This window comes from Corvus moneduloides, chromosome Z (assembly GCF_009650955.1).
Source record: "Corvus moneduloides isolate bCorMon1 chromosome Z, bCorMon1.pri, whole genome shotgun sequence".
NCBI lineage: Eukaryota > Metazoa > Chordata > Aves > Passeriformes > Corvidae > Corvus > Corvus moneduloides.
Genome location: NC_045511.1, coordinates 48023970 through 48096058, shown reverse-complemented (window position 1 = coordinate 48096058; position 72089 = coordinate 48023970). Strand labels below are relative to the sequence as shown.

Genomic DNA, 72089 nt, shown 5'->3' with positions numbered 1-72089 from the left:
GTATGGTTAAGCAGCTCAATCCCATTTCCGAGAGTCTAAATTTCTCAATTTTTTTTTTGCTGCAGGATGTTCTTGTTTTCAAGATAGCCTTGAAGAAAGATTAGGCAGGATGTGTCCAGTATTACTCAATGGGTGATCTGCAGATCACTTGGACTTCTTCCTTCTCTTTAGTTATAGCAATGGCTCTACTCCAGAGCTAGTTATTCTGAGCAGACAAGTACTGACTTAGACTCTTAAAAAACTTTAGTGATTTAGGACAGAATTTTTTCTCAAGTGAGTCTGGTAGGGACTGTGTGAACAGAGAAGAGGACTATGCAATTATTTACACAGCAATTATTGCCTTGCTGTGTGTCACAGAACACATGGATATACTGAGTGTTTTTAATGTATGGTGAAACTTTTTGTGGCTTAAATGTTGGAAAAGATATCCAGTGGACTTTTCTGAAGTAAATTGTCTATAGCATGGTGATGCCTATTCTAGTACTATGGAGCTGTTCTGAAGGTGAAATTTGGCCAGGTCTGAACTATAACGTAAGTTTTATTTATCACTTCTCTGTTCACATTTACAGCTGTAATCTGCAGGTTTTTAATGATCTGGAGATTACCAGTGATATCTCTAACAACTGTAATATTTTTTAAGACTTTGTCATCTTTTTATTCAGTAAAGGATCTGGTTACCTATCATTGTGATATCAATTACGTAATAATCATGACACTTTGATGAATAATTCTGTTGTGATTCATCTATACTGGCAGCATAGTATCACTGAAATGTTTCTGATTATCCCCTACATTACTGTTTTTGATGGCTATGGAAAATGTAATTTGTGTGTTTTACAAGTGAATGTATTTTATCCCTTTTCTTTTTTACACTCTATGCATTGTTCAGCCAATATGCTTGAGATGGGAATTTGTGTTCACAGACTGTAAGCATGAAACATCACTACAATCCATAATAAGGGCATTAGTATTCTGCTCATGCAAGCCAGTGTAAGTACAATTTTCAGTGGCCTAATGTAACAGGTAATCATAAATTAGTATTTGCTTTAAAACAACACCAGATTATGCAGGCTGCATGCTTAAGAAGAATGACCCAGTAAGTAGTGCAGCTCTGTAATGAAGTGGGAGCTCATTAAACAGATGCTATCTACTTCACTGATCTACACAAGTGGCAAACAAACCAAATGGAAACGTTTCAACAGAACACCGCAGTCAACCAGAACAAGTTCAGGTTCATCTACTGTGGCACCATCTACAGGAATTAGTCACAGTAATAATTGAATAGTTGCTTGCTAATTTATCATTTTACATTTGTTATTTCATTTGCATAATGTGTTGGTTTTTTATGTCTTTGGTTACATTAAATGCCCTCATCTGTGTTTACAAAACCAGAACACAGTGGGTGATTTAAAGATTCATCATATTGGCAGTGTTCGATGTTCATTGCTTGGACTGTATTTTTTAAAATTGTCTTTTTTTTTCTGGTTTGTGTCTTACATCTTGGCACATACAGGCTTGCAATTACTTTTTAGGAAAATTGAAAGATTTACTTTTTTTATGAATCATAGGTAGAGGCAAGAAGATAGAAGCAATGACTAGGCATTCAGTATTTCTAGGTGTAATGCACCAGAAATGACTTAAGATGTTTTCCCAGTAGGTGGAATAGCCAGAAATAACAGTCCTTTAGAACTGAACTTTGTAAGTAATTTCAAAGATCAGTACTAGTTTTGTAGTGTATTACCTGAAGGACATTTTGCTGACTTTAGAGGCTTTGCAGCTGCTTAGGAAGAACAGTACTGTATAACACTGTTATACAATTCTATTTGAAAGTAATGAGATGTAAAAATGTTAAGTGACTAGAATCTAAAAAATAAAAAAAAAAAGTTTCTCATAGTCTCTGATATGCATTAATTGCAGGTGTTACACAATATGTGTGAAATATAGCTGATAAAGTAGAGATAGGGTTCTAACTTTTTATATGGTGATATTTTTTATTAGACTGCATTTTCTGGTAAGTGCTGATGCAGTGCCCTACTATTCAATGATACAACATCTAGCAGAATCAATTTTTAGTGTTGTCAAACTATTTCAGGACATTTTTTATTATTTTAATGCTTTATCTTTTGCTCATAGCTCTTAATTTCTAGGAGAACTATGATTCTGCAGATACATCAGTTGTCCTGTGATTTTTGACATGTTTCAAGTTTTGTGTCCTCTGCAAAAGCCCTTAACATTGTGAACACTTGCCAAAAATTACTATTTTACAAGTAGCTTGTGATCTGTATGCAGACTGTGCTTAGAGCAACTGTAGTTTTCTTTGTGCAAATGTATTGCATGTGGAGTACTAGTAACCAAGAATATGCGGATGATATGTGGAGCTCAATGATGCTGGGAAAAAAAGAAAAAGTTACAAAACTCTACTGTTTAACTTAAATAAACATCAACAAAGAACGTATGCTTATAAGTCACCTTTCAGCAGGACTGGTTAGACCTTTAGAAAACAAAACCCAAAGACTTGCTAGTAACATGCAAAGTGTGTTTTCAAAGGAAAAAGACTTTTCTGTTAAATATTTTCAAAAAACTTTCACTCCACCTTTTTCTGTATGTTCATTCATGTGTTCCATGGAAACTGTAGACTTGGCAGACCTCTGAATTTGTAGCTAACCTTCTTCAATTACCTTCACTGTTAAACAATAATTCTGCTGAGAAAAGCTGTTAGAAGTTGCAGATTCTTGAATACGTAGCAAAGAAAGGCTAGCAGCAACCAGTAGTAGAAATATTGTAGTCACTCTGTGCTAATCTACTGAAAATTTGTGTGGATGTGTTTTTTAAGCACTGAGTTGTAAATTATTCAGTTCTCTTGAGATTTTGTCTGGGTTCACAGAATCACAGAATCGGTCAGGTTGGAAGGGGCCACATTGAGTCATGTGACCTAACCATCTGGTCCAGCAGGACCCTCACAGAGCACATGGCACACCATTGTATCCAGGTTCATGAGTATCTCTGGTGAGGGAGACTCCACAGACTTTCTGGGAAATCTGTTCCAGTGCTTGGTCACTCTCACAGTGAAGTTTTTCCTCATGTTCAGGTGGAAATTCAGTGCATCAATTTCTGCCTCTTGTCCTACTGCTTGGCACCACCGAGCAGAGCCTGGTCCATCCTCTTGGCACCCTCTCTTCAGATACTCATAGACACTGATGAGGTCCCATCTCGGTTGTCTCTTTTCAAGGCTGAACAGGCCCAGCTCCCTCAGCCTTTCCTCATAAGAGAGGTGGTCCAGACTCTTGATCAGTAACTCCCTGCTGGACACATTCCAGAAGCTCCATGTCTCTCTTGTGCTGAGGAGCCCAGAACTGGACACAGCATTCCAGGTGAGGCCTCACGAGGACCAAGGAGACAGACAGGATCACCTCTCCTGACCTGCTGGCAGTGTTCTTCCTAATGCAGCCAAGGATACCATGGGCCTGATTTGCCCTAAGGACACTGTTGGCTCATGGACCCCTAGGTCCTTCCGCACAGAGCTGGTCTCCAGCAGGTCACCCCCAGCCTGTTCTAGTACCTGGGGTTTTTCCTCCCCAGGTGCAGAATCCTGCATTTGCCCTTGCTGGATTTCAGAAGGTTCACCTCTCCAACCTAAGGTCCCTCTGAAGGGCCACACAACCCTCTGAGGTATTGGCCATTGTCAGTTTATTTAATAATTGAAGGAAATTTCAGCTTTCTTTTTCCTGTCATCAATTAAAGTAACTAGAATTTTGGTTTATAAATATATGATTACATGAAAACCTTCATATTCCATGTATGTGAAGTGTCAAAGTAGCTGAAATACACCAGGAATATTGAACTTCTCTAAAGGAGAACCTTGCAGTCAATGTACCTGTCATCAAACTGTGGGTGACAAAGTGAAGAAGATTCAATGCCAAAGCTGTGTAAGCCGTTTCCAGCTTATGAAGTATACCAGTACATCAGAAGAAAGCAGGAGAGCTGGTAACTCTAACTCAGTTCATACCTATTGATTAATCTAGTTTATTTAGAGTATTTTAAAAATAGGTCATCAAGTTTTCATGCATTTTTGATGTTTTTCCAGCATTTCCTCTATGAAGTGGATGAAAGTTCTATCAAGCTATTCATATTCTTGCATCTATTAATATGTATAAACAGTTCTGCACTTCATGAAGATCTAGGACACAACTGTATTGCACTTCAATTCTTGTTTTATACTAACATTCAGCTGCACGTTGCAGTTCTGCACAAGAGTGGTGAGCATTTACTGACACTAGTTGAATTTGTCCTTTTTCTGACATAAAACAAGCTTCTGTTTATATCATTATCCTATATAGTTAAGTTAAATTTGCATAACTAGCACCTCATCAACAAGGGGATCAAATTTAGCTGTACTAAGGTACTGGTTATAGAGAAGAACAAAGAAATACACATTGAAGAGACTTTCCTTTAAAAACAGTAGTTCAGTATTAGATTCGCAGGATCTTCCACCCTTATTTTGTAAGATCTTACTGTTCCTGCCTCCAGGAGTATATCAAATAAACTCTGACTCAGCTAAATGTATTTACTAATTTTTGACAAGTAGGGCTTAACAAGTCTACTTCTGAATTTTGCCCTAGATTGTTGTAGTGACCGCTGCTGTCCACTGCCCAGGCTAGCTCCAGTGGTGCGTGGCAGGAGTGGGCAGCAGTTGGAGGCACAGAGCTTTAAAGCTGCTCCTCTGCTTTACCCAGGGGACACTGTGGCAGTCAGCAACCCTCGACGAAGGGAGAGGTAAAAAGTAGTGGGGAGGCTTGCTACAGGAGGTAATCCAAGTTTATTGAAGGGTATCCACAGAGGACAAGCCACAGCTGCAACCCGCCCTGCCTTATAAAGGGGGGTTGAACAAGGGGAGTAACCTAACTAGGCACCAATAAGCGGATTAGGAGGGAGGGACGCTGGAGGGATGGAGTGGGGAAGGTGGGGATGAACCATTGGGGTACAGAGAACATATGAAAATACAATAAAAGTATCGCATCACCACACTAGATTAAATCTGGTTTTTGTTTAGTTGTCCACCCATCCCTGAAGATGGTTTGTACCTCTGCCCCCTTTCACCTCTGCCCACATGACTAGAACAGTATTAGCACAAGCTCAAGGGACAGAGATACCTTCTTTTGCTGAAGCTCTATGCTCATTGTCAAGAACAAGTAGTGATGTGCAGACACAAGAGGGTGTTTCTACTAAGTCCGCTTGTGAATAATCAGTCTCCCTGTTGGAGAAGAGCATGATGTCTATTGTTTCCTTGGTTTTCTTCTTCTGTTACCTGCCCCTTATTTTCTAATCTAACTCTACAGTTACTGAGAATTTTCATCAGGGGCATATCTTTTGATAAGTTTGCTTTTGGTGTTGAAGTGTTCATTTACAGCTTTCAAATGCACCAACAAAACTGCATCCATAGCATAACCTACAATGCAGACCATATGTGCAGGTCCATTTTAATAGATTTATAGCACTGGTGGAATGGTGATCCCAGAATTTTGATCCTGGTTTGTCTACCACCTGTTCAGTAGAATTTGAGTTAAATAAGGTGTTTATTGATGTTTTCAGAGAAGTGTTTGAGCAATCACAATAAAATAATACAGTAAAAATCTGACGTATGTGACCTTATGGGTTCTTTCTCTGCTTTTGTAGTTTTGTTCATCTCAGCCTCTCTGTTGTCTTAAGACCATCATGTATTCATGTTTACCAAATTTAACTCTACTCCTGGACATAGTTAGTTTCTCTTCTCTCTTGCACATTTTCTTTCAAGTCTGTGGTTCTCATTCTGCATGTGCCAGTATCTACTGCCTGAATTTTGCCTATGTTGTGTTTTTGTTCTTCCCATAGACATCTGCAAAAGAATGGACAAACATAGTATCTCTCTGGGAAAATATTGGCTAAAAGTATTTACCAGGCTAAATGTAGCAACTCCTAAGATAAGGGAACTAAGAGATTCGAAGTTGAAATACTCTACAAGATTTTTTCTCTCATCCCAAGTGATGAGCTTACAGACCCAGATCATCTTTTTGATAGGTGCCTTATCTGCAGATGCTTCTGGGTCAAGCTCTGTGGAACATGGGCTGTTTGATGTATGGTGTGTGTTCTGTAGCAATTCAACCTTGAAATATGCGGTTCAGGTTTACCACTGAGGATGTAATATGCTCAAGCACTTAAGTTGTCATTCGCAGCGTGTGCCTAACTTTGAGCAAGAGAGTGGTTTCAGCAGTGTTTGAAAAATATCACAACAGACAGAAAATGTGCACCATTAACTAAGTAATATCAGCTTAACTTCCTTGTTAGCATAACTGAGCAGGAGTCTAAGTCTTATGACAATGACCATGGCTAAGGCTACAATTTTATAAAAGGCAGAAAATGAGGAGTATCTGTTCTTTGGAAGTAACTATCCATTTCCTTCTGTGACAGCCAATCAGTGCAGAAGTTGGGTATATACCACAGGCTAATGAGCTGTGTGTCAGGAGGTGAGCAAAGAAATCACAAAAAGTGGGTGGGGAGAGGAAGAACCCTCTACTACTCATGCTTTTCAGAAAACATGAAAAAAATCAAATTTCAGGCAGAAGAGAGATGTCAGAAAAGATAAAGGGATTTTGAGGAGTTGGTCTGTGAGCCGTTAGAGAAAAAAGAAACAGATTATTAGATTACAAGGGTGTGACAAGCACAGGTACAGATTAGGTGACCTGGTAAATGTGCAAATTATGCTCGTGACAGTCAAAATCAAAGGCCAGAACAAGAGAGCAGATTTGTTTTTCTTAAAGAGCTGTCTGTAATGAATGCAAACTGAAAAAATTGGGCAAGTGGAAGGTAAAGCTAATGGGGACCAGGTTCTGGCAATTTATTTTGATCTAGGTATGAACCACATTTGTAAAGCAGCAATGATTTATGAGTACATCTCTTGGTACCAAAAGTGAAGTCTCTACATGTCCTCCTTTTCCATTCTTTAAATTATTCATGTTACTGCTACTTACTCTCTGTGAAGAGATTTGAGCCTAGGTCACACAGAACAATGATCCAGAGGACTTCTCAGAGTGTTTTACCTGCGTTTTAACTGGCTGGACATAACTCTTAAATGATTAAAGAGTTTGTCTGTCAAACTGGATTTTTAGAGAAAGAATGTGTTTTTACAGAGTTTCCCTCTTTTTCATCCTCTTCTGACTTTAGGTTTTCAGTAGCCAATTAATTTTTTTTATTTTCCATCCACAGACTCACTAGTTTTTTGAATGTATTCTCTCTCCCCTTTCCTCACCCTAAAAATGCTAGTCTGGGTATATCCAGCTGAGCTCTTGCAAAACAGTTTCCTTTGATAACAAAATAAAAACACAAAACGGTGTATGATGCTCACTTATACTTTTCTCTCACTGTATTTGTTTTGTGTATATGGGAAAGTCTAGATTTTTTAAGTTTGGGAGTGGTCATGGGACATTAGGAGAGATATTTCAGAGAGTAGCTGTAATGGTTCCTCCTGTCCAAATACCACAGACTGAGAAACACTCTTCTGGCCAATTTGCTTCTTTTGACATTGTTTCAAGTAGGTGTGCTCAAACCTCAATAGAGAGGACTTTTTTGGATTTTTTTTTTTTATTTTTAAAGCTGAAAACACAGGTAAACACTGTTTTTCTCAGGAAAAAACAAGGAAGAATAACAGAAAGTGACCAAGACTAAGACTGGAAAAAAGAGATAGCCTTTAAAAATGAAAAAGGAGTTTACTGCTATTTTACCATCAATCTCTGGTGTGTGTACACAACAAATGAGAGGAGAAGAAATGTGTGATGAAACTTAATTGACTGTCCCTCCGCTGTTTTTTTTCTAAAATAAAAACCAACCAAACAAACCTGGATTTTGTTAAAAGAGTCAAAGAATCATTGGATGTTGTAGATACTCTGAGACATTACACATTTACAGTCGACTACAATTTTGAGCTAAGCGTAATTGATGTAAATACAGAAGTAAGGAGAATAAACACAGGCTCCAGACCTTGCACATAGTGTAAAACTGCAGTCATTCTTAGTTCTTGCTACATTCAATAGTGTGCCTTCTTGATTTAGGGTATATGCAGCACTGCAACACTCAGAGAAGCTGCTGGTTCTCTTTATTACCTTCCCTAGTCAGTGCTGTAGCTGATCAGTTTTATGTGTTTGAAGAAAAAGTTTCAGAAGTTATCTCAAGTACATATGATGTTTTCATGTGAGAAACAGAAAAGCTTACTTTTGGCAGACAGGAGGGAAGCAAGAATAAATTGCCTCAGGTTTGTCGTAAGTATATTAAATTGCTAGAGAGATGAAGAAAATGACAAGAACAAAAACTACAAGAGCTGTATTTAAGTGTTGCAAGCTTTGTGGCTGTCAGCCAGAAAAGCAGAGTGTCCATGGCTGTCACAGGAGCGTGAGTGAGCAAAGGAGGCACTTTGGTCCAAGTGAGAGATTAAAGGCCTGGGAACAAAGAATTTAGGAAGGAGCTGAAAATGAACACTTAACCCACACAAGACGGGACAAAGGAGACTTGAGTGTTTGAAGTAGGTCCATTTGGAGACAAATGGAGTAAAACGATCAGTGAAAACTTTAAAGATGTGATGTGTTCAGGATTTCTTATTCAATGCCCTGATCTCATGTTTCGGAACAGATTCAGAGGTGATGTGGATGTCAGACACCAGTAAGTGGGTGGAAGGTATTCAACGCTCAGTTTTGAAGCCTAGAATGCGCAAGTAAAAGAATGGTGTCTTCTTCCGTCCATCCCATCTATTTATTACATTTCATTTCTAGGTCGTCTGTGTACATGTAAAACTTGAGCTTCTTATACCTAGAACTCAAAATTGCCTGTTATCTAGAAGGAGTAAGAGTTATACCAACTTCCTGTTCATGGCTTGGATGGGTGGACTCTTTGATGGGTAAAAAACTGCCTGGATGGCTGGGTGACCAGATGACCACACCCAGAGGGTTGTGGTGAATGGAACTAAATCCAGTTGGCAGCCGGTCCCTGAATTTCTCTTTAGAGGCTCTTGGTAAACGTGAGCCAGAGTGTGCCCAGATGGCCAGGAAGGCCAATGGCATCCTAGCCTTTATCGCCAATAGTGTGACCAGTGGGACTAGAGAAAAGCTTGTCCCCCTGTACTCGGCACTGGTGAGGCCACACCTCAAGTGCTGCGTCCAGTTCTGGGCCCCTCAGTAGAAGGAAGACATTGAGGTGCTGGAGCAAGTCCAGAGAAGGGCAGCGGAGCTGGGGAAGGGTTGAGAGTGCAAGTCCTATAAGGAGTGGTCGAGGGGGCCAAGATGTTTATCCTGGAGAAAAGGAGACTCAGGGGGGACCTCATCACTCTCTACGACTGCCTGAAATGAGGTTGTAGCCAGGTGGGGGTTGGCTTCTCCCAGGCAATGAGCAAAAAGACAAGAGGACATGGCCTCAAGTTGCCCCAGGGGAGGTTCAGGTTGGACATCAGGATAAATTTCTTCATGGAAAGGGTTGTTAAACCTTGGAATGGGCTGCCCAGGGAGGTGGTGGAGTCACCGTCCCTGGAGGTGTTCCAGAAGTGACTGGATGTGGCACTCAGTGCTATGGTTTAGCTGTCACGGTGCGGTTGGTCAAAGGTTGGACTCGATGATCTGGGAGGTCTTTTCCAACCTAGATGTTTCTGTGATTTTGTGATTCTGTGGCTTAGTAGTGAAATTTGCAGCGTAGTGTTTAATGTTTGGTTTTTGTTGTTTGTTTGGGATCTTTTTCTAAGTACATGAAAGCTTAGGAACTAACTTTCTAAAGCTTAGATCTACCTTTGAAAAATATTTGAAGTCTTATTTTTATGGATTGCTAAAAGTGCTTTGAATTATTTCCCCATGAAGGTGTCTTTTTGTTTGTTTGGTTGGTTTTTTAGAGATATTTTAGGACATTGCTATCTGACCTGGTGTCACTAACTAAAAAACAAGCTAGTGATATGAATGACTGTAAAAAGAACAAAACTGCAGAATTGCTAGGCTAGGGCAAGTTCAATGCACAATTACAGTACTGTGCTAGGATTTTTGTTAGCTGTGACTGATCTCTGTTTTCACAGCTTTTCCAAAAGAGAAAAATCACAATCACGTGTGATGCCAATACCAGTATTCAAAGTTTAAATTCAAAGCAATATTGAAATTAATATAAATAAATATCACCATACGTGAAAAATTAGGTCACCGAAGTTTACCATTTTGACTTCTAATCACAAGTTTCCTAGGAAATGTTTTTTATAGTTGAATAGGTGCACTTTTGGTCAATGATAGATACCAAGCCTCAAGCCAGTCATCTAACTGAACAAAATTTTGTAACCTTATTTTGTGACCTTGCTTTCAGGTGTTCTTCCAGCTTCAGTAGTGTTGTATGCAATAACCCCTATAAATTAGGAGTTGAAGGGTCTGATGTAATTCAGTGTCAGAGATGTATTTTTCAAGCAGACAGGCATGTTTCACAACCAGTTAAAAGTCATTTTGTTACTGATATAAAACTAAGGGGTTCTTGTACTTCAAGTGTAAGTATTTATTAGTGTTCTCCTATGCTGCCAACTCTTTTTCAATTTTAAAATTGAACAGTCTTCCCCAGTCTGCCTACAGGTTTGGAGTCCACTTCTACAAGATTTGAACATTTCCATCTGCTTTGCTTTGCTTCATTTATTCATGAGCACCTGACAAGCTGTCATTTTTAAAGCCCTTTCACTATATAGGAAAACAATTTGATGTGTCAAGCATGTCATCATTAGAAATATTTGTCATTTTAGTGCCACATATATATGTTTTGTTTTGAAAAAAGGGGAAGTCTGAAAGGCAAAGCAGACAAGAAAGTAGTGATATTCTGAATGACTGAATGGTTGTTAAGGAAAACCCTCTCTAAAAGGAAATAGGAGAGAAAGGCAATTCAACACTGCAAAGGTTTGTTCGGTTTTTTTTAGACTTTATACTTATCTTAAGTTTAAAAGAGTGAGCCAATAGTCTGTATTGGGACTGATACTGATTTTAGGGCCATTGCTGATAGGACAAAGCGCTGGAACATAGCTCAGAAATGCACCTTCTTTCCTTCTGCAGTGGCTACATTAATACCTCCCATTATATCCATTTAATTTTTCAGGAATCACTTCTTAATAGACTTTCTTCTTGTAAGGGAGAGATGACATATGTATAGGGCCCCCTTATAATCTCAAATCCCACACACTCAATTTATTTTGGACTTATATTGACTTATGTCAGAAGACTGAAGTAAGAAGCAGTCCTTTTTCTGCTTTATCATTGTCCAAATAAATTGTGGAGAGATAATAAGCTGTCTCAAGCGTTGCTTTTGATATTCTTATTGCAAAAACAAATTTAGAAAACATCATTATTTGATTCTGAGTTGTCTTCTCATTTATAAGTAAGGAGAAATATGTTTTGGATCTGTGACAGTGAATTCTAAACTTTTCAAAGTAAAGAAATATTGTCCGGTAACTTTCTTCAACAGTAGTGAAAGTGTTTCTGCCATTCAGGCAGTAAAGATATAAGAATTAAGTAGTGAGGGTCAGATTTCTGTACTGGTGATGTGGATTTCTTTAACTGCAATGAATTTTCTGTGTTTTCTATATGCAAAATGTTGTTGTCATACAAATCATTGTATGGTCCTTTTGTACATCTATAAATCAGCTTTTTATTTCACTCTCATGCTACAGGAAATCATGATCTAAAGTTAATTTCAAAACATATAATTCTTACATACTTCTGGCACTCAAACTCAAATAAATGTAAAAGTATGTCGTGTAGGTAAAATGCAGTAAATAGACAGAATTCATTTTTGCAGGTCTCTGAGGGTTGTACTTAAGATGATGGAGAGCCTCTGTGGACTGTAGAGGTAATAAAACTTGAATAAAACTTCATAGAAGAAAACTGAGCTATTCTATTCCAGCTATTTCAAGCTCTAACAAAAATCAAACTGGTAGGGAACAGATAGAAAAGTATTCCCCAGTGGAAGAGAGGACAATGTTTCATTCCCTTTTGGTTGCTCTGTACCAAACTAGAATTTAATAAGTGTATCACTTGCTATTTGCCATTGTATAATGATATCATGGGAAAAAAAAGACCAGATAAAATACTTTCTTCTCAGGAAAATGTACTCATTTTCCTGTATGCCAGATGAAAACAAAGTGCTTTTAGATCCCAGTGGGACTGAAAGGGTGACATCTCATAAAATTTCAACTTACATGTCTGTGAGGATCTTCTGCTGTGTCTCATGGCTTGAGTCTCTATCTTCACAACAACCAGCCGCACTGATTTAAGCTGAAAAGAATGGGTGACAAAATTTTAGGAGGAAAAAAGTCAGTTAGGATTGAAATGAAATGGAGAAAGATAATGTCTAAAAATACTTCTCCAAAGATCAATCCCCTTGCTCAAGCTAAAGCTGTGTTTCCATGCTGCAAAGTGGTGTGACAGCAAATACCTTATTTTACCTCCAAACCAGCAATAGTCTTCTCTTTATTCCTATCTGCAAACCACCGAGATTTTGTCAAGGCAGGAATAAATATTATTTGCCAATTGCAACACAACTGGTAAAAATAAAGTTAAATGTTCTAATGCATTTAATGTTGTCTATGGTTTTTTTTTTTTTTTTATTTTAATTAACAGTTTGTTTCATTAATTTCCTTGTTATACTACAATGTAGTAATTTCCTGGGGTGCTTTCTGAAACACAAGACTATCCAACAACTGTTAGCAATTGATAGACCACAGGTTCAGGCATTTTTTTCTTTTTTCCTGAGATTATCCATATCAGAGTGTAGTTTCAATTTCTCTGTTCTCTTCAACTTTGCAAACATTTGTTTTCTATTACTATTCTGTGCAGCAAGAGGAGGAGGGAGAGAGAGGAAACCCAAACTAACAAATACTTATTTGCATTAGGTTAAACATAATCAAAAATGAATTTAATTTAAAGGAACAGAAGAATGTAATAATATTGTAATAATGTAATAATCTTGGGAGAAAATAGTAGAACTAGTTTTCAGCCATACTCTTGCATCATATTTAATCACATACATTTACAGTGCTTCATGCTTACATAAGTTCATCCCTGATGACTAATGCAATGAATATGTCGATAAATACACTTAAAAGATACGCAGTCCTTCTTACATAGAATGTTTTCCTTCTGAAAGGATACTCCATTGTATGTGGCCTTACTGTTCAACTTTTTTTTGTTTTAAAAGCATGTGCCAGGCATCCAATAATTTGTTTTTCCCCTATTTGCAACTGAGCTGCCTAGCCTCACTTCAGAATAGTGTGACTTCCAGGCACTGGCTTTGGGTTGCCATGAAGTGTGTGTGAATAGTTGTGTTGTATGTCATAGCTCTTATTAACTCTAGTGCCATTGCTAATGTTTTAATATATGCGTATATGTGCCTTGAGGGAGTAGTTTGTGTGTTTTACTAGCGTGATACACAAAAATACTCCCTTCCTTTTGCGTCGATTATAAATTAATACATGCCATCAGGGGACCTCTTATGATGTAAAATTATCATCTTGTGAACAGTACGGATGAGATCCCGTGATCAGTGCAGCTGAGCAGCTACCCATCCTATGAGCAAAACAAAACCCTCTCCATGCTTGCCCCGGTGGCTTGCATTAATTTCTTATGAATAATTCACATTCCTTCATCACAGTTATTATTCCCTCCTTCATCTTTTGTTTCCCAGTTCTGAAAGGCATACAAGCCTCTGCTGTGGTGGAGTGCTCTCAGGCAAAACCTTGTCCACTGGCCCTATGGCAGGGCTTGCTGGCACAGGGCAATGCCTGTCTGGGACGTCACACCGGCGCAGGGAAGCACCCTGTGGGGTTCGTAAACCTGCCAGTGCCCGAATTAGTGTTTTAATTGAGAAGCTAATGGGTTAATCAGGATCCCTAAGCTTGTGCTGCTTAATGGATCTGTTGCCTGGCAACAACACCTGCCAAAATGAAGAGGTTTCGTGCTTCTGCTGCTGTGTGAATCAGGCTCTTATCTTGTGAGAGTTCAGGAAAGGGAGCTGCTCATATGCTGAGTCTCTGGGTCCTTCTCCAACCAGCTGGAAATTCTGCAGGGCAAATATCAAAGGATTTCCAAGTCTGACTCCTTAATTGTAAGACTTCCAAAGTTCAGATGCATATTTGAAATTTTTGAAGTCTCACTTTTGCCTTGTAACCCAAACAGGTCGCTCCCCATTGTCCATCTGTTTTCCTGACCTGCATTTATGTCCTTTCCTAAATCCAAATTACGTTCATTGATTTTTATTTTTTTTTTTCTCAGCAGGCTTCCCCTTCCAATTTCTTCTAAACAGCTGACCTAGCCCCCTCTAATTTGTTTTCCCTCCACCAGGAGATGTTTGTCTCTCTACCCATTAGTCTGTGTTATTCTGCTGGTATCTCTGCTCAGGGTTTGCTTTGCCTTATTGCATCCCAGGAAATATTTACCTTGCCAGAGAAACAGCAGAGCACAAAGTTGAGATCACCTGACTTAACAGAGGCTACCTGTTGGCTTTGGTGGGGTTCTTTGAGAACTGGAAGAGAAGGTCTGCTGTGCTTGTTTTCAGAACTTAACTGTTTCTCCAAAGGCTTTGTAAATCTGTGGGGTTTTGAAAGTGTCTGTGCTCATGCCCGAAGCCAAGGCTGGCTCTCTTTGAACACTAGCGGAAATCTCATTAGGAAATCAACAAAACTCTGTTTCACTGGTTTGAGGCAACTCAGAGTTGCATAAATATGTTGTTTGGCATGTTAATAGGTTTTCTCACAAATACAGCATGTAGAGTAATTTCTGCTTGTGCAAGCTGTGCATTTCAGTTAAAAAGCCCATCCTGTGGCACAATATATTACTCTGCCAGTCTGCTTTAAAAAGATCAGTGTTGCATTGATCCTATTTCTGTGGTACTTCCTGTATTCTTTGATACCTGAGCAAGATTTTAAACTAATCTAACGTTTCTAAATGTATTACTGTATGTGTATACTCCCTGAAGTATTTTTAAATCCTCCTCCCATGATTCTTTCCTGTGCTCTGTACCTGGGTCATAGAGATCTTAGTCTTGTGTTAGCAGGTTGTTCTGAATAGGACTTTGCTAGCCAGACAGCACTTTTTTTTTTTTTTTTTTTTTTTCTTTATTCCACTCCATAGGAAAGAGAATGGTAGGGCACAGTGACATTTATTTACTTTCCTCTTTATGTACTGTGTCATCTGGAACTGCTGTAATGTGGCTCACTTACTTTTAACAGCAAAACTACTGTGACACACAATGCTCTTCAGTAAGCTTTATGGGAGAAAGTTTTGCTAGACAAGAGAATGGACACATAGGGTAGATGAGACAAATGTCAGAACTTGAATTTTGCAGGTGTTGAAATAATTGTTATATCTTAATGAAATACAATATCCAATACCTGGTGGGATAGCCAAATTGTGCTATTGTACCATATTTTGTTTCTAAAGCCAGTGTAGGCTACACTGTAATACCTTGCCTCTGATTCTGGTGAAATGAGACCCTCAAATCTATTCTCTGCTTTTCTGCATCTTGAGTCAATTTGCTGCAGAGCGATTAAATTGTCCTTTTGCGTGGGAACAGACCTCTTTGAAAAGCTCTGTGCCTCTCATCCTGAGAGCATGGTACTAGTCTGGTTTTGATCTTTCAGGAACACTGTGCTGAGATGGGGAAGGCACTAATCAGATTAGTTAATGTGATTTGTAGAAGGGGGGGAAAGATAAGGATCAGGGACTCCATAAGGAAAGAGTTTATAGCAGAGGATATCAGAACGCAGATCACACAAAGAAATATTTACGTCTCATTTTATTTGGAACAGCACAATATTGGAGTACAAAAACGAATTCCCTGCATAATGTTGAAAAGGCTGCCTTCCTTTTAAAGCAGAGCCTGCTCATCTTTTGAGTGATCAAGACATGAGTATTTATGTTCGCTGTCAGGCTAAAACAATTACTTTGTATCAGAAAGCATTTGCATGCAGCATTTTATTCGTTAATTAAATTGCTGATGCAATTTTTAAATGCACTTTGAAGATAGTACTACAGGGTGTAATGAGTTTCTAACCAGACAATTAGGCTGAAGAAAGCTGAAGTTCATTCTTTGAATTTAATAGGCATCACCCTTACTGCAGCAGTATTTTCTTATAACTTCTCACCAAACTGTTGTTTACAAGTCTCTGTACCACCTGACTTTAACCCTACATGCACTACATGAGGTGATGGGAGAGCTCTCTATGGGGCAAGATTTACTAGAGATTTCTTAAATCTTCTTAAAGATTCAGAAATCTGGAGCAGTAGGACTCTAGTGGTTAAAAGGAAAGAATGGTGATGAAAATATCACTTTCCTCCACGGAGACACCGGAATTGGATACTTAAAAATTGTCTTCAACTATTTATGCTGCAGACAAGTCTTTCTGTATGTGTGTGCGCATATAAGAAAATATGTATATCTATATGCATACCTCTTATTTGTCACTTAACATATTCTAGCAGCATGCCAGACAATCCAAAGGCTCAGGTCCTAAAGAGTGATACTGTTTGGAGAATGTATCAAAGCATAGAACAGGCAACAAAGAACTAGAGAACAGCTGGGTTTGGAAGGCACCATCTGGTCAAATCCCCAAGGTCATGGGGGTCACCTAGAGCTGTTCTCCCAAGACTTTGTCCATATAGCTTTTGAATTTCTCCAAGGATGGAGACTTCATCACCTCTCTTAGCAGCCTCCACCAGTGTGTGGTCACCCTCACTGTGACCAAATGTTTCTTGATGTTCACAGGGAAACATCACTTCCCTTGCCTTGCTGGCAATACTTTGTCTAATGCAGCACAAGATACCATTTTCCTTTTTTAAGGTGAGAGCACCTTGCTGGCACCTGGTGGCTTCACAAGGACTGGAGGCACATGAGGTTCACTTCTGCAAAGTTGCCTTCCAACATCATTTCATGTCACCTTCTCATTAGAAACATCTCCTAGAATTGTCTAGGTATGGTGCTTTGCTTAGACTGGGATATTTCACTTTCATCATAGTCACTTCTTTCCCGTTTGCCTTCTGAACATGAAGGAGGTTGTTTTTAGTTTGATTGCTTTGTGCCCTGTATTCCATGTATTTTAACTACATGTCTAATTAGATTGCTTAAAAATAAAGTTTCTCTGGGCTGTCATGTGAAAATAGAGCCCTTTAAGTGTTTTTATACTTCTGGATTTTAAGAGGAAAGAGTTCTATGTACCCGCTGCTACTCCATTGTTCAGTATGGATGACAAAGTTCAGTATGGATGACAAAGTTGTGGGTAAAAAAGTTTTGTGTATTCTAATAGTGGGAATCCTCCTTCTCCTTCTCTCTGGGGATGGAATAATGCACTATCTTGTTGGGGTAGCAATATAATGATAACTTGAATTCTACCTCTCTTTTCTGAGGAAGTCCTGAAAAAAAATTTATTTTTTGGTCCTCTAAACCATAGCATGTGTTCTTCCATAAGGGTCATATCAGATGGCAACCACACTGCTCTGATAGCTGCAGAATATATGTAATGATAGAGTTTGATAAAGTTATTGGGAATTATGAATTTAGCTTTACATATAGCACTGTAGAACAACAGCTTCTTCATGGACTAAAATTGTTGTGCTTCAGGGTAAAAAAAATGTGAGCATTTGTAATAGCTTTAGCATGTTATTTGCAATGTAATAGTTTTATGTCATTCTTAACTCAAAATGGTTTGGACCTGAATTCTTGCCATTCATATTTAACTTTTATATAAAGTATACTAATGCTTTCTAATTCTCTTCTTATAATCTGACATTAAGGAAACAAATTCCATGAAAGCACTGGAGGATATTTAGCAACCAGTCAGAAACCTGACCTGAATGTTATTTGCATTTAAATATTGTAAAACATACACAATTGGAGTGCAAGAGAATTCTTGAATTAGAGAATTTAAACTCTGTAGGCTTTTAGGCTCATTTCTGCTAACCATGAAACAGGGTGCCAGGAACCTTATCAATGAGCATAGCTGCATGCCTTCATTTGTCTTCACTTTTAACACTTGGAAACACATGTTGGAACAATGTGTCATTTAGAGCTGGGTGAAATAGCTGATGCTCACTCTCCCGGGAGCCAGAAGTGGAAACAGAAACCTTCTTTGTGCCCGGTTTTGGACGGGGATTTCAACAGAGACCTCCCACTTCCAATGAACTGAGATGAACTCCCCAGCAGCCTCTAGGCTCAGAAGGTTTGGGCTTGCTGGGGTCTGTGCCACTTCTGTATAGAAACTAAAGAGCCAGGTGACTCCCTCGGATATGTCTAAACTGTTGATTAGGGCCCTCACCTCCAGCTGCTGGAGTAGTTCTTTATACAAAGAGGAAAGTTTTGACCCAGGCATCTTCCTGCTGGAGAAGATGGGGACCTGGGGCTCCCATAGCCTGGTTTGCCACTCAGAGTTTTACATAAAGGATTGAGGAGCAAAAAATGTGTGTTTGGTCCCCAAGGGACCTGTGTGCTTCAGCACAATGAGATGTGGCTGGAGGTAGCAGCATCCTCTGACCCGTTGTTGGGATTGCAGTGCAGGCACATCCCAGGACATCACCTCATACATCAGGTGGGAGAGGAAGGGGCCACTACCAGTCCCATGGGTCACTCCTCCTTTTGCTCCCCGAGGCGTTTCAGTCAGAGTCCCACAGGGCTTTCCAAGCTGGATGAAATGCTTTGTGGCTCTGCTTTCTTTCATTAACACAAGCTAAAAGTAAAAACCAGAAAGAACATTTAAATTAAGGTTGGATCGAATCTTCACCCTCCTCCCTCCCCCTTTTTTACTTCATCTGTTAGGCTAAGGAATCAATTATTTGCACAGCCTCAGTATCAGGAGAGAGATCTTCTATTACTATTTCCTATACTGAAGAGCTTATTATGACTACATAGGGGTTATTGTATTCAGAAGCAAAGGGATTACAAATATCTCAATGTCTTCTATAGCTGCTAGTAATTATTTTTCCTTCCAGCTATGTTACAACCATTAAAGTTCATGTTTAGGTTACAACATTCCCTGTGTGAATGTTTGCTTTTAATTAATAGAGGGATGTGCTGGGCTTGTCCTTCCACAGTGTAGACCCTAAACCTGTCAGAAACAGCTTACAGTAATGGAAGAACTCTGAAAAGCTCTTTCCTGTGAGAAATGTGGCTGGAATTCCTTGATTTCCACATCACTAGCCAAAGATATGAATGCTTGGGGGGAGTTTGTCCTACAGGCTGTATTAGATAACTTTGTTACACTCTGCACGAAATGCAGCCCCTGACTTTTGACAGCTGCCTGTATATTTTTCAAGCTGGCAAAGAAATAGCTGCTAACAAGCAAGCAGTGGCATAGTTAAAATTCAGTGTAGATCATAGCTGCAAACATGCTGAGGGTAAAAGGGCTGCAGCCACTTCAGCTCACTGTTCCATAACAAACTACAGAGCTTCTACGAGAACCAAATGTCCTGGCTCTTCTCCCCCACTATGGAAATGCTCTCCCCCTCCCTCCCTTTCCCTTATGTAGGGATGAGAAATCCTCACTGCAATCTAAACATTTGCTGATATCATCTGTCATAAATAATCCCCAGAAAAATATTAAGAGAGAGGAGAGAACAGCAAACCTCAAACCAGTATTTAGGCCATAAAGGCCAAAAGCATTTGTGTTTGTTTCAAGATAGTGGAGACCAGAGTGGAGGTCTGGTATTTTGCTGGTGACCGCTGAAGAAGAGGGATTTGGCTGCTGGCAGAACATAAAGCAAAGCTGACAACAAAGCTTTCCTTTCATGCTATCCAAATGAACACATTTCTAATCTGAAATTCAAATACTTGACAACAGAGAGACTGTGAGTTGGGCTTTGAATAGGAAATTGCTTCATGGTTTTAGCATAATGAATTAGGCAGTTAGAGTAAATCCATTTAGAAGGCATAGAAAGCTTTCACATGCCTTGTAAAAGCTAAAAAACCCCTACTAATTTCCTAAATTTCTCATGACTTGCAAAATGTCTAAGAGTTCTGAGCAAATGTGGTTGTGCATGTTATGTTTGGCTTATTGCAGCTATGTAGTTTGACTCTTCTATTTTACAACACACTGATTATTTAGATAATATTGTACCTTAATTAAAAGCCATAAATAACAGCTAGGACATTCTTTGAAAACCAGTGCTCTCACCAATAACGAGAGTATGTTAATTAGTCCTGACACTCTGTTCTGGTCAATTACTATTACACATTCTGGAGATGCAGCATTAGGCTGAGAAAACAGCTGGGGTGGAGACACACCAAGAAAATTGATAGAGGGATTCTCTGAACTGTTAGCTGTGTATTGACAAGTGGCAGCTTCAGTCTCATGTTTTGGACAACACTGGACCCATTCTATGTGGCAGCCTTCATAACCTTTCAAGGGGACCAGACTGAGGCAGTGTCACAGGTAGCATAAGGAGAGATGCTGTAACAGAACACAGAGTGAGAAGCTGTTGTTTCTTTTGTGCATATTTCTGACCTTGGAAATCATTTGTCAGGCCTCCTGGGAACTCAGAGTTCCTTCTTCTGTGGTTTGCTTAAGCAAACAATTGCAAACAGTACCACTAGGAAAGCCAAGGTTAAAGGCATTCCAGTCATGTTTTTGAAAAGGACCTGCCTTTTTTTTCTTATTTTCTGTTGGGTTTTTTTTTGTTGTTTGTTTGTTTTTTCCCTTTTCTTTTTTTCTTTCTTTTTTGTGATAGCCCTCAGAATGTTCTTAATACTTTGGGGAAGGTGTTCAAGTCCTTGTTTTTAACCTTTTGTTTTGCTGCAATGGTTAAGCTTAAGAAGGCAACTGAATTTATGAGCAACTGCATAGGGGCTTTCAAACAAATGCATACCAACAGATAATAAGGCATGACATTCTTGTATTCAGAAGCATACTAGCTATCACAGCAAACCCACTTTTTTTTCTCAGGGAAAAAGACTGAGTAAATAAATGGATTTTATTTTATCACATAGTTTGTAACTTTGCCATCAGAGATACCATGCTACAATGAAATAGTTCTTTGGCTTGGCGTAGTGATAAAAGAATTATGATGGATTATTTTACAAAGAATTTTTTTAATCATTAATGTGTGTCAAGCACCTAATTAATGTTTACAGTTAGGAATGTAAAGGAAATATGCCCTCACTTTCTCACAGCTGCTATAATATGAATAGGTCTTTTTAGGCCCTTGGAGATGCATACTGAATATATGTATACAAGCATCTGAATGTATGTATGATGAATTAAACTGAGAAACAGTGACATTTAAATGCATTAAAGCTATACTGAGTTGGAATAATAATTATCACCACCAGCACAACATAAATATTTAAAACTACTGTACCTATGCAGTAGTCACAGAGGCACCCGGCTGAATTTATCAAAAACCAATTCTGAATGGCACATCTAACAAAATAATGGGATGTGGAAAGGAGGCATCTTCAAATCATTAATACAAAGGGAAACTGAAGCCCGCATTATAGACTTGTTCTTAGGTGCCAACACAAACAATAGGTTTCCAAATCAGGACTTTCCGTATACAAGATGTCATAAACATCAAGCAATGCAGCTGAGATCTGCCCTGCTGCAAGACAGGCTACTGCCTGAATCAGTCCACTACATCAGAGAGGGGTATTCAGATGTTTCCATTTAAGAATTAGCTGAGAGAAAAAAATATATTTTTATATTTTTTAACTTATATTGTCATGCATGGTATTTTATACTATGTTGGAAACAAAAACATAATCTGTAAAATAATTAAAGACATATATATATGTATATATATATACATACTCTCCCATTATAGCAAGATGTTAAAATTTGTTATTTCTGAACTATAAAAAAATTTATATTTTACCAGGGCAAAAAAGAGTTTTTCATTGACTTCTACCAAGTACTATTCTTTGTGAATGTGTGTTCATGCCAAAATGTCTCTGAAATCTTTGGAATTATTTGGTCGGCATGGAGAATTTTGCCTACATGTGAACTTTGGGACTGAATCTAGAATCTGATGCTCTGATGCAATATGAAGTTTCTTTAGGCAAGAGGACATTGTTTAATTGAGCTAAAAGGTGATAAAAAGTACTAAAAGCTTGGGTTTGAAAGAAGAAACATCATCTTATTAAATGAGATAAAGGTATTCTGCTTGGAAAGAACTCTTTGGATGAGAACTGACGACTAAGTACTATTGCAGCAAGAAATAACGAGATGAACCAGCCACAGTTGCTGATTGCTGTCAAAAACTAGTGACTAATTTCTGCCATCTTAACTCTAGGTTCTTGTTCAGCTTTTGCTCAGCTTGCCATATGGAATCACTGTGTGCTTTCCTTTGTTTCTTGCTTGCACAGTGTGAAAAAGTGAAGAAAAGAAACAGATTACAGTCTTTCTCTTCCACCTGAAAGAAATAATTCCCTCTTCTGCTCTTTATAAATCATTTGCAGTAAAGTTGCTGTGTAAAAACACCTCCAGTGACACCAGACAAAATGCACTACTGTTATACCACCTAAATCATGGTATCATATTTTGGAGATGCCTGTGAAGCACAAGGTGTGTACATTGTGTAACCCTGTAGCTCTTCTCACTGGAAGATCTGAGTTGCATTGTTTAGAGGTACAGTGTAAGATCTGAAGCCCAGCAAAAGCTCTGAGCCGAATATCTGTCATCTTGATCCTGCCCCTCTCCGAAGCATGAATTACACCCCTTCTTCGTAATGACATTTGATAATCTTGAGAAGGAGAGAAGCTATTTAAATTATGACAGGTATCGAGGTTAATTGAAAGTTATCAGTGATGACCACTAATTCACAGAGTTTGCTCTGCACTCTTAAAGCAAAATGTGACTCCTGCCTCCATATTTTGGTGGTTGCTATGAGGGATTATAATTGTAGAGCACTTTCATGCAGCACCTACAGTGGGACAACATTCTCTCAGATGCCTTAGGCCCCTTTCACAATGTGGTGAGCTGTTTATGCAGGAAAAGATAAAGAGCTGCCTTTCACAAATGTGAGCTCCAGAATCTGATCTCAGGTCACCCATCTCATTTCATGGATAAGACAGAATTGCAACATATTCTTTCATAAATGAGAAATATACAAAAATTTTAATTACTGAATTTGCACTGTTACATTTTTCTCTACAATAAATATCTCCAAAACCAAAGAAACAGGCATGTTTTTCATAAATTTACTACAGTGATTTTTAATGTTGCAATGTGAAGATTTTTGGCAGACATAAGTGCTAGAATAGTCATGGATAGAAGTTTAAAAATATCATAAACTGATTTAACACATACAATGTATTAAAAGCAAATCCTCAGAAACTGTCTCAAACAGGAAATAAAAAATTTATCTTCTTATTAAAGATTCAGAATAGAAGGCAAATTTATATTGCAGTAACTGTCTTTCTTCTTTTCCTTGACTCTAGCTATATTAGAAAATATTTGATCTCATTTCTTCTGCTGATGCTTACAAATGTAGCCAGCTGTTAACCTTAAGTTTAAATTCTCTTATACTGCATTTAGGTTTCCAAATTGTCACATGAGAAAAGAAGCTCCTTAAATGCAGCCTATCCTCCGAGTGAAATATGAGCAGAATTGAAATGCACTTTGATTACACTAAGGTGCTAAAGCAGGCTGAAATGAGATTCAATAAAGCAACCTTCTCAGCAACTTCAGTGCAGTGGTAAACCACTGCTTTCCCAAATGGATTAATTTGTTGAAGGGAACACTTTTACTGTCTGCTAATTTTCAGATATGTCTAATTGCTTGGAAATCAAATACTTTCTGTAGCAAAGAAAGATACAGGAAATGCTGTTAGATAATTAAAGCATAAAGGTTATGCACAAATGTCAAATCAATAAGGACAGTAAACATGGTTTATCAGCCATGCCAAGTACACTTTTTCAGTTGCAAAATTTAAATAGGTTTAGAATAGAGTGGTCTGGTGGGATGATGGATAGGATACCCATAACAGTTTAATTAACTCCAGTTTCCTACATGTTAAAGGTTTCTTCAGTCCACTGGTTTATGTAACAAACCCTCTTAGGATTTCATTAGCCATTGCTCAACATGAAGTGTAGAATGTTGTCTTAAGGGGTTATATTTTGTCCTGCTCTTCTGTTGAGCTAAAAGTCTTATCACAATACTATTACTGTTTTCCCTGAAAATATGCAAATACTTAAAAATATCAGCTGAGGATATTGGTTTGGTATTTTGCTTTTTATTATCAGGAAGTAAAAGGTAACAACTTCTAACAGTGAAATGCAAATGCTTCTTCAACTGCACATAATTGGTTTACTTTGTTATATTTTCTTTGTTTTTTGGTTTTATTTTTTGGAAGGGAGGTATGTTCAGGGATTTGGATTCTTTATGTTGATAGAAAGAAGAAAAATTGCTTTTGTTTTGTGACTTAGAAGATATGATTAAAAGAAAATCTACACTTTACATTGCAATAAATTTCAAGATTTTTAGCTTTTTTGTAATACATTGGGTATTTTTCTTTACACCTTTTTGTCTGATAAAGGGTATTCACTATTCTATTTTAAATGAAGACATTCTTCCATTCTGAAAGCAGTGACTCTGAAGCTGGGGCAACATTTTCTAGCAATGCTTGCTAAGGACTTTTTTTCCCTATAGAAAGGAAAACATAAATCAGCTTGTATTCAATTTGGCTTCAGACAATTAAATTTATCATTAGGAAATAAAAGGGCTATTTAACCTTTAACCCCAATAGAATAGCTTAATTTTAAGTTTAGAGCGCAGAGATTTTTTTAAAGCCTTTTTATTTAAAACAAAATGCTATCTAATTTTTCGTGTTGCCCATTTAGGACTATAACACATGAAAACATCACATACAACCTCAGCTAATAATGATCTATTTTCTTACAGAAGCAGGCAATAATAATACTCATTAACACAATTTTCTAATGTTCCTGTGGGACATGCTATCAAGCTCTCTGTTTAGGACTTATTTCAATTAACAACTGCTGACCTACCTTGTACATAGGATACTCTAAGCAAGTGCAGTTTGATCCTGTAATGGCATTTTCTTTTAAGATGAATATATGACAACTGTATTTTGTATGCCTTGGAAATGGCTTTCGAAAACATCCGTTGTCAGTACATTTTAAAATTGCTCTTTTAAGAAGCTTTGTAGTCTCCTGGCTGAGTCAGACATGCATGACTATCCTTACAAACAATGATTTAGAGGAAGAAATTTGACACTCAAGATTTGCTGCTTCCATTTCTCAATAATTTTGTGCTTTCCTTGCCCTCTGCTGTGTTATCAGTCATCTGTGTCCCAGGGGAAATACTACAGGCTTGAGGTTAAATTAAGGTTCTATCTCCAGTGATTGTCTTCAGCAGACCCTGTACATTCCCAAACAAACCTTATCTGCATTGAATGCAGCCTTAAATGCCAAGGGACAAAGGGGAAGCTCTCTTCCTTGTTGACATGAGTACTAAGATTAATATAGAATAGTGTTTGAAAAGGAGAAAAGGTAACTAAGCTTAAAAATAAATTGTACATATATTAACCTATTAATCAGAGCTGTGCTCTGATTAGAGATTAGTTTGTGAAAAACATTACCAGCCATCATATGCTACCCGAGAGAAAAAATAAAAGATAGAAAAAAGTGTTGCTACTACATCTGTCTTAGTTGGTTTTCCTAATTAAAAAATCAAGCCTTTTTGTGTGCTGCATGTGGGTCACTGACATTTATGGATATAACTTAAGGAGTTCCTTGGCTCAAAAGATGGCTTTCTGTGGGTTTATCAAATTAAAGCAGCACAAAATAAACTAATTCAGTGCAAGGATCTTCCCAGAGGTTCTGAGCAAAAAATCAGGCTCTTAGCAACTGTATAGTTTTGTACATGCTGAATGGCATGGACCAAGCTTCAGGTCATTACTGGGGTAAAGAAACTTGCATGGGCTTGTATCATGTTTTAATAGAAAATGTTTTAAAAGAGCTGTGGGTTAGTGGCCAACCAAAGGCTAGTAGAAGTGCCCTTCAGGGCTACTGCTCCCCATGCCTGTGAGTGGTTTTGTGAGGGAGAACAGGACTTTCTGGGGGGCAAAAGTCTTCATGGGGACAAGCTACAGCAGCAGCCTCAGTGTGGCCTGCTCCTCTGGCACCACAGTGGCAGACCTGCCACACTGGCTGGAAAAGAGGCATGAGGGGATCTCTCCCTAGCTGTCACTCTGGCTTAATTAAAGGCGAATGTCAGGGATGGGGTCTGTATTTCAACAAAGGATTTACTTGTTTAGGTAAAATTAAGAACAAGGTTTCAAGGGAAAAAATCAAACCCCAAATCTATCACTGCTGACCTAGAAGGTGCTTTTGAAACTGTTACATTTTGACACAGTGTAAATAAAAATTTACCTCCTTTTTCAGCTAAAAGATATGACAGAATCACACAATCATTGAGGTTGGAAGAGACCTGTAGAAGGGACCATCTTGTCCAAACCTTAAGCTCAAGTGGATCCATCAAAACCCGTTCCCCAGACCATTTTTCTGGACTGTGTCCAGATGGTTTTTGAACATCTTCAAGATAGGAGACTCCACCATCTTGCTGAGCAATCTTTGCTGACCAGTGCTTGGTCAGCCTCACATGAAAGAGTGCTTCTTGATGTTCAGAGGGAACGTTCTGTGTTTCAGTGTGTGCCCATTTCCTCTTCTCCTCTCACTGGGCACCACTGGAAAAGGTTGGGCTCTGTCCTTGCATTGTTCCTGCAGATATTTATACGTATATTAATGACTTCCCTCTGAGCCTGCTCTTACTCAGGCAGAACAGGCTCAGTTTCCTTAGCCTTTCTTCATAGGAGAGATGCTCTTGTCCAACATCTTTGTTTCCCTTTGCTGGACTCTTTCCAGCATGTCCATGGCTGTCTGGCAGTGGGAAGCCCAGCACTGGAAACAACACTCCATCCATACCTTAGCAGTACTGAATTGATGGGCAGTCTCACCTCCCTCAAATCTCTGGCAACGCTCTCCCTAATGCAGCCCAGGGTACCGTTCCTAGTCTTTGCAGTAAAGGCACAGAGCTGGTCTATGTTTGACTTGGTGTCCTTCAGGACACCCAGGTCCTTTTCTGTTGATCTGCTTTCCAGCTGGGTGGCCCCCAAATACCCAGATGTGTGGAATAGTTCCCCAGGTGCAGGACTTCATACTTCTTGTTGAATTCCATGATATTCCTGTCCTCTCAGTTATCCACCCTGCTGAGTTTTCTCTGGTTGGCAGCATGACCCTCTGGCATATCAAGCATTCCTCTCAGGTTTGCTGAGGGGGCACTCTTCCTCATCATCCAGACCATTAATGAAAATGGTAAAAAGTATCAGATCCAGATTTGATGCTTCATATACACTTTGAATCACTGGGTTACAACTAGACTTCATGCCACTGATCACCACTCTTCAGCCACTGTTCCATCAACTGGTCATCCATCCCTTACTTCAACATCTTATCTATGAAGATCTTACAGGAGGAAAAGACCTCACTAAAGTCTGTGTGGACAATATCCACTGCTCTCCCTTCATCCATCAGTCAAGTAATTTCACTGTAGAAAGTAATTTAGTTTGTTAAGCTTCCCGTTGGCGAAGCCATCTGACTATTCCTGATGATCTTCTTGTCCTTCAAGTGCCTAGAAATGGTTTCCAGGGCTAGCTGATCCAATGACTTCACAGGAATCAAGGTGAAGCTGACTGAACTGTAGTTCCCTGGGCCCTTGCCCTTTTTGAAGATAGGACTGACAGAGGCTTTTCTGCAGGCTTCAGATGCTTCTCCCAATTGCTAGAATTGATCAAAGATTATTGAAAGTGGTCTCACAATGGCATCTGCCAGCTCCCTCAGTATTCAAAAGTGCATCCCATGAAGTCCTGTCCCACAGACATATATATGATCTGTTTGCTAAAGTAGCCTCTGATCTGACCCTCTTCTTTGCAGGCTGTGTACTTCTTATATTGTAATTTTAAAAATTTACATTTAACAACCAGGCTTTATTTTTTCTAAACAGGAAGAAAATGTTATTCTCCTCAATTTACTCTTATTGCAGCATTGTTGCACTACAGCATTTAAATTTTAAATATTTTTACTCTCTCAAAAATAGTGTTAATAATTACTTATTGTGCAGCTGAAAGCTCACCGTGGAGGGTTGACTCTGGCTGGATTCCAGATGACTACCAAAGCTGCTTTATCTCTCACCCCCACATCCGGACAGAAAGGCTCATGGGTCAAGATGAGGACAGAGAGAAATCATTCAACAATTACCATGGTGGGCAAAGCCAACTCAACTTGGGAAAAAATAAATTCAGTTTATTGTCAATCAAATTGGAGTAGGATAATGAGAAATCAAAACAAACCTAAAAAACATGATCTCCCCATCCCTCACTTCTGCCTGCACCAAACTTCATTCTGAGTTGCTTTACCTTCCCCCCTCAGTGGTGCAGTGGTACAGGGAATAGGGGCTGTGGTCGGTTCAACGCGTTGTCTCTGCTGCTCCTTCCTCCTCAGGTGGAGTACTCCTCTTACTCATCTCCTATTCCAGTGCAGGGTGCTTCCCGCAGGAGACAGACTTCCATGAACTTCTACAACCTGGATCCTTCCCACAGGCTTCCCTCCCATGTGGTGCAGTCCTTCAGGAATGCACTGCTCCACAGTGGGTCCCCCATGGGGACACAAGTCCTGCCAACAAACCTGCTCCTGCATGGGCTCCTCTTTCCATGGGTCCACAGGTCCTGCCTGGACCCTGCTCCAGCGCAGCCTTCTCATGAAGACACAGTCTTCTTCAGGGACTGACCTGCTCCCTCGTGGACCTCCACGGGCTGCAGGTGCATGGCTGCCCCTGGACGATCTTCACACTATCATGGGCTGCAGGGGCATGTCAGCTCTGGCTCCTGGAGCACCTCCTGCCCCTCCTTCTGCTCTGACTTTGGTGTCTGCAGGGCTGCTACTCTCACATGTTGTCACGCCTTTCTTCTCTGGCTGCAAGTGCCATTGTGCAGAACTTTTTGCCCTTCACAACTGCATTATCCCAGAGATGCTACTGCCATCGCTGTTGGGCACAGCATTGTCCAGCAGTGTCTAGGAGCTGCTGGGCACAGGGAAATCTTCCAGAGAAGCTACCCCTGTAGCCCCCCCGCTGCAAAAACTTTGCTGTGTAAACCAAATGCACTCACCTAAAAAGCAAATGTTTCTAAAGGAAATGATGAGTGTTTTGGATTTCTTTTTGTCATCCTAAAGATGTGGGGTTTATGGGCTGTTGGAGGAGGTGTGTGAGTATAAGGATAAGAAAAAAAAGCCTCCAAAGAGTTGCAGCATTCGTATTTGCTACTTTATGTCCTCATCTATCCTGTCTGTCTGTATATTACAGCTGTCTTTGTGGTCCTAGTTTATCAGTGCAAATGATGTTACTTTCCCACTTACCACCTTTTTCTCACTCTTTAATGTTGGACATGTAACTCATACTAGCAATCTTGTCACTAAAGAATTTAGTGCAGAGCTATCTGTGGGAGATACATTCATACCAGATCTGATTTATTTGAGATTTTTTTCCTGTGGGTAGGAAGCAGTTGCTATTTTTTCTTCCAGAAAAATAATCAAAATGACTCTGCTGCTGTATTTGAACAGAGTCTCAGATCAATGCTCACATTCAACAGGGAAAAAAAGTATATTTGAATAGAAATTACATATGAATACTTAACATACGTTATTCACTTTTTCCTTTTTATGATCATGTTTCTATAAATGATAGCAGAAGCTGGGGCATAGCAGGCTGTGCTATTGCTGCAAAAATTAGTACTGCTGAGACAGGATGCTATTGTACTGGAATTAGCTTGTGTAGTGTGTGTGCTTTTTCTTTTAGCAGAGGTGATCACAAACCTGACTGACTGGTTCCAATAGAGCACTTGTACTGGGGATACAGGCTCAGCCAGGGGATTAAAATGCACAGAAAACTGCCATGCTATTCCCAAGAAATGTGAATTTTAAAAAAAACACCCCAATGATCTGATATTTTTGTGTAAACCGAAGACTGCTCACTTTTCTAGAAAAAGAATTTGTAACACAATCTGTGAGAGTGCCACCAGGCTCCCCTTGCAGTAAGAATGTATTCAAACAGATGTGTCTTAATTGAAGATATCTATCTCAATCAAAGGAGCCAAACAACTTGAAGATATGTCATGAAATGATGTAAGTATTCCTCAGCTTTTCCCCCTACATACTCGCATTTTTTCACTACTATGCAAATTAGAGTCTACTTTTTTTTCTGTTGATAATTACTTTTTGCATGTCTGGGACCAAAGCATATAAGTTTTTAGCAACTTATTGTTTGTTATTAGAAAAATTAGCAAAATTTTTTCATTAGCATTTTGTTCTAAAGTATGGAACCACATAAACACATTAAATAACAAAAAATAAATTCCTATGAGATCTTAGGAATAATAGTTAAAAGGACTTTAAAGCATCCTGTTCAGTGCCTGCCTCTGGGGTTTCTCAACAAAGAGAAACCTGACCTGAGGTTTTTCATGAAGGAGTGATGCTTTCAACTTACTTAATTTGAAGTAGCATATGCAACAGTGACAGGCCTCCATTTCCAATTTAATTCTCAGCCAAGATATTTTCATTTTTCCTTCAGTCTATGGAGGAAATTTGTTAAAAAACCCAAAATCACAAAAATATTTTTGCAAGGCCTTCTTTTCTTAGCATTCTACTTGTTGCTACTGCAGTATATGCTAAATGAACATTTTCAATGTCAGACTTAGGTAACTTCTCTCTACTTGCAAATATTTGAAAAATCAATGCCAATTAAAGAAAATAAATCTGGGGTTTTTGATGGGTTTAGAATGTTGGGGTTTTTTGTAAAGCTGTCATAAAAATGCTGTATCCAAGACATTTATTGTATTCATTTTACCTTAACAATTATGACTGATACTGAAGAAATGGACATTCTATGCTTAGTAAAAAAAGGATTCACAAGGCCAGAAATACCTTTCAATTTTCTTTTGCTAATTAGTTAATTTGTCATTTTGTTCAGATTCTAAAATTTGCCTTTACAGAAAATAGAAATCTGACTGTTTTTTAGAAATGTGACAGACCAGCACTGACCCACAAACTAGCTGTGATGAGTGTTTGGTGTAATTGTGGTAATGCAGACAAATATTAACTGTCAAACTTGAACAAAGCTGTGACTGTGAGGTAATTTAAAAAGACTAAGGGTTATTTCCAAGTCACCTCACACATTTGGAAAAGGAAAGGTTAACAAATCATTATAATTAGTATCTTCTTTTTATCATACTTTTATTTTTTAGCTATGAACGGTTTACTAATGTCACATAAGGTGCAACTACAAAGCAATAGCTGCATGAGCAATTTCAGTTCCTGAAGGAATTGAAACTAGGCCCTTTCTGAGGAGTTTTAGTGACATGAAATCACTTCTGTATTATGTGTCAGGGCTACTATAACTGACTGTTTCAATCTGAAGGTCACAAGTTCACAAATAATTTTACTAAGTACATTCTAGCAAGTGACATCAGCAAGTGCTATGCATGTTGCTTTTTAAGCCATGGTTGCCAAATATTAAGGTAGAAACATACCCAAGAACATACTGCTGGTGCATGCAGAAGGTGAAGTTGTTCTAATAGGTGTTCTGAAAATAGATTATGCAGCTCACTCAATGAAATTAGTTTGAGTTAACTCAGTTTGGTTAATGTATGCTCTCAAGGAACGATAAAAGTATATGTGTTTCTCTAGTGGTTTCCACTTTTCTCTTCTGTTGAAACTTTATAAAAAGCCAACTGGATAACTTCTATATAGTGGTTGCACAAAATAGCTATGTTTGTGTATATGAACATCACGTCCACTTTTACACATTCAGTTAATAAAAGCCATGAGTCTATTGTTCTTTCCAAGGCAGTGACCACTAGGGGATGGTTCTGTGTTTTAAGAGAAGCAATTTTTCTATTTGGGTTATTTGGTTGGGGCTATTTATGCTATTTTGTTGTTTAGTATGAAACCCACCTTCTTCCTTTCACAAATATTTTTCTCCTAAGTTAGCTTTTAAACTACTCCTAGCCCAGACTTCTTTGGTTCTATGTCTGTGGGAAAGGGAAAGTTTTGACAAGATAAATGACATAAGCTGTGGTCCATAGCCATGTGAAGATGAACTACAGTCAAGTCTTTTGAAGATGGTAATGGAGAATTATTGTTAGTTTACTCTGAGATAGGTTTCCCTGCTCCCTAGTTGCCTGTATATATTGCATAATACAATGTTCTATTGACCAGAATTTTTCTTCTCTGTTTAGAAGCTGTAATAATGTTATTTATATGCAATGAAGATTACCTAAGGAGCTCTGAATAGGACTAAAAAATGCTTTATGTAGCTTCTCCATATATTGTCAGAAGGCTGGAGAGGATTAAACTGCTGAGTGATATTAAGATTCTTTCTTGAGCACAGAAAAACTCACTGCAGCTCTTCAAAAATCTATCCTTCTGGCTGTTCCCTTTCCTATTCTCCCCATTTTCCACAACACCACCTTTTACTAGTGAAGTCTTCCATGTAGGCTTGTTATGTGACAGATAAGGTTATGTCCAACAACATAATACAGGTTGACCCAAGAATTTGATAAAAATTTGATTTTTATATTTTTACTCAGGCAATTCTCATGTGCCTGTTGCTACTTGCATGACATCTTTAGATTTTGATGTGCTCTGTAAGTGCCATTTGCTGAACATTCAACTGATCATGTTTCAGCTTGTAGTTGAAGTTCAAGTGATTCCTGGCATGCAAGTTTTAAAATTCAAAATGACTAGTTTTGTTTGTTTATTTACTTACTATTTGGCTGGCAGATATTGTTAAAAGTTGAAGACTAAAATTCTTTTGGGAACATAATGTCAACATCTAAGTATTAAAGAAGACAGAGATCTGCATCAAGAATTTAGTAAGTATAATTAACACTAAGTCGGTAGGGCACCTTTTTTTGTGAAAACATTTCTCTCTGGTAATGCTTTCCTTAATTCTAAAGTTAAAGGAGCTATAAAGCATATCAAATATGACAACTGGTGTTTTTAATTTATTATAACTTTTCAGCTTTTTTTTTGTCTCAGGTTGTTTCTTTTTCATCAAAAATACAATGTAATAAAAGTTTCCTCCAGCCACTTTATTTGTCTCTTTGAAAATATCACAAATACATTTTATGGCACATTGTGGAAACATAAAATATGTATATTAAGGCTTGTATGACTTTTATTAAATTGTGCACTTACAGACACTTGCTGCCTCAAGTAGTTGGAAGTATCCAATAAGAATATTTTCGTTACTGACTATCTGGAAATAATTTTGTACCAGTCCAGCTCCAGCTAAACCATTGCTGACACTCAGAACTGTAGACAGATGTGGGATGAAGGCTGACATTGGAGAGACAAGTATCTGTAGTAGTTGTGCCATTTAATGTCACTCTTTATGCAGGGAGAACAGGTTTGAAGATATTAAATGGGAAAGAGAAAATAAATCTGTGCTAATAAGTGACTTGAATTTGATAGCTGCTATATTTGAGGTTATATCATGCATGGTGTACAAATATATCCGCCCCTATGGATTCCCAAATGCAACCAGGAAGTTTCAGGCTCTGAATATGTGTTTTCAGCAGCAGATATCAGAAACTTGTTGCTCCCCTGGTTAGTCAGCAGTTTGAGTTATTTTTATTTAAAAACCTTGTATGCATTAAGTAGGTGACATGATGCATTTTCAAAGCCTGTAGGAAAATTCAATATTTTAAAGAAATATATTGATCTTATTAAAAACTTTTATGGCTCCTTATTTGGATTTATTTTGGAATGTTCACTAGCAGACCTGAAAAGATCACTTCACCTTAAACTCACAATTTAAGTTTCTCCTAGGGTGTTTTTGTCATGACAGTTCATTATTCTGTCTTTAAACTCCTTAATTTTCAGAGACAGATTTCAGATGTGCTGAAAGTGATTAGAACTCTCGTCGTGAAATTGACTTCCCTTGGATTTCCATATGCTAAAAAAATGCTTTGCAGCAACTGCCAGTCTAGTATGGCAGCAGAAAAATTTTCATCTAAGTTGCCAAATGTTTTTGGGATTTGCTTTCCTGTGTTCAGGCAGAGTTCTATGTCTAAATCTTTTAGGATCAGATAACTTTCTGGAACACCTGTTTCTGCCCTCTGACTCCTCCCTTGTGGTCTGACAGACCTCTAAGTAGCAGAACAGAAAGCCTGCATCTAAAGGGACTTCAGACAGGACAACACTCTCCAGGTGACCTGGAAAAGCTCCAGGACAGGACTCCTGACGGCTGACCTGCTGACACCAAAGGAATTAAGTCATGCATGGCTGTAGGTGCTGAACTTCTACCCCCTGGGAGAACAGTGCTCCTGTGACCTGAAGAAAAGCTCCACAGTGATGTGAAGCTGTAGCTCCTTGTGCTTGCTGCACAGATGACCTCTGCTCATTTTTTTTTCCCATGAGGAAAGCAGATCTTTCTATATTGAAATTGTACTGACATTCATTTGTTTCTGCAAAATGGGAAATTCTGCCCAGTGGAACTATGGCAAATATGTGTGTGCTGTTCAGTTCATATTACAATAACTACAGTGTTTAGCAATGAGTCATTGATGTTGCACATCAGCAGATGAGTAATGCTTTTGATGATGTTAATGGACACCAGGAAAGTTTTCAAGGAGTGCATTCATTTGACTTGTTTTCTCTCCCGCCCACAAATTTCTTTAATTTCAAATAGGCCTCCTACAGCACAGCAAAAAAATCACAGCTGCAAACACTGAGACATGAAATACTGCCTGGGAAGTTGGGGCAGTTGATTCAGACAAGTACAGAGCTGTTTGGGTGTTATGATTAATAAGGAAAATATTTTAAGCTGGCCCGACAAACTGGGGCATAAGCCTTTCAGTGAGATGTATTTAAATTGCTGCACTCAGACCGAACAAACTAGATTGATGTAATGTCCCTGTGTAGACATGCCCTTGCTCTGCTTGCCTCCCTGCTTTGATCTGAGATCAGGGAGCGAGATGAAAGCAGATCAGAAGAGTGCTCCCTATTGTACCTCCGTAAGTGATCACATCTATCTTCATGTGACGCCATGGCAGCTGAGGCCAGCTCAGGTGGCAGAGCTGATTTCCCACAGTTATAAATGCAAAGGGACTGCGGGCAGAGAATTTCAATGAGGGGCACTTGATTTTGCAATGTCAGCCAGCAGGCCCTCAATCAGCTGATTGAATCTTCTACACTGCCTAACCATTTAGCCATGTTTTTGGAAAGCAGTTGCATTAGAGGCAGGGGTGAAGATGTAGTCTCTTGTACTGTCCCTTGTTCATTTCATGTCATGGAACAGAATAGTTATTTCAGTGACATGAAAATTAGGCGTAGTTCCATAAAATTAATGTCACAGTTCTGACACAAAAGAGAGGAAATGAGCAGAGAGTAATTGAACCTGTTATTTATTGATATGCTATATGGAAAAATAAATACGTATTTTTGATAGATCTATGTATACACAAGAAAGCATTACTTATTTGCTGCTTCTAGTAGCCAGGTACAGATATTTTGATGCCAAACACATGTTATGAGTTCTATAGAAATACTGCCTTCAGCTGAAAGAGCCTAAGTATTGACTATGCATCTATAATAATTTTGCTTGGCTAAACTTACAGGGATACGGTGTGATTTGTTTTACTTCGAAGGAAATCCCTGCTTAATGTTGTGTGGAGGAAGTAGTAAAATCCTGCTCTGAGTTTGCAGGACCTGGTAGAAGCTGTAATGCAAAAGCTTTTGCTGGAAAACAGCACTGCTGGAGCACTAAATCACAGCCTTTTGCAGAAAATGTTGAAATGAACCCAATGCTTATAACTTCCATTAAAAAAAGCCTTTTTATTTCTCTGCTGTCCGTGGATACACTCATGCAGAAGTTAACTTCATTTTGCACTTGATAAGTGGTTGCTTTAATTTTTTAATTGTTTGTACAATAATATGGATTCAGTCTTTGCAATCTTTTAGTGTAACCATCCTTCGCAATAAGAATTTTTGTGTATTCCAGTAGTGTAAATGAAAATAAGAGAGCACATATCATTTTTTAATTAGATCTTCTTTGGCCCATGACTGAATAAGGGTCAAAAGCTTCAAATATTTTACAAATTATTTGTTTGTGCAAGAAAATATTCAGCTATCTTGTCTTGTTCTAGAAAAGAACTTATCTAATGTTTAGAAAAAACTAGTTAGCCTTTCAAATTAGTTCCTGCAACTAAATAATTTGTTTTCCTCTATTGCCATTGATCAAACTTTTCCATGTCAAAGAGTATACCAAACCAGAATTGAATACCTTGGAAATATGAATAAATTCATTCAGACTGTTCTTTCTATGTCAGTGGTTAATAACGGTTGCTTAAAAGCCTCAAAATGACCTGAATTGGAATAATGCCCTGCTCTGCAGTGAATTAAATGCTATTTTGAGTATCAGAAAATAAAAGGAGAGCTTAAACAGTCTCCTTTTCTTATTAATTTTTATGCAAACTGGGATGCATCCATAAGAAAAGATGAGTTCCTTGAAGAGTGTTAGTCAAGTTTCACTCTGGACGTGAACTTTTCTCACAAGACTTGAATATGAGAATTTGGCTTCTGGAGACCAAGTCCTGTGGCTGATAAAGCTGTCAGTAGTTACAGTTGTTGTGAAGGCTGTTTCTGAGTTTGCATGGGAATGAATAGCTTTCTACTCAGGCATTTCAGTATTTGTACTAATTTAGTGCTTTCCACTTAATGGATGTTTGGACTTCTGAAAGCAGACAGCACTAGGGAAAAGGCAATCCCTTTTTTATTTAGTGGAAGACGAATGGAATGGAGGCAGCCAACAAAATTATCTGCCTCCCTGGAGGCTATGGAAAATAGTCTCCATTGCAGTTCAGAGATGGACTTTCATGAGCATAGACAGACAATTGCATGAAATTGGGTTGAATTATGGGTAGGTAGTTTAGTAAGATGGACTACTGCCCACTGGGGAGAATTTTGGAGCTGTGAAAAACTGATCTTTAACAATGATAATATATGTAAAAATAACAATTTGTCTTTGATGGAGATAACTTTCCAAGGTTTTGGCCTTGCTTCTTGAGTATCAGGTTCATCTACACAGAGCGAAAGGAAAAATGTAAAATAAAAAGTGTGTGTCTGTGTCTATGCCTGTGTCTGTGTGTGTGTGTGAAATGACATCCTTTACTTTCACTTGCAAATAACACAAAGAAGTCAATTTTATATTATTTATCTACTTCTACTCTGAATGATGTTATTTAAAATATTTATAATTTGCAGTGTTTATGCAGGAATCTGAGGCTAATAATACAACAAATAATTCTGAATAATAGCCTAACATATAATTCAATTATAGCATACTTTAATAGAATCAGTTTTTACAAAAACACATTAAAAGAGACAATTTTTCTCATTAAAATTCAACAGGCATTTAGCTCAGCTGGAACAGGACTTATCTGAGCCTCATTCATACTGAATTTTCAGATAGATCACAAACACATAGGCTTAAACAAAATTAAGTACAAAATACTTTTTGGAGTTACAGCACTGAAAATATTTGAGTGGCAGCATCTGTATAGTTTTTATGAAATCCTGTATCTTTGCCCTTTCAAATTTTAGTAAATTGCAGTTTTGTAAACCATAATTATATGGGGTAATACTTAATGGCTATACTTGGTAATGCTGAGACAAGGTTAATCAAGTTTCTAAAAATTTATACATACTTTCTCATTCCTCATATTGGTACTTATGTGCTTCAGGTAATTACAGTCATCTATAAATTTTATACATGGTTGGGTGCTACTCCTTCCTGTAAATCTATTTATATTTGGGACTCAAACTTCCACATATTTTCACAAATTTGACAATTTTAAGGATATATTTTTTGCACGTCTCTGGGATGAGAGGAGCTGTGTTAGCAGTCTGAAACCTATCTTGAGAAAATGTACATCTGTGACTCTGTGGTGAATGTATGTCAGCTGCTGCCTGAGTGCTACCCCATGGAGGATGCTGCTTTTAACTTCTTTTTGAACTATGAGATACACTACAGGCTGTTTGAACCCCTGCACTGTGCTTGACTACATTTCCTAATGATGTTCTTCCCCTCTATCCTACAAATTCTTGAAGTTTGGACTAACTTATTACTAGCTGCATGTGAACAAGGGGTTACATTTCTGGTCAGCTTCTCTTACAGGTGAATCGTACAGGGATTAGTGAAAATCCATCTATTTATATACCACAAAATTGTTGTCTCAGTATGTTTACCCTTTCTCCTCTGTTGCCCAATTTTTCTGTTTGTTTGGTTTTTGTTTACTTGGGGCTTTGTTTGGTTTTTGTTTGTCTTTTTGTTTTTGTTTGGTTGGTTAGTTGGTTGGTTGGGGTTTTTTTTGTAGATTAAAGAAAATTATGCACAGAGTTCTCCATGTGCTCTGTTACAGGCCAGACCAGAGAGAGAAGAAGAGTGGGGTTTGATTCCCAGTTTTTCATTCCATCTAGAAGGGCGGGTAGTGAAATTTGTCCTGTAGCATAGTGTCTGGTAGGCGAGAGCAGCCTGCACGTTGCCGCAAGAGCTGTTCTCATGTGCCTTTGGTCAGTAACAAGTGCCTGTGATTCTATCTTTATCCCTGGTCCTTCTGTTTTTGAAAGAAGGCTTCTCACAGTGTTTGTAGCAGCCCTCTGAAATGTGTAGGGTGGCTGTTAGACCTTGCTGCTTCTTTTCCTATTTTTTTCCAAACGTAGATTTAATGATCCTGACTGGGATGCAACTACTCCAGATGTATTCTGTTATGCCTAATAAATCAGGATTTCTGTCATTCAGCACCCTCTCTGATTCTGTTTCCGTGTTTCCATTACTCTTTTTGGGTATAAATATTTCTGTGAAGTAATAATTTTATCATTTTTTGCTTTTCATTTCAGAACTTCTCCATTTCTGTTTGTGCATAAGATAAATGGGATTGGCAGGGGTGAGAGAGTTTTTGTCAATTTCTGTTTACTCTTCTCATCTTCTTTGGTTTTTTTTTTTTAAGGATAAGCATGGAAATCTTGTCCAGGAGCCTGAGTGTTGAAACTCATGACCTGAGAATGGAATTACTTACTTTGAATCTGGCCTCCTGTCTGGTGTAACTGGATGACCTTCCCTTGTATTCCTTGTCAGTCATGGTCAGACCTTGGGGTGAAAGATGAGCACGTCCTTTAGCTCTGAGAGTCGAGTTGTTTCCGAATGGACCAAGATCTGCTGTAACCTGCAGTTCTCAGGAAGGGTGTGCGTGCTGGTAACCACCAATGAGCAAAATGCAAAGAGTTTCACACACCAATCTGCGAAGATTTACCTGTTTTTCTCTCTTGGGATATTGACCATTCATTCATTCCCTGAGAAGAAAATCCTGTTTAAAGAAGGACTGTGGCCAAGACCCAGTCCAGGACCTTGGAGCTAAGACTGTTCAGGGAAGGAACTGTGGCCTTGGCAACAAAACCTTGTACAGAAGAACTAACTTGAGCTAAATTTCCTAGCAACAGAGTAATTTATTTTCCTCCATAGAAAGAACAAATAACATGTAAGCCTGTGTTTTCAAAATTATTGCTATAATTTTTAGTATACTCCTTCATACTCCTAAGATGAGAAGCATTTAGTAGACTATTTTGCTCTGAAAGGAGATATCTGTGGTTAATCATGGTGCTGCTGGGAGAAAAGAGATTACTGTTCTTATCTTACTGCTGCGCTCCTCAAAGAGTGTTCCTAGTGCTGTGCTCATTCCTACCTTGGCTCTTGAGTTGCTTATTTCTTTTCCAATCCACTCTACCCTTGCTTTAAAGGGTTGGCAATTAGGCTTCAGTGGCTACAGAAGCAATTCTGTAACATCTGCCTTTAAGATTTTTTTTTTACACAAAACCAAGGCATTACCATAGGATTAAACATACGTAATTTATCATTTGTAGTGTACTGCCTTTACTGCAGCTAAATTCAGCTAGACTGTACCAAATGACAATTACATAGCTTTCAAAATGTGTGAAATGCTAGCTTTTAAAGTCAACAATTCATGTAAAGAGAGATCTTGCCTAACCATACACATCTTTAAAAAAAAACCCAATCTTAAAACACAAAAAGCATTACATTCCACCTCTGATCTTTTTTTTTTTTTATTCTCATTTCAGTGATGGACCATTTGTCTTAAGCCAAAAACAGGTAAAGCATATCTGACTTTTATGTCATTTGCCATACCCACAGGAGCTGCTTTGCTTCATTGCTAGCATTGTTTAGATCATTTGTACCAGAGAGGAAAGAACTGAGAAGCCAATAAATTGCAGCTGCTTTTAAAAAGGAGCTGAAAATCAATAATAAATTATTGTTTTCTATAGCAGTTTAGGTTCCTTATGTGTCCCCTCTGACATGTGGATGTAGCTATAAATTAATTTAGTTTTAGACTGTAAAAAACCTAACTTTCTCTGGACTGACTCTCTGACACGCATTAGAGATATAAAAATAACATACCTTGGCAGGATAGCTTTCGAGGAGTGTCGAACACTGCAACTTATTTTTATAGTTTAATGAGATATAGGCCCATACTTCCAGAGGGAGACACAGTGAGCAGAACACTCTATAATTTACTGCGGTAAAATGATCAGGATTCATGGTGTCTATAAAACATGAAAAACATTCTTCATTCCTCACCAATTAGATCATAGTTACAACTCTCGGCTCCTTTGAGCTTAAAAGAAAATTCTAACTGCTAGACATAAATGAATGCTGTGGTTAAATTAAGGCCTTCAACAGCCCAAACAGGCTTGAAAGAAATGCCTTCTGGATGTTATTAACATGCATATTTAAGTGCTATTTTTAAAATTTAACTGCAAGCCATAGCAAGCAAAAATGTTTATAATAGCTATTTCAAAATTGAAGCATTAATTTGAAAAGCATTTTCATTGCTGTTAATTTCTTCCCAATAATTTTATTTCAGCTTTTACTACAGCTGATTTTTTTTGCACGTGATGACAGATAACTTGAACTGAAGTCCTAAGATTTCATAATTTGCTGGCCTTGAAAAGTTTCTCCCATAAAATATGTCATACACAAAGGCTCAATTCATCAAACATGTCTGATTTACAAAGTGAGCCATCCTATCTATTTCAGTGGTACATCAACGTAGGGAAGGTAGATGGACATGTTTTCAGAGTCAATGCTTTGGTCTTGTGCTTCAGTTCAGAGATGAATCATCGCACATCACAAAAATACCTGTGGCTTGTTCTGCAGGGTAGGGAGAACAAAGCACTGTGAAGGAGCAGGAGGCAAGGAAAGAACAGACAGCAAAGGTGCTTGGTTTTCTGTGACAGGTTGCTGGTGTGGTTAATCTTCTCTGCTTCAGTGCTTCACATTTTCAATTCTTTTGCAATTTGGTCACACTGACAAGCCACAAGCACTCTTTGTTGCTTACAAGAATTGTTGATTGCTTGACAGAAATGAATTTGAGGGTGGCTCAGAGGTGACCTTGCAAGACTTTGAAACATCAAAGTGTGTTGTTCTGATATGCCTGATAAAAGCGTCATTTAAATATCCATGGAAACTGGCTTTCACATGCAGCTCAGGGGCTTTGGTCGTAAACAAAATACTGGACTGTGAAGGGATTTCAAAGATATACCTTACCCTTTTGATGTCTGCTGCTCATCCTTTTCCTCAACTCAGTAGTCTTAGGAAGTAGTCAGTTTCTTAAGAAGACTACTGAAGGTGCAGCTAAGCTGTTCAGTGGGAACACTGTGATTTGTTTACTTTGATATTCCCCATAGGCTACTGCTCCCTGTGAACAGGGAGTGTGTGGTAAGACACAAGTGAATCCCCACCTCGGTATTTAAAAATTAAAAATGCATTCATCTCTGCATAGGTCTATATTTGCATGTGGTAAGTGGGAAGCAAGCTAAGCAGTCCTGTATTGCCAGAGAGGTGTTGAAAACCAGGCAGCAAAATCAGTAAGAATTAGTGTCTCATTTTTTGCTACGAGTTTGAAAATGTGTTTGAGCTGTGCACTGTCATCAGGGTCTTCTCCAATGTTCTCATTATGTAAACGGTATTTAAGTCCAGGTATTTATTTAGCTAACATAATGAAGTAGGGAACTGCTGTTACAGATAATTAAAGGAGATGAACAGTTCATATTTTTTCTTTTGTAATTTTTCTCCAGCTGAGTGAGACAGATATTTTTCCAGCCTGTGGACAAAGATTGCTGTATCATTTAATACAGCCTTTTAAAGATCACTACTGTAGAAATGAGAATTACCCTCTTATTACTTTATCACCTTGTTTAACAACAGAATATTTGTAAAACTGGTTTACTGAGTTGATTAATATGCACAACCAACCAGCCAAACCAAACTAAAACAAAAACCAACAAAAACAATCCCAGTGTTTTTAAAATACTTGACACCTTTTGTTTATTACGTCTTATTCAGGTTTTTTAATTTTCTGGAGGATTGGTTCACTTATATAGTCCTAGATTTTTGTCTTTTTTTCGATACTTCATTGATTTTATTTTAATGATTTTAGGCTTCATACCATCTGTGATGTACAAATGTTCAGAAATTTTCTTGGGAATCTAAAAGTGACAGGATCCATTTCTTTAGCTTCTCTTTTTTTTTTTTTTACAAAAGATAAACATAAGAATAATAATAAGAATGTTATTAGACTGGAATAACTGACTTGGAATAACTGATAAAGAACACCATTACTTTTATGTGAGAGTTTCAAAGCGATTTCAAGTGCAAGTTAATTGAGCCTACTCATGCTTTTTGGGGTGAAGTTAATTAATATTATCACCTTCATCACAGGCCCCCGCTGTGAACAGTCCTGGGGTTCTCCTGGACAGTAAAACCAAGCAATAAAAAGCTGCGTGCTTTGTGATTAGATGGGAGTGATGCCTCCTTTAAAGATATGATCCTGCTGAACTTATTAAAAAATATAATTTAAGGACCTGCCTTGGACCAGGTGAGAAAGTCTTAGGAAGAGAGCTTAAGCTACCCAGCTATATGCAATTTCTGTTCACCATCACTCTCCTCTAGGGCTCTGGTGGAGAGCTTGTGTCCAAAGTCATCTCTCTTTGTCACATCCACCCTGGCTGTGTGGCAGGGTCTGTCACTGCAGGAACAACAGTCAGAAGAGCAGGACTACATGCTCCCATCTTCAGGTGCTCAGTCCAAGGTCATAGTCTCATCTTCAAGGAGAGAATGTTTTCACTTTGACCTAAGAACAGGAATAGTCTTAGCGTGGGCACAAATTCTCTTCTGCAGTAAATGAATGTGGCTGTAAGGATAAAAGTGTCCAGTTCCCAGGAGTTTCTGTCTCTTTTCTTCCTGTGTACAAATGCCAGACATTTGGAGGGAGGAAGAGAGATGGAAACTGTCATACGGATAGCAGCATGACAAATGTAAGTTGGATTTCTACTTCTGTCAAGACTGACACAACAGAGGAGAATAGAAGGGGTTTAGTTAAGGAAATAATCTAGTTACACACGAGTAAAAAATATATAAAGCCTATTGTCTTTTAGTTAGCTTATTTATTTTAATTTTCTTAGGGTAGAAGGCCTGGAGTGCTGTAATCTACAAAGAAGCCCCATAACATGACCTGAATAACATGGCAGCAACATGTGTGCAACATTCGGGTTGACTTTGCTCTGTGTAAAGCAAATCTGTCATGCCTCCATTCTTTGAGCAGAGCTGGAAAGAAGATCAATAACTCATAAACGTCCGGGGAAGTTTGTGACACTAGAGCTGATGACTGGAAATAAGAAGTAAGTCGATTAGAAGTTTTTTAAAGATCTCACATACAGAAATATGGAATGTGGAAGAGTTTTGTCCATTCTCCTGCCTTTTGGAGAGAAGTCTTGCTCCATAAAATCTCTAGAGTTAAAAAAAAGGGTTTTGTTTACTTTGGATATGGGAATAGCTACTTTGATGTCCCGCTAACTCAAGCAAGTTCTTAGTGCTCAACTTCAAAGCAGAGTTTTGGAACTTCAGGGCATGCTAATAAAGTGTCCCCAAATACCCTGTGCCTGTTGGCCTGTTGATGGTGGGTTCCAAATCATCAGATTATTCAGTGCAACTGTCACCAAGGAAGATATGCGAGGGTGGCAATGGAACAATCTGAGGAGTAACTCATAAATGTACATGGTCAGTTCTATAGAATCATGAAAAGTTAAGGTTGGAAAAGAACTCTTAAATCATCAAGTCAAAAAACAACCTAGCTCCATCACCACATTCACCACTAAACCATGTCCTCCAGTGCCATATCCACGTGTTTCTTGAATACTTTCAAGGATGCCAACTTCACCACTTCCCTGGGAAGTCTTACACAGGAAGTTGCAATGTTTGGTAACCCTGTCAATTAAGAATTTTTTCCTAATATCTAATCTAAAACTCCATGTCAAAACTTGAGGGCATTTCCTCTTGGCCTTGTCACATATTACCTGGTAGAAGAGACTGACACTCACCTCAACACAACCTCCTTTCAGGCAGTTAAAGAGAGTGATAAGGCTTCCCCTGACCCTCCTTTTTTCCAGGTTAAAGAACCCTAGTACACTCAGCTTCTCCTCATAAGACTTGTGCTCCAGCCCCTTCATCAGCTTCATTGTCCCTCTTTGAAACATGTGATAAATATGTATTGTGCATACATATATTTTGAGTAATGTATAATATATAATTATATATTACCGATGTAAAAGTATATTGTGTGTATTTATATATGTTTATCATAGAATCATAGAACATCCTGCATTGGAAGGGGCCCACAAGGATCACCAGTGTCCACCTCCTGGCCTGGTACAATTCAGTCCCAAGAATCACAACATGACAACAGAGATTTTAAGCTTGATTGCTTCATAGTTGCTGGAGCCATGATGGCCACAAATCTTCACACATGAGAGCCTGTCTCTTAACAAGCAATAAATCAAGGCAAAGGAAGGCACCTTTCCTAGTTGGCTCCATTAGTAACTATACCTTGAAGTTTTCATTGAGATGTTTTAGGACTATTCGGGACTTGCTTGTGCTAGCTGTGTGATGCTCCCTGTTAACATCTGGCACATTGATGCTCCTATAAGGACGAAGGCAGTTGCTTTGAAGGTGTCCCTTAGTTCCTCAAAGAATAATTCACTGGCATCATTGTCCTGGCTAGGTGGCCATAGCAGACTTCTGCAATGACACCTGCATTATTTGTGTGTCCCTTAATCCTTACTCAGACACTGTCACCCTGCCATTGCCAACTTCAGGCTCTGTACATTCCAGCCCTTCCACCTCTCCTGCCCTGCCTGTCCCTCCTGAAGAGCCTGTGACTGTCCAACATAGCACTCCAGACACAGGGCTCATCCTGCCTGGTTTCATTTATTCTAGTGATGTAAAATCTCTGAGACCAGGCCAAAGCCTCAAGCTCCTCTTTACTGTTCCTCACACAGTGCGCATTGGTGTAGAAACATTTTAGGTGTGGTCCATGGTAGCTGACACCTGGAGCAGTGTGAGAGATCCCGCTGGCATTCCCTCCTTCAAGCTTTGGTGTGACTTCCTATGGCTCTGGCAAGCATTGATTTGTCCGCTCCCCCTTTGAAACTAATTTAAAACTTTGTCGATGAGCCCCACTGCCTCCTGTGTTTGAACCCTTTTTCCCCTCTTACAAAGGTTCATCCCATCAGGTGCCATTAACCAAATATTGTAAAGCTTACCTCATGGTCAAAAACTCCAAAATTTTTCCAGTGACACCAACCTCAGAGCCATGAATTGACCTGATGGATCTACCTGTTCCTTTCAATATTATTCCTACTACTGGAACAATCAAGGAAAATGCTACTTGTGCTCCTGATTCTTCAACCAATCATCCTAAGACCCTGATATCCATTTTGATTGTCTCTTTGTTATCTTATCACCACTGACTTGAAGAACCAACAATCAAAGAGCCTTACTGGGCTGGAGAGCTTTCTAGTAATATCTCTTACCTGAGCCCCAGGGAGGGAGAAGACTTTCCTGTTGGTTGGGTCTGGTTTGCATATTGGGCCCTCCCTTCCATTAGAAGGGAGCCACGTCTGACAACCACCCTTCTTTTCTCTTAACAGAGAAGTTCATGAAGGACGGGTAAGATTGCATTGCCTTGAGTGGGCCCTTCATCCCAGAAGGACCTTCATCCCTCTTACCAGTTGACTGTCCTTCTAGTTCTAGGGCTTCATATCTGTCATAAAATGTTCCAGTCCTACCTGTCATTGTCAAGTTTTTGCCTTCCTCCCACTATGGGCAGTGACCAGCTTCTAGCCTTCATGTTCAACAGATCCTTGACCACTTGAGTGTTCCAAGTCCTCCTGGATCTCCACTAAAGTGGAAGTTTGAGAGATTGTAACATCTCTGAGAGTAACCTCTCGATCTCTTGCTCATTTTCTTCAATGCTACACAGCCTATTCACTTCCTCCTTGTTTTACACTAATTCTCTCCTTGAGAAAGGAAAAACAAATCAAAGTCACTGAAACAGCTCAAATTGGATGTGTGGGGACAGGGAGGTGGGGAAAGGAGTGTTTTTGATGTCCTAATCTAACATAAATATATGGCCAGGCAAGGTTAAAAAATAATGATGATGAGAAAACCCAAACACTGGGCAAAGCAGTAAACTGATTAGTCTCCTTTTAGAGAATGCAATGGATACAAAGTAGCAATGTACAGTGCAGGGAGAGTTTTGAAACTGGTATAAAGGAAAGGCTTTAATGTTTCAGAACTCAGTAAACTCAAATTAAACATTATACTCTTTTCTAGTGCCTGAGACTGTAACTGAGCTGCACAGTTAGATTAGAGAGCTTGAGACATGAGGAATTTTGCATGCCACGCAAATAGGGCTTTTTCTGTTTGAAGAAGACCTTGTGGATTTGGAGCAAGCCCAATCTGTCTCTTCAGCTAGCTAGGAGCCAAATCTGATCACCGGGTAAAAGATGACTGAACCTGCTACATTTTTATTTATAAGAAGGGAGCTGACATTTAGTTTTCTTTGCATCTTGAAGTGGCACTCCAGGGTGTCTAATGTGATGTCCAGGAGTAAGTGAATATGTAGCTTAACTTGTTGTAAGTCTGCGTATTTTAAAACAGCATTCTTTGTTGGCGATATAATCTGGCATAAAGTCTGCATGGCTGTTACAGCTAAAAGACTGTTATCCTGTTGCTCCCTGAGCATTATGGAAACTTTGGTTTCTCTTTTTTCACTCCATTTATTGATGTCTGTCTTCAAGGCACTGTGGTGTGTTGACCTAGATCTTGATCAGAAAATGACTGAAGTAAATGATCCACTATAAAGTTTCCAAAAGGCTGTCCCTTTCACCTCACTTTAAATTTGATTTTGCTCCTTCCTGTTCATTCTGCTGCTCATCTCTCTGTCTCTCTCTGCCCACTTTCCTATCAATTTCTGCTCAGCCTCTTTTTCTGCCCTTTTTTATTTATTCTTCTTCTATTGCTGGCACTCTCTTTCCTATGCCGCATTCTTCCCTGCAGTCTTTCTTATGTCATTCCTTTATCTTTCATATCCAAACACCTTATTTAATCTACTCTCTTATTTTTTTCATGCACATATCCTAGCCTTTGAGCTTTTGTTTCCTATCTCTAATTAGTAATAATGGTTATCTCTTTACGTGAAAGAATTAGAGATGTACAGTTAAAGGGCATAATCTATTACTCTCCTTTGCACTCTCTCTCCTTGCTCTATTCACTCAGTAATTTTTCCACTCTTCTCTGTCTACTCTTGTGCTGCACACCCTAAAGCTCAGTGTTTTGCCAGTTTTCTCCGGGAGGTTGTGGCAATTATTTTTTACCCTCTCGTGGCAGGATTTTCTGTCTTTACTTTGCTTTCCTAGTTTTTCCTTCTCTTCTCCTCTTTCCCACTCTTATTCTTTAGCTCTCATTGCTCTATTTTCTCCTCTTTCAGGTGAAGTTTTCTTCACAAAAAAGGGAAAGGATTGCAAAAGTCTGCTAACATGGACAGTCCAATACCCACCCTTTACACACATTTAAACTAAGTGCACAAACCCTTAGAGAGTATAATGAGGTGAAAACCAGCAGGAATCTAGATTTCCCCTTGCTGTCTAGAAGTTCTTTGCTTGCCAGAACTCTGACTTCTGGGGAACAGAAGGTTTAATCTCTAAGTACAAGTTTATTTGCAATTCATGAATTTCTTTGTGAAACGGACATCTGAAATAGTTGAACGATGCTTCACAATGGGGTTGGGTTACTGTACCTGAAGTTCAGTGTGGCCCTGGACCACTTCTGAATCATGAGTCTCCTTTGTCCAAAGGCTGATTTTTGTTCTGTGATCATATTTCATTCCTGTACCACATCTTTGCTATTGTCTGTGAAGCTAGGTGGTGAGGGTCTTGATTACGTTCATGAGAAACTCAAGGAAATGGAGGGAAAGAAGCAGCCAAGACACTTTTTAAAATGCACAACTTGGTTGGAATATGATGTCTCCCTGTGGCTGATTTTGATTAGGTTGGGTTTTGGTTTTGTTTTGCTTTGGTTTTTTTTTCAGTTGGTTTTTATTTTCTTTCCTCCTTTTCCTAATTCTTAAAAATGGAGGATGAGAAATATTTTGGGAAGGTTGAGAGGCAGTCTGCAGTGGCATGGCATGCATAATAAGTTTTAGTAAACTATAGAAATTTTATCATAAATGAGTTCAAAACTTCTACTTGTTAGAAAATTGGTCCTCTGTTGAATCACCAATAAATAGAGTTTTTCTTATGAGTAGAAGTGATATAAAATGTAAAAGAGAAGGAAACCAGAAAAACTAAGAACACGGAAGATGAATTGGAGGTCTCTCATATTAAAACATTGGTCTCAGTACTGACCTAGTCCTCATTTTCTAATATAATGTGTACATTAGGCCTATATATGGTACTGCTTTGTAAAGTCAGCATTTTTCAAAATAAAATGGATCTACTGTTTTAGCTATATCTCCAGGATGGTAGGCAAGAAAACACCCAAGCTTGTCACTTTCCTCACTACTGCTCGGTGGAATGCATCTTTTCTTTATTCCTAGAAGATGAAGAAAGGTAAAGAGTTAAGGGTCTTAGTACTGTATCCCTGTGACTAAATGGATGTGGGCAGTAGGACCTGTCCTTCCTCACTGTAGGGAAGAGGCTGGGAATGAATCACTCCCTTCTGAACCAGTATTAAATGTTACTCTTGACTACAGAATGATAGGCAAATTCATCCTTCCCGTGCATGATAAATGTCAGTCCATTGACTTTTCCCACAACTACGAACACAATATCAAGTTCCTGCATATCAGCTGAACTGCAGTACCAGGCTGTGTACTTGCTTCTAGCTTTTGGCAAAGTAAGGTGAAAGCCCTTTTCTTAAACATAAATGGAAGAGATTTAAATTACCTCACACTTGCAGTGGGCTAAGAGCCGACACACAGCTTATTACACTAGCAAGGCTGATAGGGAATTCATCATGCTATTGCAACTGGATCATGTAACTGACCCCTTCCCTAATGTGTTACATTGATAAGAGAGCTCATAATGGGATTTGATGTAAGTGTTATCCAGGATACCATGGTAAAACCACCGAAAACCTGAAGGTAGTTCATGGTAGAAAGGGCAGCTTCATTAATAATTTTTCTCCACAGGTATAAAAGCAAAGTAGTTCCTGTAGCAGAGGAATGCAGTAGATTGTTATTAGCAGAGATAGATTCTGCTGTAGCTTCACTAGCAAAGTCTTGAGCCAACCCTGTCTGCGGTCAGGAGAGATCTTCAGCTAACACAAACCCGGTTCCAGATCTATATGCCCATCCTTAAAGCTTCCCTAGAAATAAAGGGCAGTGCAGCTCACTAGTTCCTAGCAGCAAGTTTATGATGACTCCCAAAATTGTAAGGGGTTTTTTGCCATTCTCTATCATTCATTCTATTTAAACTGATCTGAGAAAACACAGATTTTAACACGAAGAAATATCTTAATTTCAAAACAACGAAGTTTTTGAGGGTAAGTGAATTTAAGATCGTGAAGTTACCAGCAGTCATTGAATTTTGGTTGTTTTTCCTCCAACCTCACTGTCTTTCTCCTCCCTTTCGTGAGGATCAGGATTGATGCTGCATTGGGATTCTCACTGACATCCACCATAATCAATGTTTCTAATCAGTGTTGCTCTGCTGGTCTCATGTGTGGAACAGAGCAGAGTGCCCAGTCAGCACAACACAGAGACAGGGGAAAATGAGGAAGGGAGGGAGAGAGAGGCAGTGAAGAGGTTGGAAACAAATTAAAGAGTTAAGCTTGGAAGACAAAGCAATCTTCAAGTGTTTGTTGCAATTCAACAGGAATGTGGTTAGATTGTGCACTTAACCTCATGCCTTCTATCTTGGTGAGCACTTCATCATTCTTGTTTTATTGGCATCAGGATCTGCAGCAGCACTTGCCTGAATTTCCTGTGCTTCCCTATTCGCTGAAGTATAGTTTGAAGAAACCAGGCAATGCAGAGGGCAGTTAGCAAAGATGGCCTCAGAGAAAACCACTTGAAATTTGGTGCTGTATTATGTATTGGTGTGATTTGTGACCACCATGCAATTTTAGACTTACCTAACAGTGAAAATAATCACAAGTTTCAAATAATAAAATTAGCTTGAAAATGCTGTGTTTTACCAAATAAAATTGTACCAGAAAAAGTGTAATTCTGTAATTGGAATAATCATAGAGGATTACATTGAGAGAGAGAGCAAGTTAGCAGAAACACAAGAAAAAATCATGTAAAAATGAAGGAGTAGAAAGTAGAAAATATTGATGACAAATATTAGCCTTAAATTTATGTAACAAAGCAATGTTTCAGGTACCTTTTATAAGATTTGAAGAATATGAGTGTATGAACGCTCACTCTGCATGGGCTGTTAGAGAGTCTGTGGTGTGTCATTAAATATACAGTCCTACCCATCTTACCAGGCTGTGTTCAGTGAGAAAACATGCTTTGTCTCTGATCTGCAGCTCAGTTCCTCAAAAGTTTACCTCAAATCTTCTAGCCATCCACTAGTCCATGAAACCTAGCGTAAGAAAAGTCCATTTGAAAAGAAGTTCATGTAAACTGAACTTTTTCTTGTCCTTCCCAGATCAAAAGCAGCATATTGATATCTTCTTCCTATTGTTATGTCGCAATTTTTTTTGTATTGGGCACATTAATATTTCTTGCTTAAATTCAATACTTGTACCCTTTGCTGTTTGGGGTTTTTTTAACAAAAAGGTATATCTTATTTATTATTTTGTTTTAATGATCAGTAATTGATTTTGTAAACTGATGCCACTGCAATTACTTTAGCTCAGTAGCAAATGAGGAAAAGAGCTTCTGTATTGATGCTGTGTGCCAAGTAGATTATGTTTCTTTAAAATGATACATTGTCTTGCTCTTGCATGTGGAAGAATGATTCAAAATCATTTCATTACATATCAAAAGATTTCCTCTCTCTTTAGATCTTTATCAAATACTTTTATGAGACACTTTTAGAAGGTTCTGACTCTATGGAAGATAATAGGATGGTTCCCTTTGAAGAAAATCTAAACCTACAAATGAAAGAGTAGGTGCTTTTGAAATGCTGTAAGAAGAGTTTTTGTACTGGTACAGAGGAAAGAAGAATCTGATCTGCTTAGAACAAATTATTATTTAACAGTTTAAACATCATAATTTCCAGAAGAACATGTTTATAAAATAGGCATCTGTTTTACATTTATGAGTATAAAACTCATATAAACATGGCAAATGTCTTACTTCTCAGAGTTAGAGACCATGTCTGCAGTAGTCATAGTATGCTCACTGAACGAAAGATCTTTGACTCAGGAAAATGAACTTATCACGACACACATGCATACTTTCATATGCACTAGGGATAGAAGGTCTCAAATCCATGTGTGGAACATTGAATTCCTCTGGGCATGACTGATGCATGCTCATGTTTAGAAGACTCAGATCCTCCAGCTTCTGTGAAGCCATTAGCAACTGGTTCATCTACTATGCAGAAGACATATACTGCCTGTGCTTTCCCATTTGCTCTTATTTGACAGCCCTCTGATGACTGTCCACCAGCAGACACACCTCCCTGCAGCCCCTTTCTCAGCTGCTTAGCTTTAGTATATAAAGATATCTCTCCGCTTTGTGCATTCTATATTTAGTTCCTTCTTTCCTTGCTGTAAGTTTTACTTTTCTTACATTTTACTCCTGCTCAATTTATTCTTAAAATGGATTGTCCCATTTTGATAGAGACTTCTTCCACACAGCATAAAACTTAAAGGGAAGTCTAATGTTAGACTTTTATTGCTGTCTTAACAATCTCACTGCAATCTGCAGATAAGAGAGAGCCGGGATGTTCTCAGAGATGTGGTAGGATGACAGGCAACAGCCTTATTCTGCAGCAAGAAAAATTCCAGTGAGATATTAGGAAAGCATTGCCATGGAAGTATTAAAGAAGTTAAGGGGGTTTCAGGGTTTTTTCGAGGGTTGTTTTATTCTTGGATTAATTCAAAGCTTGACACAGTCCTGAGTTTATGTTTGTTGGGCCAGCTTTGCTTGGCAACTTGAACAAGTTGTTCTGCAAAGGTGTTTTCCAACCTGTACCATTTTAATAAAAGAGAAGTTCCCCTCACTACTGAGCTACTTTTGACTCTTCCTGAACCAGACTTCAGTGAGCACATGCCTTTCTATTTGTTGGAATCTGTGGTCTAAATAATGCTCACAGTGTAGCTCACATCTGCTTTTAGTCCATCTGAAGCAGTGGTAATATGTTTTGTAAAGGGACAGTGGTTTTTGTATTTAGTATGCAGTTGGAATTATGTAAAACTGACCAACCATCTAAACATCACACCTGAAATGTGAAATACAAACAAACAAAACCAAAAAGTAACCAAAAACCCCAGAAAAATCCAAGCCTCCAGCTTGCTATTTAGAAGTACAAGATCTGTATGGACAATTCAAAGATAAATTTACCCCCAAGATCCTTTGAAATTATTATTTTTCCTGACTTTTAATTTTCTGTGGATTTTTTTAGGATTCAAATTCAAAGAATGTATCTTCAGTTATTTATTGTTTACATGAACTGCAGGTTTTAGATATGAAAATACACTTTTGGCAGGAATACATCTCAAAGGCAGCTTCCTCAGAGATACTGTGGGGAGACAATTTGTTTGTATGAGTTTTTATTTTCTTTAAGCAGTCTTTGACATCAGCTTAAACTATACCGAATGTAACATCCTTGAGAGAAATATGCCTATAGAGAGATTTTCGGAAGTTTAAATAGATACATTTAAAAATCCCATGTAGTGAAAGCTTTGGTAGGTATAGAAGAACCCTGGATCAGAGATACATTCATCAGACAAAAAGGCGGTTGGCTTAGGTGGACCTGAAGGGAAATGTCAAAACACAAATATGAGATAGAGAGTAATAAAGGTGGCTTCGCTTCAAAAGGTGGCAAACAGCAGGAAGAATAAATTTCCTTACTTTTGAAGTAAAATGCAAAGTTTTTGCTAGTGTCATTGAAACGGAGATGTACCTTAAAAGATTTGTTCCAGAAAATATGTTAAATATTTGTTTAACTTCGAATCAGTGAATAAATGCATTCACTTTTATGGGTCAGGGCTAAAGACTAATCATGTTGAATTCATTATACATGCAGCAGATATTACAGCATAATTCCCAAAATAGCACATGATGAAAATGCTGAACTAATTTTTCCTTATACTGCTGATCTTTTTTCCTTTTGTTTTCATTCACTTCTATTTTTTTTCATTCACCTTTTAGTTTTTTTGCTGTTTATCTTCTGACAAGTATGCTTTAAGACCGAGAACCACACAATCACTGTTTGCATTTTGTTTGAACTGATGTCAATATCTGTCTGAAAGCTTACTCTGAAATGTGACATAAACATACTTTCATTCCAGCATATTTGCATCTCAATCCATTAGTAACTGATGTTTCATTTTTGTCTTCTGGCATTAGAAAAAAGACACTTTGAAAGTAACTTCTCAAATACTAAATGAATAAAAATATTTTCAGGGGATAAATGACATTTTTATATATTAACAAACACTTCTCTTGCAAATAAAAATTATTGCAAAAAAATCAGCTTTCTTAGTAGTTGCTTTATGAAATGTCATTTTATATAGATAATATATTTTAATCAGTTTAGGGACCCTTACCATCTGTGCTATGGGAAAAATACTTTAATTTCTCTTAATTATTCCTGTGATTCATGAGTTATGACCTTTCTCAGGGACAAAAATAAATGCCAGTTCTTTCATGAACAAAATGTGCACAGTGGGAATACAGAACCCACACAGTGGTATTAAAGCAACCAATGTCCGGAAATGAGTAGATCAGCAGAAGCATCAGGAAGCAAATATATGGCATTCAATCTGACAGTTGGAGTGGTTTGGTTATATATATAGTGGATAAATAGCCCAGTAATTAAGTAGGAATACCATTAACAGTTTAGGTGGAAATAACAGCAAAGTAATCCCCTGGGACATCAGAGGAAAAGTAAAAAGCCATAAGAAAGATGTTGTATGTGTATTTAGGGTAATGCACTAGGGACTATCTGGTAGCCACACTCTTGCGGAGGGCTGGTACACTTTTCTAGGAGCATCTTCCTCATGGCAGGACAAAGTGCAGAGGCAAAGCAGAACCTCCATCTTAACTATCTTTTATTTAGGAGAGACAGCCACAGACAGTGGAAGAGCTTCCCAGGACACACCACAGGTCAAAGCAGGGGTATCTGGATGTGTTTAATTGTTGCAACAAAAGGTGTGTTATTTTCTTCTTGTGCAGAAAAATTGGGACATCATGGGTAGTAAAAACACTTCAATCCCTTCATTGTTTTTTTGTTTAGGTGATAAATTGTTCTAGCTGCACGTTTCCAATACTGGAATAATACTGGAAGAGTATTGCCTGTACTGAGAGGGCCCCTGTCTTGCGCAGGGGCTGCAGGTTTGGTCCTGAAGCAATCTAGGCATGATTTCCTCCAAGTTAGCATGTAAAAAGACAGCAGTGATGTACAGGCATTTAGGACATTGCTTTCTTTCCTACCTGCTGAATTGATTCTAGTGAGGAAAGTCTGAACTCATTCCTCCCATCCTCGTAGTATTCCTAGGGAGATGGGACGAAAAAAATTTTTTACATCACTCTTCCAGTGGCCAGGAATAACTCTGCTATAGTGCCAGCAAAGAGAGCAAGGAGAGAGCAGAGTGGAAGCTTATGCTCTGCTAGGTATTGGTCTTTGGGGAGAGGCTTGTGCCAGTCTCCAGGGAACATTTCTGCCTGTCACAGCAGCTGTTACTGAGATTTCCTTTTCCTAGTCTATTCTCTTTTCCAAACTTGTCATGCTCAATGGTACCCCCTTTCGGGTCCTTTCCATCTTCAGGTTAAATGTTTCTATTTTCCAGCGTAAGCACCCTTGGGTAGAGGGTGAGAGGGTCATCAGGGAAGTGGAAAAAGAGGAAGGGCTCAGTGGGGACAACAGTTGTTGCCTAGCAAAAGGCCTGCCAGGTGTAACTAAATTAAAAAAAAAAAAAAAAAAAAAAAGTAATAAATAAAACCCGGCATGTGCAATTCACCCCACAGTCCAGCCACCAGAACAACCTGTTTCTGTAACCAACACCTCTGAAAACCTCAGATACTGGATTCATGTCATTTGGGTCTTAAGGTCATCTTTCAGTTCTCCTAGAAATGTGCTTCGGATTTGCAGATAAGAGCCTGGAAAGATGAATTTAAAGGATCCAGTGCCACAGAATTGTAGAATTGTTTAGGTTGGAGAAAACCCTTAAGGTCATTGAGTCCCACCATTAACCTAGTACTTCCAAGTCCACTAGTAAACCATGTCCCTAAATACAACATCTACACATCTTTTAAACACCTCTAGTTATGGTGCCTCAACCACTGCCCTTGACAGGCTGTTCCAATTCCTGACCAGACCCTTGGGAAAGAAATTTTTCCTAATATCTAACCTAAAATATCCCCTGGAGAAACTTGAGGGCATTTTTCGTCTTGTCACATCTTACCTGAGAGAAGAGACAAACCCTCATCTCACTACAATCTCCTTTTGGGTAGCTGTAGAGAGTGATAAGGTCACCCCCTCTACAGCCTCCTTTTCTCCAGGCTGAAGGCCCCCAGCTCCCTCAGCTGCTCGTAATCAGGCTTGTGGTCCAGATCCCCCAACAGGTCCATAGTCCTTCTCTGCACTTGTTCTAGCACCTCAATCTTGTCATGAGGGGCCCAGAACTGAACTCAGGACTCAAGGTATGGCCTCACCAATGCCAAGTGCTGGGGAACAATCTGGTTCTGCTGGTCACACTATTGCTGATACAGGCCAGGACACTTCTGGCCTTCTTTGATACCTGGGAACACTGGCAGAAATTAAATAACCAAATTTTGTAATTTTTAAAGACACGTAAAAACACATGACACTTCTGATATCTCAATTTATGATTCTTTTGCAATATTGCTCTTGTCAGGCAACCCTCTCCTGGTTTATTTGTATTCATTGTCTGACACTGCAAAGTCTTATGTAGCTCAACCACAGCAAAGGACTTATATTCTATGTGGCTCATTTGCTATTATCTTTCTTCCTTCATTAGTTCACAGTGTTATATTGCCCCATTCTCTGCTGTTACACTACTTAATGGTCTGGTTTGGAGCCACTTTAAAAATGCCTTAAGAAAAGCTAAGCTACTGCTAGCAACTCCTTTAAATCACAAACAACTGGTCTGAAAAGGACTCTGACATGATTTCTGTTCTAAACTTTTTTCATTTGACCTTGCAGAATTAGTCTTATCCTGGGCTTGTACTATTTTATCCTTAAATAGGCTCTCAGTCCATTTTCTTCAAAACGTAGAGATTTAGAGCTTATGAATTTATAGTTTCTATGACACCCTTTCCAGTTTCAGAAAGAAGTCCCTGTTTAATAATTTTTTACCTTCTATGGATACTTGCTGTTTCTCTGGATGCAGCACATGCTGTATTCTTGCCAGTGCTGCCAGTGCTTAATGCCATGACAAATGACCAAAATATCAAATTTTTCAGTAATTTTCCTCCCCATAATTTAAATATTTTTTAGGGCAAGATTTCTTATTTTCTCCTGTGCTTTGTGGTTAGGGATTGCCTTATCTTTGCAAGGTGAAAATTGGGTTATGGGCTAAAATTTTGTTATACACTAACAAATTTATTTTTGATTTTATTTTCTGCTGTAATGAACGTTTCTATCTGTCATTTCTAAAACCTTAAACCCCTTATTTTATTCAAATATATTTTGCTTATGAAGCCCTTTCTACTTAATTCCCATGTTATTACTTTATCATAATTTTCCACATCCAGTTTTAATTCTAATGTTATCACTAGTGAAAAAAGGCCGAAAATGGATACTGGAGTTTGGGCCAAGTTCACAGAATAGCATTTAAACAATCTTCTTTAAATGGCTGTTTTTTAATGAATCTTACTTATTTTAAAGTTTTGGGTCAACTCAGGAGAAAGACTTCCCTGACCCCCAAGTTGTTGTCTAAACATTAAGTCTGGTTTGTAGATTTGTCATGTTTTGTACTGGATATATATCTTAGACTTTTTACCAAGGTTTCTTATCACTTCACCTATAGGAAGGTCAGAGAAATTTTCTAAAGTGCGAAATGCCTGTTATTATGTTCAGGCTCCAAAACTAAAGATAGCATTATCAGTAATTTAATACATCATTCAAATTTATTAGAGCTACAGTAGACATGTATTAATTTGAAATGTTTCTCTGAAAGTAAGGCAAAATCCCAACATTCTTGACATTCTTCTGCAGAGCCTTTTTTTTTGCCCAGGATATATAATTTGAATTGTGTGATCTGCTGACCTTTAATCCTCCATTCTTTTTCTTAAGAAGTCTTTTTTTTTTATTCATCACTGTGATCTCAGAATAAAAGGCCTCAAAAGATTACTTTAGTTTTGACTTAGAAAACATGTTAGCTTCTATTTTAGAGGGGAAAAAATGCATAAAAGTTACTTGTAATGATTGTGTCACTTTAGAAAATCAAGACTTGAACTTCATTTTTGTCATTTTCCTCTGTGATGACAATTTCAAAACAAGCTTTTTCAATGTAGTTTAAATCTGGGACGCATGTTAATTGTGATTCATGTGCTAGTGGCCAGAAATGTTTGAACAGCATTGAGGATCACACCTCCCTTAGGCTTAAGGACTTAGAACACAAAACTGTAGTCCATATAGTTAAAACAAACTATACAATTTGATTATGTTAAGTATATTTTCAGGTTGTTGTGCTAGAGAAGCAAGGATGTGGCAGACTTCTCAAAGAGGCTTGTATTGGACAAGGAAATATCAAAACATTTGATGTCTCAAATGAGGTGAAGAAAAAACAATCAAACCAGATTAAAATATTGAAATCTTTTGCAAAGATTATCAAGTCTTACTACAGCACACTTGCTGATTGATGCAGCTCATGAGCGCACAGGAAATTCAAGTAGCGGACTAATTTTGGGTGTGACTAACACAGAATTGTACCTTTCTCTTTGCTGCTGCTGCCTCTGAAAGGGGAAATAGATGTTTCTGTATGTGGAGTCATCATGAGGAGGCTTGTGAGACAAGAATATTGTTCACTTCAAAGCACAAATAAAAGACACAACATCTGATTGTCAGCAAGTAATTATTTTCCCTGTGCTAAAGCTCATCGTTGTTATTATTTTTGTTTTAAGGCATATTGAAGTAGTGCCAGTCATGCTAAGTTTGGGAGATGAAACAAAAATGTCAGGTGAAAGAATGAGCTATGATGTGGGCTAGGAAAACTCAAGTAATAAATCTTCCTAGATGCTATTCAAAGAGCAGTGTGTGTTTAAAGAATAAGCTGTGAAAAGCTTGAAACAAATGGCAGCACTGTGATCATTCCATGCATTATCTCTAAACCATTGTTATACGCATGCCACACACTTTTTACCTTGCATAGTGTATAATTAGAAAGCTGGGTGTCTTGCCACAAAACAATCTTACTGTGATTTTAGAAATATCCATTTACAATTTAATTTCATTTACTGGTATCCACTTTCTTCCAACTATCTGGTCTAGAGATGAATTGCTCATTGACCCCATTGTCAAAATGACAGCATGAAAAGGGAAGCATGTGGTTGTAATAATAATGTGGTACATGTATAGAAGGTCAGAGAAGCAACAGATTAACATTCCAGCACATGATTTCCCTAGGGACAACTCTTGAAAGTATCAAAGGCCAAAGGTCGTGACACTGATAATGTCCCTAATGTTGTTGGCAAAATAGTTGCTTGGATTTCTCCTTTCTAGGGGTAATGCTTCTTTTTTTTTTTTCTATTAGGTAGCGAAACCTGCTGTGAACCCTGAAAAATTAGTTCCATAAATATTAGCCTAATTATATAGGTAGTGTTGGTGTTTAAATCAACCAATTGTCCAGTCTCCATTAAGTCATGTATTAAAATGAAGTGGTTTAAGTGAAGAAGCTTTCTTTGTGACCTAGAATTTTGTAATGGAAAAGTTTGAAAATGTTTTATTGTTGCGGGAAATGCACAATGGATGCTATGCTTAATTTCCATCACAGAAGTGCAAAAGATGGGAGGCCAGTGTGTATGAACAAAGAGCTCTTAGCCAAACTCAAAGATAAAAAGCTTAAAAAGGGTTAGAGGAAGTATAAGTAACATGAGAGGAATAGTACTGCCTGTGCATCCTAGGATGGAGCTAGGAAAGTTAAAGCTCAAAAGGAATTGAATGGGGCCAAGGTCATCAAAGACAACAAGAAGTGTTTTTAAGTACCTAGGTAAAAGGAAAACTAGGGGATATATGGGTCCACTGCTCAGTAAGACAGTGGACTTTGTTCTACAGGACTTGGGAAAGGCTGAGGTACTGATGCCTCCTTTGCCTCAGCCTTTATACAAAGACAGCCTTTAGGAAGGCCACGTTCCCTGCAGGAAGGAAGAAATGCCCTTAGTGGAAGGGGATCAGGTCAGAGACTAGGAGCAAACCAGGCACATGTAAATCCATGGGCTCTCTTGGGATGCACTCGTGGGATCTGGCAGATTTCATTGTGGGGACACTCAATAATCTTTGACAGATCCCAGCAACAGGGAGAAGTATGAAAAGACTGGAGGAAAGAAAATGTTATAGTGTCATCTCTATCTTCAAAAAGGTAAATATGACCCGGAGAACTACAGACAGTTCAGCCTTGCCTTGGTCTCTGGGAAGGCAGTGGAGCAGCTAATCCTGGAAACCATTTCCAGGCACAAAAGTACAAGAAAATCATCAGGAGTAGTCAGCATGACTTCACCAAAGGCAAAGGCCACAGAGCTGACAAGGGGCTGAAATATCCCTCACATATAAGAAAAGTCTGAAAGTGTTGGAACTGAATAAGAGAAGGCATGTGGGGATCCCATCAATATGTACAAGGATATGAAAGAAGGGTGCAAAGAGGACAGAGCCAGGCTCTTTTCAGTGGTGCTCAGTGAATAGAATACGGCAATGAGTGAAAACTAATACATGGGATACCCCCTCTAAGCCTCACAAAACCCTTTTTATCTGTGAGGGTGACTGAGCATTGGCACCAGATACCCAGGGAGGTTGTGGACTCTTCATCCTTTGGGACACTCAAAAGCCATTGGGACATGGTTCTGTGCAACCAGCTCTATGATGAGCAGGGTATTTGGATCTGATGACTTTCAGAGGACTATGTCAACTTCAACCATTTTGTGATTCTGCGACTGTGATTCTACGATTCTGTGAAATTACCAAATTCTGTGAAATATGACCAAAATTTCTTTTTAAAAGTACTCCAGTGTCAAAAGTCACAGAAAAAAATTACCAGCAAACCAGCTTTCTGGGCTTCAAATCAAGTGGGCCTTCTTGGTAAGTAAACAGACTTTTGCTCTATCTGACTGCCTTGCCAAACCCAAGCAGAGGTCTGCAATTCAATATGAATGCCTTAGTAGTCAAAGGGTGTTTGAAAATAGTTGAGACTGAAAACTGTGAATGGACTCTTTTAATTAGCTTAAGGTATCAAGATGAAAGAGAGCCCTTTTCATGCTCATGGCTGTTTTCACCATGTGTGGTATTTCCTTCCTCCACTGGCGAGACATAGGCGTGCCTAACCAACATTTCATTATACCGAAACAGAAAAACTGGTTCTCAATTCATTTCAATGTATGACATATGGGCTGGAGTGAGCAGCACTCACGTTCTCAAATAGCCTAAAGCAAGTAGTTTAATAGATTCCATGACTACTTGATGAGCCTGAACAGAAAAGAGGGGCCAGAGGGACTCTGGCAAGAAGTAGCAGGAAGAAAATTAAGCAGGGTCAGACAATTAACCAAAGGTTTTCTGCTGTTATTTAAAATATTGTTATGTCTTCTCTGCTGTACTCTTTCTTTTTAAAGCTTCTGGAAATATTCTTACAAAAATTCAAAACACAGCCACAAATCATTTATAGGAGACAAAAAACAATAAGTAGTGTCAGCACAGAGGGATATATTTTACTTGGTCGTGCCAGAAGGAATTATAGTGGGCTGTGATGAGTGGAATATAAAGTAGCATAAGTTACCTGTTGACAACAGGGTTTGAAATTATAAAATGTAAAACCAATATATTTCCCTCACTGTATCAAACAGCTGGGATTTTTTATACTTAGTAGCTGAATAGCATGTCATTTTTCACAGCCCCATAATTCTGTAAGCATGTTTAAGTACATGCTGTTACTTATTTCATTTGTTTTTTTGTTTCAAGTATTACACAGATTGTGATGCACTGAAATACAAATATAATAAAAGTGATCAGCATTTTGTGGAAAGCTGTTATCATAGATGATTTTCTGGTCTTAACTTCGGTTTTGCTCATTTAGGAGATTGTATTTAATATACTGAAATAGCTAGCAATATTACTATCCTCTTATGAACCATCACTGAGCTAAAAAATCCTGCAGGAATCTTATTTTTTCATGGTATTTAAAAATCTAATTATAAATATAAGCCTTTATGAGGAACTGACAGCAGCAGAGTTCAAATAAGAGCTTTTTGAATGACAGATGGTAATAAGCAAGTCAGGCAGTTAGATGATGGTTTATGTGCTAGACATTATAGGTGTTGTAACTATTGACCCATGTTAATGTGGTTACTCTGGCAAGTAAAATGCAGGAAACAAAGCTACCTTGAATGACTTATCCCAGCTGCTGATTAGTAGAATATCTGTCAGTCAGCAGCAGGGTCTGGTTACTTGCCAGATCTTAAACCCTTACCACCCTGTCTTTTCCCTCTCAGTCCCTTTTTTACATGCTCTGCCATTCCTATTGCTGTTCTCTCAATATGCCTCTTTAATACCACTTTGATGTTTCTGGTAAGGAATCTGAATCTGAGAAGTAAAGCTAATAGGGTCAAGAGGAAGCAGAGGTGGTAGGAAAGGTGTTTATCTCCTCTTGCAAGAGGTGAATGAGTCTTTTGTCTGCAAGGCACTCTAAAGGCCTTGTATAGAAAGGTGGCAATATAAAATGAGGTGCAGTGAATGGGAAAGGCAGCGGGGATAGTTGCTAGCCTTGCCATCTATATGAACTGAACCCATCACCCATAATTGTAACACTGGGGGACAACTAACAATCTATAATCTGGAAACCTGTGATTCAAGTGCAAGGAAATGTGTGGGAATGGCAAACAGACTTGAGAAAATCCAGCCTTGGTTTGTTAAATGTTTATCTTACCAAATATTTCAAAATAAGCATATTTTTCAACTTTTGTAGGAATTGCACTGGGATGTGCAGCTAAGATGCAGCCGTTCCTATGATTCCGCACACTATTTCTTTCTGCCGTATTGTTTTGTGCTGAATAAAGCTGGCATAGCTTTTGGGTCATTGCCAGTTGTGGGAAGTATGCCTGCACTGGAGAAATGGGCTGTCAGTAAGTGAACCAGCAGGATTACAGCATTTCCTCGGTAATTATGATGCAGTGATTATGACACTTTCTGGCTACATCTCTCCTAGTTAATCTATATTATTCTCAAAATAGACCATAGGAATGTTAACTTTAGTCTTTCCAGGACAGAAAGTGACAGACTGTCTGTCAATATTGGGCTTTTAAATTGTCTACCTGTGTAGAGTCAGGGAGTTTTAGGGTGGATGATGGTGCAGTGAAGGTGGATGGCAATTACAAGGCGTATGTTTTAGATAGCCCAGTCAGAGAGCACTGAGCAGATTCAACACTTGTGCTGCCTCAGGGAAGCCTGAGCTGTTAATGGAAGACGTGTGTTCATTAACAGAGCAAGTTCAAGGAGGTCATAATACAGGAGGTACTGCCTGGGTCCTGTGGCATAGCCCATGACATCATTTAACTTGTCCAGGTACAAGTTTATGATTTCATTTTTCAGTCCCTTGAATTCATTCAAAACCAAAATAACAGAATTTATTTCCTCTGTATTACCATAATGATACATCACCCTCATTATTTTTTTTCCCACTACTGATTGCTCTTCCAGCATATGACTTGCCCTTTAATTTCTAAAATTATTTTTGTGTTAAAGATGAGGAAATGGGGTCAGCTGGAGTCTCACAAAGCTCAGTGTGAATATGCACAATATTTTTTTGGCTATTGAAACAAACCAGTGACACTAGTGGTGCTTAGAATTGCTGCTACTGCTTTTTTCTTGGCGAATGTTTTTTCATGTCTCGTTACCCAGGCCATTTCTGTGACTGAAGTATGTTCAGACCAGGGACAAAGTAATAGCAAAGTCACCTGGCTGCTAGGTGAGGACTATCATAACCGAGCTAGTGGTTACTTGGAATAAATGAGGTCTTTGAAGACATGAAGTGTGATTTCTTATTTTCCCTTAAAAAAATACAATAATTTAATAATTTTAAAATATTATATATGTACATATATACATATTTTCCTGAAAAATACTGGTTTCATCCTGACATGGAACAGGTTAGTGTCCCACAGGACAAAAAAAACCTCCTTATGAATAATGCTCAAAGATAGATTTATTTCTATGTTGTTTTCCCTTGCTTGTCTCCTGTGTTCAGCTAGATTTGGGAAGAGCAAGTCAGCCAAGTAATGCCCACACTGAACTCAGCAGTTTCCCTCCCCCCTATGGAAAGTTATAGACAACAAGAAAGGAGTAAAATGCATTGACAGATATCAAACTTAGTGAACTACTGAGCAAATAAAATCAGGCCAAAGGAACAAGGACATACGGTCCTCTGCATTTTTCGAGAAGGAAGGAGGACAGGTAGGTGGGCAGAAAATGAAGGAAATTGCTCATAATTGGAGGTTGTTTCCAATTCTGTTCAGCATTGTAGAGCTGTTAATTTCCTCTACCCAGATTCCATTGCAGCATGCACAACACACTCACACATGTAGCAATGAAGGGCACCAGTATGGTGCCCTTCATTGCTCTTCCTCTTCTTTCTGTACTAATCTTGCTCATGTTGTCCATGCATTGGGATATCCTTGTGTTAAAGTTCTGGATTTTGCCCAGGGGTTTTGTTTGTTTATCCATGCCTAGTCTCATTGATGGAGCATGTGTTCTTCTTAAATCAACCTCTTAAAGATGAAGTTGTCTTATGCCACCCTGTAGTCACTGAAGGCTACAAAGTATGTATTTCAAAAAACAGGTTCATCTTCATTGCCTGCATCAGACCTGCTGTTAGTCTTATCTGGGCTTTGTGCATAAGACTTAGTTACTTCTGAGACAGACAACTTGGATGCTCATTTTTCCTGAACTCATTCACCAATGCCAAGGTTACTTGTCCTTAATTTCTTATTAACTCTAGTCCTGTTCACACCCTACTGATAGCCCAAACACCTCCTTTCTTGGTATTCATCACTGAGTTCAGCTAGGACTGATTTTTTAGCCTCCTTGCAATATTGCCAGTGCCCATGTGCCAGCTGGCAATAAGCATTTAGGAGCTGACACGGGCTAAAGATTGATGCAGGCTGAGGCTAATTGCTCTTAATGAGGAAATGCCACTTTCCCGGACCTGTGACTTTACTGGGTCCTATGGAAAGTGGAGGCACCCATTTTTACTGGTGAGAGCCTGCAACAAGCAGACTTGACAGACCATCTTTAGGGTGGCTGGAGGATCACAGTGGAAGGTCTGTTTGTACCATGTGAAATATTATGCCAACAACAACTTTATTGGCTGGGTGCCGGGGAAGACTGGCAGTGTTGAGGACTTTTTGCTGAAAGCAGGTCTGAACTATAAGGCTATCTTTTTTTGCTGAGATTTTCAAAGGGTTTGGAGTCTGGCCAAAGACATATATTTATTAAATCAATGAGTTATGTAATGTTTTAGTAATATGTTGCTTTTCCCTGGTAAACCTGGAAAATATAAGACTCACATCTTTCCTGAACACAGTATCACTTTAAAAGGGGGTCTTTTCTTGGCTGTCGGTTGCATTATGTACTAGATGTTGTCAGTAATAGAGTGCAGAGAAGTCAGAAGAGAGCTAGTCCAAGGAAGAGATAAGACCCAAGGATCTATGCTTTTATTTTCCACATGATCCTGGTCACTAAAGCCAGGATTGATGGTTGAAATTTGTGGTTGCAACTTGGTTCTTGGAAATCAATCAAAACTGTTTGAGGTAATGAAGCAAATGCAAGAGAAGTGTTCTGTTTGGATTTACTTGGTTCAGTTCAGTTTCAGAAGACAAGATTTTTACTGTCTTCCATATTGATGCCATGTCCCTGTAATACAAAATTGACTTGGACTTGTTCAGAATGAGGAAAAGGAGGCAAAAGTTACTGGAAGTTTACATGCAACTTGCAAGCAGAGTGAAAGGGGGAACAGGATTTAACTACCAGGTTCTAAATGGCTACGAACAAAAGAAAATGGCATTGAAATGAAGCAGCTTCCCTTGAGTCAAAATATACTGAGCTAGCCTGAAAACAAATGCTGTGCCTCAAGCTGTGGTACCTTTTTCTATTTCTTCTGCCTTAGGAAATTGGTAAGGATAAGCACTGCTTTCCAAATAGCAGTTTGTTAGATGTCAACAGCACCTGGATATGACAAAACCAAAATCCAGCTTTTACAGATTTTCAATAGTGACCAGTTGTTGAGTTGAAAAGGAAGCATCAGATGCTGCTTATCAAACAAAGACACTGTTTTCATGCTCAGCACCTCAAAGAAAACTTAGGTTTTATTTAAAAAAAAGATCTTTGTTCATTTGAAGTAATAGTAGGCGATGTGAAATGAATTTTAATCGGGATCTGTCAATACCTATCAGTGCACAGCATTTCATATCACTGATAGTAGGAGTCTGAAGAAAATGGCAAACTGAATAAAGTAAAATCTGGAGGCAAAGCACAGAGTTTCCGGTATCCAGGTCATATAGGGGCACCAAACATCTTTCGAGTACCAAAATGCCTTCCACCAAAGGAAAAACACACAAGATAACTCCTTTTATATGTATCCTTAATATAATCCCATTTCTTGAAGGAATTTTTAAAATTTTGTCATTAAAATCAAAATGGAACAAACGTGTTTATTAAAGAAATATAAATTTTAACAAAACAAATAGAACCACAGTCTGTAGTACAGCTTCAAATACTCAGTGTTTCCTGATAAAACTACTTGATGCAATAATTAGAAATATTATGTAAATATTAAACTTAGAAATTCAGAAACCAGTTGCATAATCAATTGCTGTCAGAGTAGAAACAGTTAAAATCAGGATAATAGGAGAGATGAATTCAAGCTATAGGTGGTCATTCTGACATTCTTGTTTTGCTCATATTTTGGGTAGTGTTTTTCCTGAGAGTTCATATTCTGACACATGAAGTTGCAGTGAATCTGGAGGGAGGACATGATTATTTTTAATGGCAAATAGATGAAATAACAATGACTTCAAGATTGCTATCATTGCTCTTCTTAATGTGGCACAAAACAGGGACATGAATTTCATCTACAGATATCAATACTCTAAATGTGCTTATAACATTATTTTAGTGGCAATAACCAGTCGATGGTATTAAATGCTGTGAAAAGAGAGGGTCACATGCAAAGCAAAACAGGTGTGATGTGCCAGAGCTTTTACAACTTCGTCTCCAGTCCTCTGGAGTCAAAGTCTCTTACTTTGTCTTTTCTGAAGGCCAAGCTCTCTGTTTATTTAACTTCAGGCTTTGGGACATAAACTAACATAAGACAGAGTTTTCACTGTCATTTCTCTGAAGCACCTCTCCTGGCAACCAGGTTAGCTGTAACTTAAGTCTCACAAAGCAGTGAAACTTTGTTTGCATATTTTTCCAGGAGTCACAAGGATATATATTCCAGTTGGGCTGTCACTGGTAAAAACGGCCTTGTTGCCAGGTTTTGTAGTGCTGATCATCATAAGGGTGAATATAGTAGTGCAAAAAAAGGAAGCAGAATTAGATGGATGGGTGGAAAGAAAACACTTTAAATAATACCTAATGGGAAAAACCATAAGATGTTATGTGCCAAAGAGACAGATTTTACTCTTTTTAGATGCCCGTGCCCACTCTCACTGCAACACAGAGCAAATGTGTGGTGTTGACAGGAAAACCGATGCTTACAGATTCCTGCAAATGTAGGGCCGTGGGGAGTGTGTACCCACACATCACAGCACCAAGGCAGACTACAGCACAAGCAGAGTTGGAGTGAAATGGCAAACCTCATCCTTTTCACTCACCAGACATTTGTTTTGACATCAGTCTCAGATTATGAGTGAGATTGGTAAACTTTCTTTCCTGCTTTTTTGCACTTTCTCACTCTTCACTGAGTTATCCCTTGTCACTCTCCCTATTGAAAAAAAAAGGTAGAAGTTAGACCACTAGCAATCACTCTTGTTAATATGCTGCAAGGACAGAGATGTGTCTAGATCAAGATTTTCAAGCTTGCAGCTAACCACATGGAGAGCTAAAATGAGCGTACACAGCACCTGCAGTCATGCACTAAAAGAGACTAATAGAAAAATAGTCAGAGCTCAAAACAAAATCCGCTTTCACTGCACAACAATTTACCTCGGGCTTGTGTTCCTATCTTGGGTCAAAAAAAGAAAGGGTTAGAAAAAAGAGGCATTGTGCCAGGACCTTCACACAACACATCAGGGTTTTCCATGTCCCATAAGGATCTGTTTGTTGTTGTTTTCTCTCTTTCTGAAGGAACAGAGATATTTTGCAGGTTTCTTATCACGTAGTGTTGCATCCAAAGTGGGTGTTTAGAATGGAACAACTAGACATTGTATCTGTATGATATACTTCAAAGACACTGATAGTAAAAGCAAAAGGAATATTTGTTCTTCAAATATGAAATATGACTTTAATTGCCATGAAAAATGCTGATCTCACACCTGCCAACAAATGCCTTCTCAAATACTGTCATAAGGATCATATTCCCCAGAAATTTCTGTTTTAGTTGTTTCTGAACACAGCAAATCTAAGGTGAAGGCATGGCTAGAATAGTGTATTGAGCTTGAAGGTAATCTGAAAAATAATCTGCATTATTGTAGGGAGTTTATAAGCACTGAGGCCATCTGTTGAATGAGCCAAGGAAGAGGCATACTGTTTGCAAAAAACACTAAGGAGCTGGACAGATTTACTCCTAGCTGTGGGTTGCACATCATACCAGCTATAAAAATCTTGTGGAATTTATCATGCTTGTGCTCAAATGAACTGTGCAACTTTAACTTCCTAAATTACTCTTCTCATAGTGCCAAGACTACCCTGCTTCCTGGTCCAGTAGCAAACAAGAAAAATTGCTACAACAAAACCTAGCAGAAGAACTCCCTTCTTATTCACATGTTTAGCTGTCCATATAACCATTTGTGCTATTTCTGCATTGACCACTTATTTATATCTTCAGATCTGAGGAGTGGAGAGTAAGAGGATTTGAGGCAGTGTCAGACTGTGATATCAGGAGTGAATTTCAGAGATTTCTGCCTCTTGAAGTACTACAAAAGCCACTCCACAATTTGTTACTGTTGTTGAGCTTTCTCTCCACCCTGTAATCATAAAAGCCATCCTTGCAAAGCACGTCCAGTTACTGGTACAGGTGCAGAGGAGAGCATAGCTGAGAGACTGTGATGTGATCTTTGATTTCACAGTACTGATTCCTGATTATGACCATAGGTCCTGGATTTATTATGATGTCGTGATAAGGTAATACAACACATTAAATAACAGCACAACTTCTTGATATATTTTACCTCTGAAGATTTTTTTGACACATCTTATTTTTTGTGCACAAAGATGGTCTTGGATCAAATGAAGGTATGAGGGTTAAAGAGAAATATTTTTGCTTTATTTGAGCACAACTACCAAACTGAATGATAGAGTTCGAGTCTAAAATATGAAAAAAAGTTTTACATCTTTGGGTCTGTTCCAATTTCCTTCTCAAAATTAGTTTTTTTCAACTGTGTTGCAGTCTGTCTTCCTTTTCTGAAAGATGACAGGGGAACAAAATTTATTTCATTTCACTGATGTTTCTCAATAGTTTTCCATTAGGAAGCCCGGTGTGTGTAGAAGCTGACTGATGCCATCAGGATCAACACAGATGCAGTCTGAGTCTCCTGGAGTTTTGTGTTTCTGGGACATGAACATGTCTCATAGTAGACCATTTTGCAGTAGTGTGCTCGTGTTGCTTCCCAGAAGCAGGACTTTTGTATACTGTCCTCCAAAGACAGGTGAGATGAGGCCATTTCCTCATTGAAACTATGGAAAAGGACAGGAATTTTTTTTTTTTTTACCAGGGAAAGAGGTTTATATTTATCCTTCTCATTCAACTAGGAAACTCACAAAAAGCCTGTATTTCTACTGATGGTGTCCATGCTGCAATAACATGGGAAAAACCTGCCAAAAATATGAATTTTATTTAAGACTTTTGTACAACAATAACAGTTTCATATGTACTCTACTAAAAATCTTTATCTTCCTCTTATTCCTGGGCCTTTGTTTCTCCATTTCAACATCTCAGCATTTTTCAGCACATGAAGAAATTTTTGATGCTTTCTTCAGTATTGCATCCACCCAACTGTAAGCTAAGAATGCAGCCTCTTCACACATCCCCAGTCCACAGACTTTCCACTGTCTGAACAGCTTTTTCACACATCTCTACACACTACCCTTTTGAGCTGCCCTCTCACTGTGAGCCACAAATCTGCACAGCATCCCTGACTACTTATTAAGCTCTGACAATGTGTTCACTAACATAAAGATCAACTGAAGGCAATGGCTTCTCTGGAGAGCTTAATAAAAATGTGTAAGGGAGAAAGACAAAGCACTGTGAAGCTGAAGAAAAATATTAGCTTTCATATTTTATGTGCATATAACATGATTTCACTTGCTGCCTGCATGCTTTCCTTTCTATTTTCATGGTGTCCTCAGTGGCAGCCATAGGAATAAGGCACACAGCTGTACACATGTGTGCATGTAAAGCTCAGGTTCTTATTTCAAATAGTAAAAAATCCTATATATTTGTCATTCGTGCATAAAGGGGCTTTTTTAAATTAAGATACAAGCATATTCTTTTTAAAAAATTAGTTACTCCCACTCCCAAAATGTGCTTGTTTTCTGAGGTATTTTTGTTTACACAGTTCTCAGTAGTGTGATGATTTTCAATTTGTTTTTCAATTTGATGGATAATTTGTTTTGTAATAAAAATAATATAAATGTAACAAAACAAAACAAAAAGCCAGCAAAAATTAACTTACTCAGTTCCAGGCAGTGTATCTTCAGCCTTACTATTGAAAAAAGTATATTAACAGAGTGTGCATCCTCTGTTAGCCTTGCTTTCCCAGGTCCTCCCACATTGTAAAGCCCTTGTTTAAATCCTTGGGCATTCTTTTCTTCATGAGCTCTCTTTCTGCATTTATGCAAAAAAAATTGTAAAGTAGACAATAAAAGAAATTGTAAGCCTCTGGTAATCCAGTAAGGAGCATGCCTACACATGATATATATACGTGTATATATTTATATGTATTTATACATATATGCTAGAACAGACAGTGGGAAGAATAAAATAAGAAAAGAAAATATGAGGATATTCATTCTCAAAGCACATGAGGACAGTAAAAATATAAAGGTATTTCTTATTGAGCTTCAGGGGATGCTCAAAGGGTAGAATCAGGCTTTCCATGATAAGGAGGCAGCCAAGCCTGGGTAATGAAATATTCTCTTTCAAGGTTAACAGTGGACTCTCCCAAAGCTTTGCATCCCTCCTGAATTAAGATTTCAAGACAGCATTTGCCGAACACAGCTGGACCTGCTTTCTGCCTGGTATCAAAGAGTGCAGGTGAGAACTCAATGGTCTCCAGCTCCACACTTAAAAAAAATCTATTCGATGCCCTAGCACCAATCCTGCCATAGGTAACATTATTGTCATCTTCTAAGTAGACTGATCATGGTTGAATAAAGTTGACTGAAGACCAATAGGAAAATCCAAAAGGACAGCTGTTTCCAGGTGCTTGGATTCTCTTCATGTGGTCCTGATGAGTTCGGATAGCCCCAGAATCTTACAAGACAGTAATGAGAGATAACTACTCCACTTTTCTTTTTTCTTCTTTTTTTGTGTGAGTCTGGGTGGAGTAGAGTTCATCTTGAAAGTCTACAGGTTTAGAGAGCTTAATTCACAGAGCTGGCTATACAAACAATAATGTCTAATGAATGTGGTTTATGTCTCAGGAACTTACAATACTCCCCTGGAAGCTGCCCCTATTAAGGCGATATCTGGGAAAACGGCACATCACTGCTATTTGCTTCCCACCTCATATGCCAAAACAAATCTGACCCCAAGCCATTTCCATTTCTTTTACACATTCACTCCTTTATGCTCACCTGGAGTGTGAACTGTAACACAATTGTAATGGGAACAGACAAGCATCAGCACTTGTGCTGTTCTGATTTTTCGTGAGATGATTCATTTCATGTAGCAAATGATATTGACTGTTTTTATTTTTCTTTGCAAATTGAATAGTAATGGTGACTTTATTTCTTAATGTCTGACTTGTGATTTCATGGTTTCTACAAGCTGATGCATTTCTAAATGTGTACAAACTGAACACTTCATTCCAAGTTATGTATTA

At 38.5% G+C, this 72089-nt stretch overlaps 2 long non-coding RNA genes across 2 annotated transcripts; one reads left to right on the top strand and one right to left on the bottom strand.

Moving 5' to 3' along the window:
• The first annotated feature begins 14024 nt into the window (after positions 1–14024).
• Positions 14025–40335, top strand: LOC116438567. Its single transcript, XR_004237812.1, has 3 exons — positions 14025–14124; positions 39084–39611; positions 40210–40335. It is a non-coding gene; the product is annotated as an uncharacterized LOC116438567 (long non-coding RNA).
• LOC116438565 lies at positions 15799–40640 on the bottom strand. Its single transcript, XR_004237811.1, has 3 exons — positions 40547–40640; positions 39153–39223; positions 15799–18736 (listed from the first exon to the last, which is right to left on the bottom strand). It is a non-coding gene; the product is annotated as an uncharacterized LOC116438565 (long non-coding RNA).
• Between the last annotated feature and the right edge of the window lie 31449 nt (positions 40641–72089).